This window comes from Lathamus discolor, chromosome 17 (genome assembly GCF_037157495.1).
Source record: "Lathamus discolor isolate bLatDis1 chromosome 17, bLatDis1.hap1, whole genome shotgun sequence".
NCBI lineage: Eukaryota > Metazoa > Chordata > Aves > Psittaciformes > Psittacidae > Lathamus > Lathamus discolor.
The window spans coordinates 3,094,712-3,155,453 of NC_088900.1; the positions used below are offsets into that span (position 1 = coordinate 3,094,712).

Sequence of the window (60,742 nt, forward strand, 5' to 3'; positions counted from 1 at the left end):
CTGCCTGGCCAGGCTTCCCCTGCTGACCTGTTGTGGCTGCATGCAGGCATTTCTCTGCTCTGGTGCTCATCCCTCTAAGATTACACAACCTCTCCTCTCCAGAGAGAAGGTCTTGAGGCTCTCAGCCTGGGTGAAAGCAGCCGGGGTTGTTGGTCTGGCTTTCCCAACCTAGATTGTGTGCTCATGCTGTGGCCAGGATGCTGGGGTTTTGCACAAACGATTTTTCCACTTCTCTGGCTTAAACTGCAGGGGGTTAGTGCAAAGCAGACCTTCCGTTCTCCTTTGCTGACAAGGAGTTGCTGCCAGACTGGAGAAGAAAGGCCTTAGAATGAGATCACAGCACATTGCTCTGCTCTGACAGTGCTGGAAGCTGGGTGGGACTTGAGCGGTGGCTGAGTCTCCCACAGAGGTGGGATTTTAATTGCTCTTCTATCCCTGCCTCTAGAGGTGAACGTGAAGGATTCATGTCCTCAGAGCACCCCGGTTTTTAACTCGTTCTCTAGTGCAGCACAGACTGGTCAGTGGGAGCCCAAACTGGGCAGTGCAGTAGTGAAGATCACTTCATTTCTTGTAGTGACTGTAATGAAAACGCTTCTTCTCTTCCTGTGTCGTGTTGTCAGGCATAAAATGCATTGCAAAGATGATTGAAGGGAGACAGCACCCCTAAATGTTGTGTCTGAACTGAGTAGCATGATCTTGCCGGTTGTTCTACAGTGGCCTGAGAACTAAGTGGGTGGTTGTATTCCAAGGTCAGCACAGAGATACAGAAACCTTTCTTTTTCCTCTTGATGGCTGGAAAAGTTGCGTTGGAAACACAAGGGAGCAAGCATGGGTGATGGTGTTTTAACACTTGTACTGCCAGTCCTTTCAGTTTCCTTGTTAAGAAAGCTGATGTTATGTGATATTCTGGGGGTGCTGTTTTGAGAACTTCTTTATGCCCCAGGGTTCTGTCATGTTGGGTGCTAAATGACCAAATGAAACAGAAAAGCATCCGTCCAAAGACTATCTGTGTGCTTAAAGCAGTCTCTTTTCTGTAGAGATACCTAAAGTCTAAAGGAGGGTTATAAGTGGCCTCTGACAGTTACTTGTAGTCATCACTCAGGTCGCAGGTGCTGAGCGTGAGGATGCTCAGCTAGAGGATGTTTTTCCAAGCATCTCAGAGCAGTGTGAGGGTTTCCAGCTGCTCAGCTCTTGTAAGAATCGGGGTCAAACCTTAATGCTCCTGAAAATGTGGGTTTCCCCCCCAGCACATCCTCAATTCACCTTTGTACACACTGTGATACAGGAGGCAAAACAGCAAAGTTTCTTCATTCTAGTCAGTTCTAGTAGGAGAGGGGTTAAAACATGACCCCTGCCCGTTCAGGGTAACAGCTGGCTGGCCCCCCAGCGTGGATGCAGGAACACATTCTCTGTGTTGTACAAGCACAAGGACATTCTGGCCAGCTGTAACTATTCCCCCGGGGCAGTGCAGCAGGGCCCTGACCACAGCAAACGCTGCTGACCTGGCAGGGAATTAGCCCAGGAGTGCCAGTGTTACCCGGTGCCCCGAGCAGCGCATCCCCTTTGCGTCTATCCCCCAGTCTGAGCAGGCATGCAGCAACAAAGACTAAAGTGGTCCCAGAGCAGCACTGATGTCCTTGGGGGGAGAGATTTGGCAGGAAAGCTGAACGGGTTGCGGGGAGGAAGGCATTGAAATGATTTATTTCCCTGGGAACTGGTTTGCTCCACTCAACATGAAGTCGGGATGCTGGGCTCAGATCTAGACCACACAAGCTTGTCTCTGCTGGATAATGTAGAAGTGGACTAGAAATGGAGGTTGAATTGCTCTCGCACCCCAGATGACTGTCTGGAGGGAAAGGAGGTAAGGAGTTCAATGAGTTCCCTGCTCCCCCTTGCAGGCTGGTCTTTGCTGGAAGTGCCTTTGGTGGGTGCAGGCAGCCTGAGCTGTGCACTGATTCCCTTTCTGCTATAAGGAAAGAGGAGCTGCTTTCTGCTTGCTATGAAGGCCAAGGCTGCGGTTACCTCCAGTGCCGCGGTTGGAGCACGGCTGCAGAACTGGTTGTTCTCCGTAACACCAAGCATTTGTCATCCGAAGCTGCACAATAGCTGTAACTGTACCCGCCACATGAGTGCCGGTCAGGGCCAAGGACTCTCATCGCCCCCATGATGAGCTCATCTGGAGAGTCCCCGCATTGCAAAGGCAATGTTCTGCTGGGGCTTGTTCCCTGCTGGGAAGTTTTGCAGAGACCCAGAATTAAAGGTGTCGTTTGTTGCCTTGGCACTGATTCACCCCGCTCCTGCTGGTGGGGGGGGAAAGGTGCCTTCTGTAAGCAGGAAAAACTCAGTGGCTCTTTCCGTGTGAGAAGCGTGACATGGTTTTGATGTGACAAGCTTTGGCTCTTGCTTCACCTGAGGTTGCATAGGCAGGGCAGGGAGAGCCGGGGAGCTAAGGAAAGCCAAACAAGGCTTTGCGACACAGGGGTGAAGCAGGGCTTCCTTTAGGTGTCATGGAGTGGGACAGAAGGACTTCCATCCTTCCATCCCCTACCGATGAGCGTATCCAGCAGTGCTTTTTGCACGGTTTTTCCTGTGTGCTGGGAATTCAGAAACACTTAAATAATTAAAACCTGTGTCCAAATTCATCGCTGAACAGCATCACTGAATCCAGAAACCCTTTGTATACTCTGGAAGTGGCACTTTGGGGCCTGAACCAACTTGGAACGGAGCTTATCACTGCCTGAACTGTGCCGGGACAAACGAGGGAAGGCTGCAGAGCAATTTTGGGTCTGCTTGCCCTAAGTAATACATGGAGATAATGGCTATTTGATATTTGTTTGACAAAACGAGACTCCTTGGGGGTTTGCCTCCCTTCTTGGTAAAGGACAGAAACCCCCAGCTGTTGTTCGTGGGATGAGACCCGGCAGCGATTTGTCCTTGCCCCAGTGGGATTGCGAAAACCCTTCTTTACAGGCACCGGTTATTTATGCTCCAGGCTTTTGGGTGGGATTGAACCTGGGAGCTACACCCCTGTGCTCGGGTAGCAGAAGTATGAGACCTTTGACTTTGTTCTTTTGGCTGGAGCCTTTCTCTTTGACCCTGACTTCTCGGCTCACCCCAGTGATGCCAAAGACCTGTGATTCTCAGTCTCGTTATTTATCTCTTTATCAGGAGGTGAAGATCTTCCGTGCCTTAATCCTAGGGGAGCTGGAGAGGGGCCAGAGCCAGTTCCAGGCGCTCTGCTTCGTGACACGGCTTCACCGCAACGAGATCATCCCCAGCGAGTCTATGGCAAAGCTGCGGCAGGTAAGAGGCACCCCAGCTCCATATCCCAGTGCAGCCAGGGTTTCTGGATACCCTTCCCAGGCAGCTGCCCGACTGTTTGGCTATTAGACCTACCTTTGACCACTCCTCCTGCTTGAGAGCCTCTGTCTTAAACTAAGTTTGTCAACAGTATTGATTCTGTTCTATTAGTGTCCTAGAAGGAGGCATGATTTAGTTCAGCCTAGTCTGCATCAAAGGATAAGTGCATGAAAATCTCTGCCCCGCACTGCCCAGTGAAGTAAGTGCTGATTCATTAAGAAACAAATCAAAGCAGAGATAAACTATCATAAGTTTCAGCTTCAACAGAAGTTTAAGTGCCTTCCATCCAGATAAGATGCAGGTGCATTTGCGGAGCAGCATCCATTTGCCCATCTTATGTTGGCATGAAATCACAACGTGCTATAAGGAACAATTGTTGCAGCCAAGATTCAAGTTTCCTTATTTTATCCTCTGCAGAAGAATCCCAGGACAGTGCGGCAGGCTGAGGAGGTGCGCGGCCTGGAGCATCTCAGCATGGATGTAGCTGTCAACTTCAGCAAGGGGGCCCAGCTGAGCTCTCACATCCACAACGTCTGTGTGGAAGCCAAAGAAGCGATTTACACCCGAGAAGAAGATGTCAAATTCTGGCTGGAGAAAGGTGAGTTTCCTTCGGTTTCATCGGCTCTCTGCTGGGATCAATCCTGCCAGGTTTCTGGTGATCAGCACAGATCACTTTGGCTTCTTTTTAACTCTCTGACAGTGAATAAGGCATGTCCATCGCTTGCATGTCCCATCGCAGTAGTCGTTTTGTTAGTGTATCTGACTTGTTTTGGTGGTGCTCTCCTAGTGAACCTAATTAGCCAGGTATCTTCAAGGTAACCATTCACCTGGTCCACCACCCTAAAGAAATATGTTCTTAGTGCATCTTGAGTATCTTTTGGCTTTCTTTCCCCAGGGCCCTTTGTTCTCCCATGGTTTCTCTTCAGACTCGTGTCCAAGCAGCCCTTGTATAACCTCATTCTATTCTGCTGTCCTGGAGCTGTGCAGAGGGAGCAGCACTGGCTTTGGTGGCTCCCACCTTTGCCCTTCTGGCAGTGCCCTGAGCAATGTCTCTCTGCTTTCTCCTGCAGGGGTGGATGGCTCCATGTTCGAGGTCCTGCCACAGACATCAGATCTCCCTGACCTGCAGCGCTGCAAGCTGTGCACAGACCGCTGGAAGCCCTGCATTTGCAGCTACACGCTGAGCATCGAGTGGTACCCGTGCATGCTCAAGTACTGCAAGAGTCGTGATGCTGGGGGCAAGGTTTCCTCTTACAAATGTGGCATCCGCAGCTGCCAGAAGGGCTACACCTTTGATTACTATGTGCCACAGAAGCAGCTGTGTCTCTGGGATGAGGAGACTTAGCAGAGCCAGGCCAGATCTTTCCAAGGGGCAGCTCATCTGCCCTCCTTAGCCACCATTTGTGATGCTAAGGGCCTCCTGGAGCTGGCTGCTCCAAAGAAGGAATACAGTTCACAGCGGTGCCTTGTACCAGGAGAGCTCTCTGTGTGTGCCTTTCCTTCTGGCCCTCTGTGAATCCCTCCCCACCTGATGCTGCCTCATAGTGTGACAAGCGGGCTCAGCTCACTGTGGTGATGCTCTCCTGCCAGCTGCTGGGAGATGCAGGTTTCTGGGATGAAGCACTGGGAGGGGTGTGTATTGCCCTGCTCTGGAGTTAGCAGATGTGAAAGGGAGCAGCTCTGATCAGTTATCAGCTTCGAGCATCCTGATGAGTGGTCAGGGCAGGGAGACAAATGGTCTTGATGACCTGGGTTGTCTAACGTCTCCGACACCCAAGAAGCCCCTTCACCATCTCCTGGTGACGCAGCAGCGTTTCCCAGTGGGAAAACAGCTGATCCAAGGGACCGCATACCCTGAACAAGGAAGGTACGAAGCCTACCCAAAGCAAGAGCCTGCCTGTAGCTTTTTCTAGTGCCCGACTGGCTGTTAAATCCTTCCCGTGGCTAGAAGATGTAATGGGGGGGATACATCCCAGCAATGACATTTGGCCCTAAAGGGCTGGTAATTAGGGCTTTAATTAATCCCTTTGTAGACTAGTGAAGGCCCAACTTTTTGTGTTGGTCTTGTGACTCTCCCACTGAGAAGGAAACATCTAGAGACTTGTGGCTACCGTCACAAGGCTGTGGTTGCAAGGGGGGAGGATGATCCCAGGTGGGTTCACGCTGTTGTTTTGAAGAAGGCAGCATTCTAAATCTACGTCCAGTTTCATGTCCTACTCTGCCAGCTATTCACAAGAAGCTCTTAGATAATTGTACTGCTTTGCTGTGCCTTGGTTTCCCTTATGTGTAGAGCAGGGGTGACACTGAAGCTGACCTTGGCCCTGGTATATACCCGGAGGGCATCAGGTGAAAAGCACTGCGGAAGTGCTGCCTGGCTCCTGTGTCCTCTTCCATTCCAGTTAGAACAAGCATGGGGGGGAAGGAGGCTGTTGGGGTCCTTGTGTTCCCCTGTGCCTCCAGGTGAAAAGCCTTCACAATGTGCCTTTTTGCCTAAAACACAGACATTTTTGATGAAAAGATTTGGTCACAATTATTTTTGTATTGATCACTTACGGGGGAGAAGGGAAAGGTATTTTAATATTGCAACATGAAGTAAAATACACTTGAAATGATTTAAAAAAACCACAAATTATTTATCATTTGTAAGGTTAAATAAACTGATTTTTTTTCATAGGATCCCTGTAGTAAAAGTTTCTCTGTGCATTGTAATCTGTGTGGGCTCCAGTTGCTTGGGTTCTTGGTCAAGAGCAGTTCCTTTATGGGTGAGTCTCAAGCCTGCATGTAGGACGTTGAAGACTCGGATTTAGGGGAGCATCCTGCTGTTCAGCGTGACCACAGTGCTTGTCAGTGTGCTCCTGCGTCTCTCCCTCCTGGGGGGTCAGCCCCTCAGAAGGGAGACAGCTTTGACTCACCTCAAGCAACTGATGCAACTTTGAGCCCAAGCTCTGGTGAGTAAAAGACCAGCAGGTCCTGGGGTTACCCAGGCTGGTGCTTGCTCTTCTCTCCAAGTGATGGGGGGCTCGCATGAGGGGTTATGATGCAGAGGTGGCTGGAGGCTTGTCTGGGTCCAGCAGGCTCCATAAAGTGTTCTTTGTCTATTCCTCTGCAGCTATAGCTGAGGGCAGCAGTTCTGGGCCAGCCCTTAGCTCAGTGAAACGTGGAGTGCTGATTCCCCCTAGTGTGGTGAATGCAGAGATGGACAAACCCTGCTGCAATGCCCTTCCCTGCTTGAGCCACCAAGGCAACTGATCCCCTTACTGTGAGGTCTGGGGAAGCTCAAATAGCTTCTTTATCACTTTCATGGCCAGCACTTACAGGGTGTGTTCTCTGCTGCCTCTGTCCTGCTGCAGCGGGACATCAGGGGACTTTGTCCCTGCTTTCTGGAGTTAAATCCAGCTGTGGGGGCGGATGGGCTGCGAGCGGAGTGGGAGAGGATTGCAGGGTGGCTGTGTGCCTTTCCTCTGGGAGCCCTGTGTAACCCATTTCCGCTGTTGCCTCCTATACAGGGCTGCTGGGAGGGGATATGAGCTCCCTCTTGGGAGCATTGGGTCATATCCTGGTGAGCTTTGAATATGCTTATTTTATAGCAGTGAGGCTCTGGGGAGCCTGGTCTGTACAAACATCTCAGCCCTTCCTCAGTTCTTTCAGCAGCACCGAGCTGAAGTATTCCAGCACACCCTGGGAAAGCAGCACGGTGCACAGCAGAACCAGGCCATCACCTCAGCTCTGCGGGGTGATGGAGGAGCCTTTTGCAAGCTGGATCCATATTCAGCAGTGCAGGTTGGAGGGCGTCCTGAGCTTTTTCGTGCAGCAGAATCCAAGTGCTGTGTCGTGGGAGCTCTGGGGGTAGCATTTAAGTGACGGACATGAGCTCCAAGTCACGATGGGCAGTGCGTTCTGTGCTCGAGTCGATGGGCAGCGCTGCCTGGCGATGGGGATCAGCCCTGGGGCTGGCAGCTCGGCGGTGCAGGGTTCCCGTCGGCCACAAGTGGGCGCTGGCGGAGCACGGCGCTGCGCTCCGCGGTGCGCGCTGCCGGCGGAGCCTTAACCCGGGCCAGGGTGGGCAGAGTCGGTTCCGCAGCGCCCGGTGCAGGGGTGCGTGTGGTCCATGCCCCGAGTCACAGCCCTGCAAGGTCTCCCTGTCTCCCCTGCTTTGCTCTAAGAGAACCGCACTGCAGTGCGTGTGCCTTTCCAAAGAGAAATCCCCCTTTTGGTTGCGCTTAAATAACGCCCTAGAAAAGCAGCTACGGCGAGCAGAGACAGGAGATCTTCCTGGCACGGAGAGAAGGCGCAGTTGGCTGGGAGAACTGGTATAAATCCTTGCTGCTAGGGAGAAACAGTGGGGGATTTTGTAACGTCTTTCTGCAGTTCACGCTTCCAGGGCCTGTCCAAAGGCCGTACTCCATAAATCAAGTGCTGTCTGCAGAGCTTATCTTCCTCCGAGAGGGGAATAAACATTGGCAGCAGGAGTGCAGGAACACATACATACGGTGAGGATGAGAGAGGGTAGATGAGTCATTGATGGCCATGGCAGCATAAAAAGAGCAGCGTTATCTGCTGGCATCTAGGAGTGACCATCTCAAGGCAGAGTAGAAGCAAATCTGCCTTTGCTTGGAGAAGGTGATCCTATTTCCAACAGCAGAAATGAGGATGTTGTGATCCGTCCTCTGTTTTTCTCTGGGTAGCAGAGGTGTTTTGAGTAGCTTGATAAGGGCGATGAGTTCTCTCTTGCCTGCATAGCATGTCACTGAAGCTAAGGGTACGCAGGTGAAGGGCTTTGCTCCCGCAGCTTTGGGGTGAAAAGCGATTAAATACTGTTTTTTTTTCCTGCTGTTTCACTGACCATAAGGTACTAGCGAGAAGAAGCAGATCGCATCAGCTATAGGGAGGGGACGGAAGGTTCCGCTTGTACCTGGCTGCGTCCGCGGGGCCAGGAGAGGGCACTGCGGCCCTGGCAGAGCATCCCCACCCGGAGGGTACCCGGACTCCTGTCCGGCTGGAAGTGCCACCGGGCAGCACCAGACATCCTGCGGCTGCGGGACATGCTGCTCCGCTCGGGAGCGAGGGAAAAACACTACGGAGCAGAGAGAAAAGATGGGAGTGAAGTGTAACTCCCCTTCGGTGTACAAAAGGTGCTCTGATGCAAGGGGCAAGGAGAGAGCTCTCGTGGTCGCCAGCCTTTCCAAAGCCTTTCTCTTGTGCCCTGGACGTCCTTCGAGCTGGCTGGAAGCCACCAGCAAACCCGTGGCTGACGCAGTGAAGACACTTGATCACGTCAGTCTTCAAGATGGGGAAAACCCAGACGTGGGGGTCACGCTGAAAACACTAGAAAATAGGCCCAGGAAGGCCCTGAGGATCAGGACCTGAATGGCTGGGGCCCCACCACAGGCTGGGGATTGGTGGCAGGAGTCCAGCCCCTCCAGCAGCTTAAAACAAACCACCCCGTGTCACCTTCGTGCTTCCTGGAGCAGCGCTAAACGCAGCCCTGCGCCCTGTCCTGCAAATGTTAGCCTGACCTGAGAACTTCCCTTCCTCCCTGCTTCCCTTCATCTCCCCTCCGCCTTTTCCTTGTTAGAGCTCTGTTTAACACAGCCACCCTTTCCACATGGCACATTGCCCTCTCCTGAGGATGTCCTCTCTGACCAGGCAAGCCCCATAACTGGGTCAGACTGGGTTGGAGGTGAGGCTGGAGAGCCTGCCCGCCCACCCACCCATCTCTTCGGAGAAACCTGTCTTTCCAGGGAGGGAGAGCAGTATGTGGGAAAGCCGAGAGCCCTGGAACGTGAATTAGCCAGGGAGAGATGAATGTGTGATAGCTTGTACCTGGCAGCTACCAATGGAGCATGTTAACGCTTTCAGCAGCGCTGGAGCTCAGGCGTTTAATGCAGGCATCCTGCTACCCCTGGGAAGACTTGGGGTCATCAAGGTAGTGCACAGCAGGCACGGCGCCTGGGTTAGGCAGGGTGACTGCTGGTCCCCATCGCAGCGCAGGGCATAGGATGTGGGTCTGGCCCCCGGTGGCTTTCTCCAGAAGAAGCCAACATTAGGGGATTTTTCCCCCCTGGCTTCCCTGGAAGTCTGTTAAATACTGCAGCTTAAACAACATGGAGCAGGAGGAGGAGGAAGAGGCTGCTACTCTGCTATTCTAAGGGTACCGACATACCACACAGAGCACAAAGCAGGAAAGCGGAGTCTCCATGTGCTGATCCTAGCCCTGCCATGTGTCTTTAGCCAAGTTAACTGTCTGCTCTTACCTTTCCTCTTAGTGCTGCTTGTTTCGTAGGGCATCGTTCAGGTTCAGCCCAGACCTAGGGGATGCTCACTGTGAGCAGACCCCGGGGTTTATCAGTGGCCACATTCTACTCACTGGAGGGACTGTGCCCATAGCTCAGACACCTTCCCTTGCGGGCGCTGCCCAGCCTGCCCGGATGCCTCTCTCGCCCATGCATTGCAAAGGGCAGAGCCCAAAGCCTATCCACGAGGGCACAACGGGGGCGGTGGCAGCCCCCCGCTCGCAGCCCGGCAGGCAGGTGCTGCGGGCTGTATCTGTGCAGCCGAGGGCGGGCAAAACCACCTTCCTTCCTCCCTCCCTCCTTCCCACCCCACCCCACGCCCTGGTAGCGCTGCAGGGACTCATCTATTCCCGAGTTACTAATATGCAAATGGCAGCTTTTGCATGGGCCAGGCGCCAGGCTGCTGGGTGTCAGGGCACCCGAGGGAGCCGGAGGTGGGGCGAGGCGTGGCGTGGAGCCGCATGCTCACCTGGCCCTGCATGGCAACAGGCAATGGAGCTCTAGGTCCCTTGGGGAGCGGACCCACGCCCGGTTCGAGAGGCAGCGGGTGGCAGAGGAGGGAGGGCAAACTGGCAGCCCCTGGCAACCTGGGGCTGACGGCAGGAGGCTGGGCGCACCGCGGATTTCCCTCCGCCAGCAGGATGGTGAACCTGGAGTCTGTGCACGCAGGTAAAGAGCGCTGGAGGAAGGATCGGGCTTGGAGCTCGCCGTGCAGCTGAGGTCGTGGGCTTGGGCAGGAAATGGGGCTGCTGCGATTCCTCTGACCTTTCCTCCCTTCCTTTCCCTCCTCTTCCCTCCCGCTGGAGTGCCAGGTTAAGTGCCCACGTTCCTACCTGGGGATGGATGCTGCCCTGATCCTATTTAGGGGGCTGCCAAGCCATGCCCACAATGTGGGCGCATCGCTCACGCTGCCAGCCCTAACGTGGGTCAGGGAGCAGAGCGCCGAAGTCTCTCGGGTACCTGGAAAGTGAGCATTTAGTGCCTGACCTGTGGGATAAAGCTGGGAGGAGTGAGAGGGGATGAATTCACAGAGGGATGCGGCGAGGGTGGAAGGGTGTGTGTGTGTGAATGAGAGTGAGATAGGACATGGGTTGGAAGGGGCAAAGTTAATGACAAAGAGGGGAAAGGAGGGGGAAATGAATGAGGAGGGAGCTGTCGGAGACTGGGCTGAGTGAAGAACGGATGAACAGGGATACTCAGGAGGACAGAGACTCCTTCTAGGGGGTCTGATCCAGAGACAGAGCTTAGGTAGCCTCAAATCTCCTGTGAGCAGATCTTCCCTATACAATCAGCTGGGGAACCAGAGCAACCACTGCCAAATCCCTCGGAGATGCGCTGAGCTCTGGCTCACCCCAGCAGAGTGAGCTTGAGTTCTGTCCACAGCTCAGGCCCCTGTGCTTGAGGGGAAGGACTGCATCCCTGGGCTATACCAGGGCTGAGGATGATGCTGGGGCAGAAGCAGAGCAGTGGAAGCAATGAAGGCCAGATACTGACAGCCCCTTCTGCGGCAGGGGCAGGCAGTGGGGTGTTGGGAGCCATGTACCCTGGTACTGACCTATGTCCAGTGCTTTGTGCAGCACAAAACACTGCGTGTTGTGCCCATGTTTGGAGGGGACAGGGGGGATACATCCATCAGACTCATTCCCTTTGCATACCTATTGGCACGCTGCAGTGAAACTCAGGTATTTGGTGGTCCTGCTGTGAAGGGGAGACCCAGGGGTCCACGCTCAATGCTTGCTGCCCCTGAACAGGCTCTGCCTGAAGGTGGGCTCATGGACAGGCCTGCAGGGCAAAGGAGATGCTGCAGAAATGCCATCACTTAACAACGTGTCAGCCTGCAGAGATGGCCAAAGCCTCTGCTCCATGGGTGCACTGCAACCTGCCCCTGGCCCTGGGGTACCAGCAGCCCCTCCGAGGTGATCAGCACCCCACTGTGCAGGCAGGCTCCCTGTGCCAGCCATGGTGAAGGCAGCAGGGGAGCCCCACGGCCGGCTGCGAGCAGAGGCTGCGGGAGGCGTGAGGCTCGTGGTCTTGGCTCGGCGTGTGAGCCCGACTAGTCTGAGCACCTGCGCTGGGTGTGCTTGTGTGTGGTGTCTCTCGGGGACGCATCCCCCGCAGGCTCCTATCCACCCATCTCGGCTTGGCTTGTGGGCGACTCTTTCTTCATGAGAAGATTCCCCAGATCGATACTGTGCCCGCTGTCAAAGCCAGTGGCATCACTCCCAGGGTGGATTTGGGGCAGAGCTGGGTGCGTGCTGATCTTCCATTCTCCCTCATCATCCCACCCTGCTGCCTGCCAGAGGGGCATCCGTTTTAAGCAGTCTTTTTGCATGGAGGGACACCAGGCTGGGCCCACATTCATGTGCCAGACCCCAGCGCTGATGGAGGGGGGGGTGTTTCTTCAGCCTTGTGCAAAGGCAGCTCCCATGTTCAGTCCTGGAGTCCCTGAACAGCAAGACCTTGCAGTGAGCTGCTTGCAGAGGTGCGCTCCGCTTCTTCCCCGCCTGTGAAGACACAACGTGCAAGGTGAAGGTGGGCTGCTTGGGCTTTGCATGCCCTGCTTCCTGCTCAGAAGGTTTCCTCGCAGCAGCACTACCACCACCTCCTCCCCAGCCATTTGGATATTTCACCTCCAGAGGGGCTTGGGCATTTAAAGCACAGCAAATTCAAATCAGCTTCAGGTCTGAAGCCAAGCTGAGCTCCCACCACCACCAGCTTTCGTTTTCCCTTTTAAAGTCACCAGGCTGGTTTACCCTAGTGCCCGTGTCTGAACAACCACTAGGAATAAGGGCTTGGGAAAGCTTTATTTGCTGACACCATTTGTTTCGGCAAAAATAGAGATGCAGATCCATCCCCAGAGAAGTGTCTGCACTGGTCTGGGTGAACAAACCAGACTACCCCTACTCCAGGTATGTTTGCTAGCTGAGGTATAGCAGCGCATTTTTAATATGGCCCAGGCCGCAGTGGCGGCTCCTAATAGGTCTGTGGTTAGGACTTAGGCAGGCCTAAGTTGCTTTATTGTTCCCAGAGATTTTTCTTCTCCTAAGCCTGCTTATTCCCTGCTTATTGCCAGCCTGGCAAAGCTGCGTGGAAGGAGCCTGCATTCAGTTGGGCTCAAAGGCTCACAGCCTGTCTCGTTTTGGGACAGGATGGAGGGGACAGTCAAATCCAGATGTGTCACTCTGCCCTTGTTTATAGTAGAGGACTATGTATGTTGGGTGTATATATGATATATATATATATACTGGGTGTCAATAAATAAGGTGTTGCCCGTATACTGGCTACACTTGGAAAGTGATTCCTCCGTATGCCTGCTTCTTGTTCTTAAGGATCCCTTGGAAGGTGCTTCACTGCTGTCCATAAGCATACAAAAGGTGGCCAGCCCCAAACCACTCAGATCAGGCCCTGATCAAAAGGGTTTTCTTTTGCTTCCTGTTGGTATTTGTCTTCCCCATGGTATTTCAGCTGTAATAACTTGTGTACCTTTATGGTAGGAATCTGTGTGAAAATAAACTTCTTCTGCTCTACGTATGGGAGAATCAGAGCGTATCTTGGTTTGGTTCTTTCTCGCTAAAGCAAGGACTGAACTTCTGCCTGGCTTAAGATTTCTCTTCCTCTATTTTATGAGAATCAGGCTTTCTCTTTTAAGATACTCTTTGGCACCAAGTATAACTTTGCGCTTTGTAGATTGCCTAAGTTAGGGTCCCTTGGCAGTATGACAAGACAAGAAGATGTTTATAGCTGATGATAATTACTCTTCCTGCAGTAGAAATGCTTAGAAGCCCCACTAAATTTTCATGTCTTAATTGCAGAGGGTGTATTTGAAGGGGGGGGATGAGGAGGGAAATCCCACAAGTCGCTTCTCTCTCCTTTTCCACCTTGTTCCTTCATACAGGAAAAGAAGCTTGTGAAGTATGTGAATGTTTCTGCGCTTGGTCCCTGCTATAAGATCTTGTCTTTTCCTTTATTCGTTTGCTGAATAAAAAGCTTCAAACTTCAACCAAAGCAAAACTGTTTCCATTTGGGCCAAAAAGGAGCCATTTGCACACTGGGAAGTTTGGTCAGGGGGAAGGAAAACCTGACCAAACAAAACCAAAAGGCCTGCCTGGTTTAGTGTGAGTAATAGAGAGAAATGGGTATAAAAACCTATAGGATTCTTCCCACCCTTTTGGCTGCTAGGAAGTCATACAAGCGTATATAGGAAAGAGGAAAAGGTTTGCATGATGCCTTTAAGAAGGCTTCCACCTGCCTTTTCTACCCCAGCAAAACCACAGCAAACACTGGTCCCGCTTCCACAGTGTTGTTATTATCCGATGCAAATGGGGTAAGCTCTGTGGCAGGGACTGGCTGCCGGAAGCACATGCAAATCAGTCGGCTCTTCAGAACAAAATGTTATCTTTTTGGGGTTTTATTCCCCAAATAGCCAGGAAAGAGTTAAAATTCCCTTGGGAAGGGTAGAAGAGGTGAGGGGGGTGTCCGTCTGAATTTGAATAGATATTCTTCCTTCTCTCCTTTGACCCTTAAAGAGGGGATGAGCAAGCTAGTGTGAAGTTGACTATTCCCACCTTTTCTTTCAGCTGTCCCCGAAGGAGAAAGTGGCCCCGGGTGTGGTGGCGGCCATCACTTCAAGGGTAAATGACAAATCTATTGGCACTGATAAGGATGGGGGGGAAGTATGCAGGAGCTTGATGGCAAAACACTCTTCTTGCTCCTGGGCTGGGAACAGTGCTTTGGAGCAAGGCAGCTTCTGGGTGCTTTGCGAGGGCTGTGAGCACAGGTATGTGGGAGAAAGCAGGGTAAATATTGTGCAAATAGGGATCAAATGTATTGAGGGAAACAAGCTGAGTTTGCAAAGGAGGAGAGGAGAAGAGAGACTTCACTACCCTCCCTAGAGCATCTTTCTGAGACCGGTCCTCCATGCATGTGCTTCATACAGCACCAAGCACTGGCCCAGCTGAGCCATCTTGAGGGACAAGGAAAAGATGCAGAAGGGAATGCTGAGAGGGATCCGCTGCCTCCACAGGTGTGAGGGCAGCGTTAAACTGGGAGCCACACCAGCTGGCTTGGGAAGTGTATATAAAGCTCAGGGGAGAGGTCTGTGGGGTGAGAGTGTTTCTAGTGTTTAATGGCTTCTCATCCCCTGTTTGGAGGAAGAAGGTGGAAGAAGAAGGAATGTGAGAAGTGAGAGCAGAGCAGCAAATTGGGGAGGGGGAAGAGGGATGCGAAGAGCAACAGGAGGGAAAGTGCATCCTCGGAGCTGATGAATATTCTAGCGACTGTATGTTGAGGAATCAGGAATTTGAAAGTCTGATGGTTTATTATAATTACACATTCATTTGTGCTGTTTAGTGGAAGCCACATGTGCCTGTTGCCTGGGACTGTGACCTGTTATTAAAATCAGTTGTGCCTCCTTTTCCAGAGATCAAGATGAGCGGTGATGCAGCAGATTCCACAGATACTCGGCATGAACCTGACCAGGTGGAGCCAGGTAAGGAGGGTCTGGGATGTGGGGAGCAAGCAAGGAGGGAGGGGAAAGCAAAGAAATGGGGGGCATGGGTGCTGGAAGTTTCTGTCTGTGCTTTGCTTGACTCCTGTTGCTGGTACACTGAGCTCTTCCAACCAGCCTGGGAGTTGATCAAGAATGTGCTCTGGGCTAGGATTGCGTTTGTATCTTGATCAGCATGCAAGAGCCTTCTGTAACTGCACTGAATCAGTTTGTGCCTCTGTAGTGTCCTCTGCGATTTTAGCATGGAAATACGCTCATGTCTTGGCAAAGGAATAATGCTATTGAAATAGTCTTGGTCCACTCTGTTTAGCACAAACAGCTCTTCATTTTACACAGGGTTCATATCAGGAATGCTTCTGTAGACAAAACTCCCTGGGGACTAAGCCTTTTTTAGCCACACGTATGCAGAAAAATGGGAGGGATTTGGGGAATATTCAAATCCAGCCAGGTAGTTCCAGCAAAAATTTATTGCTCTTCACCTTGAAGCATGATTGGGTTTCTCATCTCCATTGCACCCACCCCACGGCTGCTCAGACTCTCACTGCTCCGAGGCTGGAAGCCCCAGTTTTCCTTGCATATGTAAAGCTGAGGAACAGGGTGATCCTTTGAAGATGATAGTGCTGGTGTTAGCACTGATTTCTGCCAGGTTACCAACCACCTTCTGCATTGCCACAAGGTGTGATACGCACCGGGAAAATCAGTTCTGCCTTTTCTGGCATCGCTTCTGACTGCCTCTACCTGTAATCTGCGAAATTACAGGAACATAATTTCACAGAGGCTCATGGTCAGGTCCCTTTTTAGGCAAATAAACATCAATAAGAAGTATTTTTAGCACCCACTCGGTGTAAGAAACTCAGATTGTTAGAAACCTTGTGGTTTATTATAGACTTGGAAATAAACACCTTTAACACCAAAGCTGGTAGAGACAAGGTGGAAGAATCATTGTTCTTTGAGTAATGAAGAGCCCTAAACTTGCGGGGGGGCAGCAGATTAAAACTCTGCAGGGAATGATTTTACTGTTTCTCTTCTGTCATTTTAGATTACTTATAAATAGACCTTGATAAAGGCAGGAACTCCAGGCATGTTTTAATGAGGCTAAAACTGCCCCTTTATTTACACCTTACACTGAGCGCTAGAAACCCTCTGTGCTCTTAGCTATGAAGCTGTTATTTGACATAATCTAAGGTAGAGATGAAACCTGGTTCTATGCACTGCCATGAGCTCGGATTGACTCTGGGCAGGGCAGCTTTTGTCCAGGGCTTTCAATGACCCCAAACAGCCTTTTGAAGGAGGCTGTTTCCGAGCCGCTTAGCAACAAATATGTCCCCAACATCCCAAGCTCTTTAAAGCAAATCCTGAAGTTGGGAAGCACTCTCCCGAAGTCTTTCGCTCGTCTTGGCATGCAGAATGAATGGATAGCAAAGTCAAGATTAGGGAACGCTTTATTGAGAGACGGTGTTTGGGGGTTGGCATCGGCATAAATGCAATGGGAGACTCTGGCTGCTGATGTTGCAGTCAATAGTGTTAAATAGGTGAGAAGCTGGCACCCTGGTTGATTGGATAAACGTGTTTTTCAGCTTAAGCTTCCCAGACAGCCATTAGTGTTAGCTGTAGCACCTCTTTCGAGTGGTAATCGAGAAAAGAAAGCAGAGAAGTGAAGTCAATTTGTTTTAAAATGACAAAAACCTTTGCAGCAGCGTTCGCTCTGCTCCAAGGAGCCTTCAAATCAAGCAGGGAAATCAGAACAAGTCAATCGCCTTCATTTGCACAAGAGCCACACTTCCCTGCGGACTGATGCAAGGGACCTGCTTAAATTACTTTGCGCCAGCCCCAGCGCAGTCCCTGTGAGTGGTTGATCCGCTCGGGATCTCCAGAGATCACCACAAGAGCTTTAGCTATGATGAGAAACTCTACGGACAGTTACGAGCTGCTTGTAGGAGCCTGTAGCGACCAGCACAAGCCCTCCTGTTCCACAACAGCTCGGAGAACGGGATGCCCAGGGCAGGACCACAGGCTCTTGCTGTATAGGTGCTGTAACCTGGCCCATCAGCCCCATTGGGAATCACGACCAGCCAAGCCCACGGAGGGTCGGGCTCGCTGCTTTACCTAAAGCCTCTGAGCATCTTCGTCAGGCTTTGGCTTTTTCTCTCCTCTTCCCGACCAGTCTGTTTATAAACAACAGAGCCCTTTGTACTGCACTTCCCTGGAAGTTTTTATTTGCCCTTATACACGTCGTTAGAGGAATATTTACTGCAACACCTCCTAGTTCAGTGCTTTGTTTACCAGCTTCATGTGGGAAAGTCTCTTTTCCAATGACTCATTAATTGAAGACCCGTTTCCTGATGAACTGGACCAATCCACACAGCTGCCCCGGGACTCTTGTTACCCCCAAAGGAGAGGGCAGTTACCAACCTAACAATAATAGAGCCCGTAAAGAATGGAAATCCTTCGAGGTGCATATTTACAAGGGCCTTTCATCACTAAAAGATGCAGACTGGCTCCAAGAAGAATTAAAAAAGTACTGAAGGGAGCTGGGTGCCAAAATGCTTTTGTAAACCAAGCCCTTGATCTAAACCTGATGCCTGAAGATCTGATGGGAAGTGTCAGGAGTCAAAAGCATAATCTCATCCTTTCATATCTCCGCCAGTTCTAGGCTTGGGGAGGGGGGGGAAAGGGTAATTTGGGGCATTGTTTTACTTTGAAAGTGTTTTAAAATAATAGCGAGGGGTGGGGGGGTGGGTTCTTTTTCGGAGAAAATTGGCAAAATGGTTGATCTTTCGTAGCGGGTTAGGAAAGTTAAGCTTTTTTTCCTTTCCATCCACACCAATTTCACAGAAAAGCCTTCAAAGTTGTTCTATTTCATAAGACGCTCCCCAAACCCCCGTCTTTGCTTGATCTCACCCACCCGTCCGTGTCTACTGGTTATAGTGAAATTTTGCCATTTCGCAGAAAACTGAGTAAAATATATATATATATATATATATATATATATATAAACCTAAGGAATATCACATGCCCTAAACAGTCCTGTAAATCTCAGCTCTTCTTTGGCGCTAACTCAGCCTTTTTTGTCAAGGCACATGTGTGAGAGGAAAAGGGGAATAGGCATGAGCCCCTCCTGCGAGGGATGTAGGTTCAGTTGCCTTCCCCCATGCCCCAGGAGCTGCGTAGGCCAGCCCCGACTGGAGCACTGGGTCATCTCTGCTGCTTGAAGGTCCTTTTCACCCTGTCCTGTGCGATGCCAACACAGTTTAATGCTCGGCTGTGGCTGGGCTCGCAGGCAGTTCCGCTGACTCCATGGGGGGTAATGACAAGCGTGAGTTTAATGCTTGGCTCGAAGCTCTTTTCATCTTTTTAAACTGATGAAAGCCCTGCCAGCAAGTTCTGGGTTGATTTTTTTTATGGGAACTGTGGGGGCTTGGCACTGCAGAGTGTCGCCCCTGGTCTTGCAGCCGAGAGGCAGAGATCTCCCCCTTCTTGTGGTTTATCTAAGCGCTCTCTATCTGATGCAACAAAATGCTGAGGTGGGACTTGCCTCTGTCTGTCTGTTTGTTTGTGTCAGACACTTGTTCCCCGTTTATCTGCTTGATCAAAACAGGTTACACCAAGCAAAGCTACTTCCCTTTGATTTCATCTGTTGAGGCTATGGGGGGGAAGCCAAAAGGGCGATAGGGAAGCTCTTCAAACACAACCATGGGTAACTGAATAGCTGCAGGCGCTCCGAACATCTTCGCTCCCCACCCTGTAACACGGGGAACTGGCCAGCCTGCCAGGAGCCCAGGGCGGGGTGCGATGGGCACCCCAGCACTTGGGGTGTGTATGTGTGGGTGCAATATAGGGCAGCCCCACAGCACTATTTCTGCCTTGAGAGCAGTCGCTATCACTCCTCGGGTTGGTGGTGCTTGGCTGACCCAATGGCTTTGCCCAGCTCCGGGATCTCAAAGAGCAGCAGCCGGGTAGAGGAGTGTGGTTTCCTGGGGAAGGCACATGGAGCCACAAAGATGGGCTCTGGTGGCCATGGTGGCAAGGTTATATAGCCCTCACACCTCTGGTAACCTATCCGAGTGCATTGGGAAGCAATAAAGCAGATGCCTTCTCTCTGACAGTAAGAAAGACCCTTTCCTTTAGATACCAAGAAAATGAAAAGGGTAAGGAGCTATGCATTTGCTCCTGTGGTATTGCAAAGTGTCCTTTTTGGATACTATGCATGTCATTCTTCTCACCCTGCATCCTCAACTTCATCTACCTTGCGCCTATGGAGGGATGTCAGCATCACATACTTTATTCCTCTGCTGCTGCCAGACACCTAAGGTCCCTTGGCAGTGGAGGAGAGAACCCAAGGGCAGCTCTTAAACTGGACACCAGAGCTTCCTTCCAAACAAAACCTCCTCCCAGCGCTCCAGTTTCTTTGTCACTGCTTTGCATTAAATCCATACCAGGGCAGGTGGAAAAGCAGAGACCATGTCTCAGTCTGTCTCTGCCGCTAACTTAGTTAAGTCTATGTCTGTTCCTCAGCTCCAAAGTGAGGGTCCTGATCTCTTCTCCCACCTTTTTGCCTGGGTGTAAGCTCTGTAATGCAGGTGCTGCTCTCCCCAGTGATTGGTGTACAGCTCTGGGCAGAGTGGAGCCCTGTTCAGCACTGGGAAGGCTCTTCATTGCATTCCAGTCGCAGGTGTTGGGGTAGGGTCTCTCTAAACGCAATGGCTCATGCTGGGACAGGGTATGGTGGCTCTGATGTCCGAGTCAACTTCCAGCTCGGACAAAAGGAAACGTGCACAAGCGAGGGATGTCAGACTGAGCAATGCAATGGCTTGGGTGAGATGAGCTGGTGAGTGCTCAGGCTGTGCTGCCTGGTGTGCAGGTCGCAGGCAAGCTTAAGGGCTGCACAGCTTGAGCTTTTCTATTGCCTTTTGTTACCTCTTCATATGGGGCTGGGAGCACATTGCCAGCCTTAAGCCTTTTGAGGAAACTTGGCCTTCCCTGGCCCCACACTGAGCCTAGTCCTTGGCTACGCCTTTGCTCTCCAAGGCGAGCTCTCCCTGGTGAAACTTCCCTCAAAGCCTCCAGGATTTCTCTTGTCTCTTCCCCCTGCAGCCATGCACAGCCCCAGGACAAGCCCCGGATAAATGAAAGCAGCAGCAGTTGGGCTGGAAAACAGCTGGTTGCTATGGCAATTGGGCCTGCTTAGGATTTGCATAAGGCTGATGATTTTCATAGCACAGCCACATTTAAGGCGAGCAGGAGAAATTTCCATATTCCCAGCTCCGAGTCAGTTGGGGCGTGGGGGAGGCCAGGAGGGGGGTATTTGAAATTCAAATGAGGGTGATTAGGGTTTGAGGTTGGGTTATTTTATATTTTATATATTTTATTTTATTTTTTTTTCTTTTTCCCCCTTAAACATCCCATTATGGAAGAGGATAAAAAAGGATGGGGAGGGGAAAGGGGAACAAAAGGCTGGTTTGACTTGAATTAGAGGGGCAAAGGAAGAGCTGGTCTGATCTGCCTCTTGCCTCTGGTCTAAGAGAAGAGACTTGCCCTCTCCCAGCACCTGCAGGTGAAATGTTTTCCGTGGGAACAACTGCTGCCCTGGGGTTTCCTTCTGGAAGCTGCCCCAGTCTCCCACATTGCTGTCCTCCTTTCTCCCCCTGCTCCCCACGAAGGGTGTATTGCACTGGGAGCTGCAATGGGACTAGAAGACGGGATTTCTTCGAGGCACTGCTGACAAAGGAAAGGTGTTTTTATAACCCAGGGGTTTCCACCCGAATGAGACACTTGCCTTCAGTGAAAGCTTCCCCTGGAGTCTGTAGCTGACTGAGTCAGCAAGGATTCACTTTTCTCGCTAACCAGCCTTAACTTTCCCGTGGCGATGCTCTTGATGCCCCGGTTTGGTCTGGTTTTGTCTTTAGAGAAAATGGTTAAGATGAAAGCTGCAGCTCCGTCTGCCTGCCTCAAACTCCCCATCCTGTTCACACTTCCCCCTGCTCCCTTTAAAAAGCACTTCAGGTAAGCCTTGGGAGCAGCATCCCAGCAGGATCCAGGGAACTGACTGGTGTCTGCTCAGCTGCAGTTTCTGCTTCCACTGGATGCAGCTGGAGGGAACTGGGGGCAGCCACTGATATGGAGAGAAGGTGATTAAAGTGAGCTCCTTTCCCTGCTAGTTCTGGAGGGGAAGCTGGTCTGACTGTTGGGAAGAGTAGCGTGAGGGCTATGACTTGGTATTCGCTTGAATCTCCGAAGCGAATTGAAATTCTAAGCGTATTTGATGCTGAATATCTTTTTTTGCTCAATAGAATGCATTCTTCTCAGTGCAGGTGAGCATTTTGCTCCATCTCCAGTGTGTGGGTCAAGTATTCTTTCACAGTGGCAATAATTGTTGCCACTCTTTACCCACTCATGGGTAATCTTTAATCTTACCATGCTGAGGTGAGAGATTTGATTCTTGTCTCAGTTTAACAGCTGAATTTCTCAGCTCCCAGGAAAGGTACATTGAAAGGCACTCTGCATCTGGCCTGCTTTGCCAGTCCCTAATGGCGTTGTGCTTTATCAGCTGGAGTGCTAAAATCTTCAGGATAGGTGAGATTCATCTTAATTTTAGATATTCAATACTTTGAGGCTGAAGTCTGACCTGCTCACCCCGGGCTCCTTGTACAGTCAATGATGAAAAGAGGTATCTGCAGAAGGTGATTCATCTCCCTGCCGTCTATCTCGGGGGCAAGATGAATTGCCCTCTGGAAGCGCCTGCTTCCTCTCCATGGCTGTAAAGGGAGCCTAGAGCAATTGGCTCAGAATTAGACACCCAAAAGTTAGACATCTAAGCCCAGGCAGCTGAATCCCCTGCCTGGTGTCTGCCTGGCACTGTTCCTCCATCGCCGTTCAGCTGTTCCGAATTTCCCTCCCAAATGCACGCGGCAGAAAACTGATTCCCTGTGGGAATTCCCCAGCACCTGTTCAAGATTGAAATCACCTTTTAATTCCCTGTCCCTCTGCGCAGCTGAGATCAAACCGCGTGGTGAATTAAGCGCGGGGTTGGGTGGGAAGGGGTATAAGGTTAGCCTTCTGCTTTCAGCCCCAGTTTTGTCATGGGGTGAAAAGCCACGGGCGGTTGTCACTCCCTATAGGTGACATCTGCATGTTGCTGCATGTGTTTACCTGGCAAAGATGAAGGCACATCGCAATCTTGATTTTACTTGTCTCCCATTCCGGTGCTTTTATCCTCAAGCGCTGGACTGGCTCCGCGGCTTCCAGTGGGAATCGTGTCGGTTCTGATAGAGCGCTTGCCTTTGGTTTTCAGAGCAAGCACCGCATTCCAGGCGGGGGGAATGGCAGCGGGTGGGGGGGAGCTGTCCGGAACTGTTCTGCTGCTCCCATCCCCAGAGAAACCTCCCCAGGCAAACTCGCACCAGATCTGATGCCAGTGCTATGCAAAACAGCTGCCAGGTGAACCAAGGAGAGCAGCAGAGTCCTTGTCTGCCGCGCTGAGCTTATCGCTGCCTTTTTTGCCCCTGTCCAGAGCACATGTAAAGAGGGGAATAAGGCTTGTTTGATGGGGCAGCTCCTGGGAAGCACAGTGCAAGGGGCTCGGAGTGATCCTTCTCCATTTAAATGCCAGGGCTTCCCCTGTTCGATGGAATTTACGGAAGGGAGGACTGCATCTAGCAGATATTTTGGATCCATTGTGCCTGGCTGGTGCAGCAAGAGGCAAGCTGCCGGCTGGTGTGAAGCTCCATTAACATTAGTGGAGTTCTGGCAGTTTACAGCAGCAGAGAATCTGCTGCCACTTACACTTTCCTTTCTTTTTATCTCCTGGAGCTAGAAAAGATTAAATCTTAAGTGCAGATCCTCATTGTTTGAACAGCCTGCTCCTTTAAGGAGAGAAATGACTGCTTCGGTGCGAGTCCTGAGGTGGGTAGAAACTGTGAGAAAAGGAGTCTAAGTTGATAGTATTTGTAAGAAATTTACTGATTTAAGAGAAAGAGCAGAACTGTTATCCCTGTGGTACCCAAACCTTGGCTCGCAGCTGGAATCGCTTCAATTTTGCTCAAACTCCAGCTTTTACTGAAATAGACAAAGACAAGATTTGTTTGCAAATAAATCTGTGCACAAACACTTCTGCTGAACCATCGCGGAGATTTGTGTATCCAGCTGCCATTTACATAACCACTGGGAATAGAAATAACCTCGCCCGGTTTTAAATATCTCACTGTTGGACATCTAAGGCTGCACTAGTTGCCCCTGGGTCCCTTTGGAGTCAATAAAGAGAAATAGTCATCTCCAGAGGGCCATTCATCTCAGCTTAAGATAGGCGTCTAAGATAGGTCAAATGAATGGCCTCTGGAGGTGCCTATTTCTTCTTGCTGTCTACCAAGACAGCCTGGGGCAGTTATCTCAGACTTAAACGCCCAGGCTACGACTGAGTTAATGTCATTCTCCATGCATATTTGCAATATGCTTCACTGTCACAGAATACCTGGCTGAGGTGCTCCCAAACAGCCCTGGTGATCTGTAGTGGGATGTGCAACAGAGCAGAGGGTAGGACTTGCAGGAAGCTGCGTCTGGCCCTGTAGGAAAACAAGGGGAAAAGAAAGGCAGAAGCCTGTCAGCTGCACATGCTGGTGATGGGAGGAAAAAGTAAGAGATGGGAAGGCTGGAAGAGGAGGAAACAACATGCAGGAGAACTTGGGCCTGGTATTAGCAGTGCAGAGCAATGCATCTCTGTTCCAGCTGTGTGTCTCAAGTTCCAAGTTTTTGGGGTGTACGATAGTGACTCGCAGCCATCAGCGCTGGCACCTAGGGATTCACCTCAAGGTCTTCGGATCTTGCCTCATCAATGCGTCGTATTTGAACAGGAGCAAAACTCTTGTATCCGAGAAACCAGAAGATAACCTTTTCCTTCCTGTTCAGTTTTAGCAGCTGGGAACTTTATTTCCTCCTTCTCTTCTTCTTGCCTTTCTTCCCTTTAGCTACAGCCTCTAGATTGCATCAACCCGCCGAGGGTTTCAAAGGTAGAAACGGCAGGCCTTGAAGATCCTCACACGGTCCTGCTCAGGTGTGTGGATACTGATTGCGATCATCTATTAACACTATCAGCATTCCCATCATTATGTGTGCAGTTGTTGGCTCTTGGGGCGTAGAGCTGGAACGCAATGAATGAACGAATTCCCCGGGCAGGAGCAGCTGGAGAGGGGTGGTCAGGGAGCAGATGGTTACAGTGAGAGGCATGGAAGCGCGTGGCAAGTTGGAGGTTGTAGTAGAGTAGGGAATTACATGGAAGAAGATAAAGACCTGAGACTGGGAAGAGAAAAAGCTTTGAGAAGCAGGTCTGGAGGAAGCCAGGAAGTGAGGGCAGGCTCTAGCACAGCAGAAATGCAGACAGGCTGCGGGAGAAGGTGCAGAGCTGGATCTAGGTTGAGTTGCAGATGATGTGAAGATAGAAGAGATTTCAGAGCTGGGGGGCAACAGCTTCTTCTGCCATGAAATAATGCTGTGGTATTGCTTGGAAGAGAAGAGCTACAGCTCAGGCTCACAAGAGCAACAAAGGCAGCTCAGTTTCCACAGTCAACGCTGCTAACACGTTGAAGATTACATCTCCAGAGCTGTTTCTAGATAGCAGAGAACAGGGTGCCATGAAATCTGTATGGTTTGACTCTAAAGCATTTTGCCATCTAATAATTGTACCAAGCATGCTCCCCCTGAGGGTCAAAAAGAACCATGCGGACTTGCCTGGGAATATCGTATATGGTGCAAGCTGGAAAAGTGCGCTAGCATAGGACAGGGGCTTGTTGCATTGAAGAAAGCAAGTCAGTGGGAGCGCTGGATTTGTACTCCTGCCTCTATTAACCACTTTCCAACTTTATGCAAGAGAGAAATGAACTGAAAAACACGATGTGTTGAAGCTTGATCAGATCACAGGGCATGGGCTACGCTTTATGGGGAACGTTATACCCAAAAAGCAGAAAGAAGAGGCCCTGGGGGCTTGTGCCTGTGGGATGTGAGCAATTTCAGGCTGTTTACCACCAGCTCCGTTGGATTAGAAGAGAATGACTTAGGGAATGGATTGCAAAGGGAAGGGGTTTCTTGGGGTTGCCTTTGCAACTAAAGAGGCTTCGTGGAATCCCTTAAAGCATTCATATCTATGGAGCATACAACTTTTCCTCTGTGATATTCTTGATGAATTTGGCAGGTGTGATGGAGGGGGGGGGGGAATGTTTATCATCAAAGGGGAATGAGTGAGGGCCTGTGCGGTACCTTCAGGCTGAAACCTGTCTGATTTTTTCCCCCTGTGCCTGCCAATCTCTCTTGGAATCAAGGAGACGCCTCTTGAGCACAACCCCACGGCACCCTCTGTTCCTTTAGATATCCCGTAATTACTTGGTGCCACATGGGTTCCCAAAGATCCCTGGTTCACAGCCTCGGCCACCTGTTTGTTAGCTTCTCCCACAGCCCGTTCTTCTTTTATGTACAGTGCCATGGTCATGGACTTCCCTGGGTATTTGTCATGTCCTCCAGCTCACCTCGGCTGGAATCTCCCTTGCAGTCAGTGAGCTTTCCCCCACCCTCACCGCGTGGCCAGGTATCTCTGGGGCAGAAGCTCCTCTGTTTAACTTCAGCAAAGGCTGATACCTCCAAACGTTGCAAAAGCTGCCTTTGTATTTCCATTGCTGCCTTCGCATTGCCTCCACCTTCCTCCTCCTCCTCCTCTCCTTGCTCTTACAGCAAACTGCGCTGGGCCAGCCGTGTGTCTTTGGTTATGTGTGTTCTAAGTTGTGGAAAGTTGAAATCGGTGCTGTCATTAATCCTGAGATATTTGTTTGTTTCGTTGTAGGGAATGAACAGAATGGGCTGGACTTTAACAGGCAGGTAAGACGCTCCCTGGGTTACCAGGTATACTCCTGCTTTCTTGCCTTATTGTTTTTTAATTGCTCATCTTGCTGAGTCTCAGGCAGCTACTGCTAAGAGATAAAACTGTTAGGTCAGAAGCTACCATTAAACAGACCACATAAATTCTTCGCAATTCCCCTTGTGGGATGGGATGACAGATTAAACCCCTGGTTTCCAGGCCTTCCTATTTCATAGAAGTTCAGTTAATTATAGAGTTTCTTTAAATCACCTTTTGCTTCAGGCTTTTTCTGGCTTTTGAATTTTTCCCATTGTCATCTAGAAACAAAAGGGACTTCAGTTACACTGGCAAACGTGCAAATCCCACCCCAAAACCCCATGCCTTTCCACTGTTTGTGACACTGGCACTGAAAGCACTGTGGTATGCGAGTCTAAGAGCACAGGGCTGACTCACAGGAGTGTCAGCAAGGACTGAAGAGGAGGTGGTTTGAGGTCTTGGAGTGCACAGGTCAAGACCAGGCCTGCCTACAATGACAGATTCCCCTATGTAAGACAGTGGGGAAGGGGACAGCAGATAAAAGGAAGTGTTTCTTGCAGGGCAAATGAGCCCTAATTGCAAGTAAACATGTCAGGGACCGTTGTCTTTGCTGTGGTTGTTGTTATCCTCCTGTTCCATGCAGCTAAAAGCAACCCCTGTCTCCTTGAATGCAACGGCTTCCTACTCACAGCAGATGGGCAGCTGAAGCTTCTCACTGTGGCTTCTCTGTCCTTCCAGCTTGCCTTGGTGGCTCTGGTCTGACAGATGTCAGCAAGCTGCTGGTTGGTTTGGCTGCTCTGGCTTTGGGTGGGTCGTAACTTCCTATCCAAGGTGTCTTAACACGTTCAGCCATCTTCCAGGTTTTTGGAATACCGAGCTGAAAACAAAAAGTCTTGTGTCTCCAGCTGTGGGGATTGCAGAGCCCAAAGCACAGGCTTTCTGCACGCCAAGAGAAGAATCCAATCCGCTTATAAGTGGCGATAAAAGAAAATTCCCCCGAGATAGAAATAAGCCATGAAAGCAGAAGGTCACTGCATGCTGCAAACTTTTCGTATGGCAGCACCACAGAGATGTTAGAACTGGAAGCTGGGCTGAGGTTAATCAAGGAAACGTTATTGACTGTGGTGAAGCAGTGCTGAGTTACAACCACTGATGATCTGACCCATTATCTTTAAGGTCCTTGTCCTCTGCATGTCACTGAGTGAGCAGATGCTGGTAAAGTCGTGGGTGCAGACAGCTTCACTTCACAGTCAGTAGGGTTTGGGCCAGACTCAGCTTGATAGAAGTGTCCTCCTCCCAAAAAGAGATTGGGGTTTTGTGAGCCTTGGGTAGCATTCACTTCTTCTCCCCTTCCACCACAAGGGTGCTACAAACTCCCTTTCATTTGTGCCTGTTTGTGTCACTGAGCAGCAAGCTTGACTGGGGACCTATTGAGGTTTAAAAAGCAGAAGCCTGTGAGAAAGCTTGTTTTAATGTTGTGTTCTTGTGCTGTTTGGGGTTTTTCTTTAATCTGGACTGATTCCCCACATGAAGCGCTCTTCCAGCAACACCAGGGCTCCGGTTGTAACAGTCCATGTGAGTGGACACAGGCATGAGCAAGCGGCTCTTTGTCTCCCTCTCTTGGCCCTCACAAGGCCATGGGTAGAGTCGAGCCATTACAATTACTACTACTTAAAATGAGCAGGAGCCCAGATGCACATGGGTTTTACACTCACGTTTCAGGTTAACCTCAGCTATTGGTGAATTCATCTTCAATTCACCAAGTAAATTTCAAATGCCGAGAAAGAGGAAGAGGGGAGATATGGAAATCTCCGTGTGTTTTCGTGTGAAATCAGGTGCTGAGCCCTTTGATGAGGGGGTGGAGGTTGGCGGGGCTTTAATTTTGGTTTGGGGGTTGAGGTCGGTTTTGGGTGGCTTTTCTTCTTTTCGTTACCTTGCAATTCAAGTTCTCAAACTGAAGCCGAGGAGTATGGTTTGAAACCCAACTCCAACCTGAACGCAAGAGCTGCAGAGCTCTCTTTGACTTTATTTGGAGTGCTGGGCGCTAATCACTTTGAAGATCATAAATCTCACATCGTTTAAGCCTCTCCCCCAGTCTTTGTAGATGGCCTACATTTCAGGTCTGTTTCCCTCCCATGTTACGCTCCAGGCAGGAAGAGAAGGGTGGAGTGACCTGGTTAGACCCCTTACTTGCCTACCAATTCCCTGCTGTGGCTGCTCTCACCCTGAAAACGGGGAGGAGGGAAACTCTTGTGGAGTTTGAGGTTTTCAGGCAGTTTGTGGGTCAGCCCTGTGCTTTATGAGAAAGCTGCCTTCTGATCCCTCAACCTATTTGGCAAACGTTTCTTCCCCCCCCCCCTTCAAACTCTCCTCCCACCTGGATGCAACAGTAATTTGTATGTGAATGAGAGGGGAAAGGGTGTGTACGAAAAAAGCAGCATCTTCTGCCTTGCCTATCTGGTTTGGCTTTTCATTTAGCGAGTCTAATGCTGTTTGTTTCCTGTTTATATCAAGGGAAATGCAAAGAGATAGTAATAAACTTTCACCTTCAGTGCTGGCAACCTGGAGAGGGCCATCTGCTTCTTGATGGTTTGGGATCGTGTCCAGAGCATGTCAGGAACAGAGCTCGCAGATTTACTCAGAGTCTTGCCATGAAAGGACATTGTGTGGGACCAGGGGAAGGTCGGACTGAAAGTGTTGAAACAAGAACTTTTCCCTGCTCTAATGTGGTGATGCTGCTGCGGTCTTGTTTGGTTTATTTCCCCATCGGTATATGCAGTGTTCAGCCTTCAAGGAAACAGTGCATTGTTTGTTTTTGTAGGCTGCTCTGAAGAGAGCTGTTCTAGAGACCCAGGTAATTCACCTTGTGTCTGCAGTTCATATTGCCTTCCGGAATACGCACACGGAGCTAGGGCTGATGGTTTTGGGAGACGACAGGGCTTGTGTGCACGGTAGCCCAGCACATAGTGCTGTGCATCTGTCTGTGGCTGGAGGAGGAAAATACACAGATGCTGAATCACTGACTTCTTTTCCACGAGGAAGTGATGTATAGGATTGTGTCACCTGTTGGTCCTTGCAGCAACGCAGTCTCCGAGTGCTAGGGAGGGACAAAGGCTCGGATCTCCCCTACTTCCAGTGAAGGGAATGAGAGATGCTCTCCAAGCCCCTTCATGCTCTCAAACACTGCGTTGGAAGAGAGTGCCTGTCTTGAAACCAAGCTGAAAGCTTATGTGTTGCCAGCCCAGGAAAGGTTTAGCAGGATGTGCATGTGCTCTGTATCCAAATATGTCGTGCAATTTCATTCCAGCAACAGGCTGCCCCTTGCAGACAGGCTATCATTTGTTTAATGATAATGACAGGTTTGATATTTGTATCAATGTGAAGGTGATGCTGCCTTGAGAGTCTACCATATTTAAGACAGACAAGCAGGCGTTAATGTGCTTGAGCAGTCCAGGGCTGGGATTAGCACAGCTTGTATCTTCCTGTTGTTTCTCTACCCCTATTAGTTTATTGTCTTCAATTTGCACCAGTCATGGGATTTAAGAAGGATATACATCTCTTTCCCACAGGTTTCCTAGAAGTAGGATCTTAGGATGGATTTACCTGGGAGAAGTGGGTAGCTTGGAGATGTCTTGCTGGGGCAGGAGAGACCTTCAGAACACAAACGGAAGCATCACGAACAAAATAAGAAAACAGGACACGCAATTGAAGTGGCCTCGTGTTTCTTACACGCATCAGCTCAGCACTTAGTTTTGCACGTGGGGTAATAGTGAGCTGGCTCAGGTCTTCACAGCTGATGTCCTGTAGAAACATGATCTGAGGAATCAGAGTGGGCAAACTGCACCGCAGGTGTGAAGTCACTGGTGGCTCTTTTTCAATGCCATTCATAACACCCTGACCTTGTTTGGTACTTTCCACCCACACGTCTGAAGGTTCTCTGCTGATGAATTTAGAATCCTGGTGCCTCTGGAAGGTAGGGAGGTGTTTAACCCTGCCTTACAGATGAAGCAGACGCAGACTGCCTACCTGGCTTTTCCCAAAGATGCTGAGTGCTGTGATTGCTGTTGAAATCAATGGATGCTTTATAGGACAGTTGCCTGTGGACATTAAGGTGTATTGTAACCCAGGGACCTGCTCCCTAGCAGTGCTGGGATATGGACTCTGATTCTCTGATTCATAGTCTTGTGCTCAACCACAGACAAGTTCTTCCTCCCCTCCATCCTTTTGAAGGTGGAAAGAAGGGCCTAACTTGCTAGGTAGTTTGTTATTAATATCTGGGATGCAAAACTCCCTGCAGATTTAATTTCGCTCAATCAGGGCTTCCCTTCCCCCAGGGATCTCTCTCAGTTTTTCATTCCACTTTGTGTTCCCACCTCCCCCTAATCTCATTTGTTCCCTAGATGTCATTTCTGTTCCTGCTTGGCTTTTCCCTGTGGGTAGTTCAGGTTTCAGTCTGCCCTCCAGATTTCCATCCCAGTCCTGTTTTGTCCTCCTCTCAAGGGGAGGTTCACATCCTGCTTCCTTCTCCCCTCTGGGGATCAATTCAGATTTCACTCTCTCTTCTTCTCTGCATTGCCCCGGGGTATCAGCCTAAGCCTTGCATCTGCTTTTCATCTCTTGAGCCTTCATGAACTGGAAATCAGCCCGGCTGTCCCGTGTCTGCCTTGACTGACACTGCAGCTAAGCTGAACACTACCTTGGCCTTTCCCTTTTGAAGTCTCCTTGCTCTGTCCTAGGGACAGACTGATTGCATAAATTTGTATGTGTGTTCTGGTTCTTCATTGAAATGCAGCCCTTTGGGAAAGCATCAGAGAAAGCCCTGGCTTGAGGGATAGTCCTCTGTTTCTATATATGGCACTGTTTTGCTTAGGACAGATATGTAAAAGAACCCCTTCTTCAAGCTAGTTTTGTTCTGGTGCCTTGCAGAGGCCCTCAGATGAGATGGCTGGGAATGAACTCCAAAACAGGCCACTGAGCCTCTGGGGAAGCTTATGAGGGAAAGGGGGATGGAAGTTGCAAGGAGGATTTGGCCTTTTAAAACCTCTTCTCGAGAGGTGGACTGAGACCACTGATTATGTCAGCCAATAACAGTTAACAGCAACCCAGGCTGGCTTCGGACATGTCTGGGTCCGTAAGATCCAGCTGCAGTCAGTTCGTAAACTCCGGCTTTCCTGCTCCAGGCTTAAGAGCAGCCTGTGTTTATAAGGTATTTCCTACACATGTGGCCTTGGTGCACTGGCAATGTATCTTGTGCAGCCGTTTCTACGCTATCTTAGAGACAAGGGAGAGACAGATAGATCTCTTTGTGCAAATTCCCTGCTCCAACAGGGTTTCTATCACCCTTTGGGAGATGTTTTCTAGGCTCACAGGGGACAAGCCCTGTTTTCATGGACCTGTCTAGAGGGACATAACAATTGTGGCCACAATAGAAACTAAGCTCAAGGCACGGTCGTCGCTGTCAAACCACTACTGAGGTTGCCCGGCACCCTCTTAAGCGGTGAGTTGCACGAACTACTGTGCACGGATATGACTCTTGCGCCTGCCGGAGAATGGCTCATCCATAATAAGGAGAGGACTCTGAATTCTTGACGGCCTTTCATCTGGGGAGCTCCAAGAATTCAATCAAAAGCCTGCACCACCCAGCAAGGGAGGGGCCCTGCACCCATTTTGCAGAAGGGCAAGTCATAGCACAAGAAAGTGAAGGTGATGGGGTTTCAAGCAAGGCCTCTAATTTTGGAAGCCTGACATCAGAGTGCACTTTCCCCCTTCCCCGAGGGGCTGATCTGCTAGCGCTCCATGTGAAATCAGTGGGCCGAACTGGGGCAGCTCAGCCCCTTAGGAGTCAGACATTGGGTTTCTCCTAGCAAGAAACCCTCTTGCCTTGCTTCCCAACGCATGGAAGTTGCCCATAGCTAACAAGATGTGCCAGAACTGGCTCTGAGCTCCCTCTTCCCTTCAATATCCAGACTTCATTCCCTCCACCCAAAATGAAAACCTGTGATGCTCCAGCAAAGTTGCTCTTTCTCACTCTCCCTTTCTTTTTTAATTATATTACTTGTGTGTATTTAATGCAATCCCTCTAGCTTCATTTCTTGTGTCCCACTTCCCTGGGGCGCAGCAACTGGTGCCAAAACGACTGGGAACCAATCAGAGAAACCTGCGGAGCTGGGATGGAGCCAGCCCCAGTCACGGGAGCCGTCTGATTCCAAGTTAATTCCTTTCAAACGTGGGATGTGGTGGAAAGAGCCTTGCTAGCGAGGGCTACCTGCTCCATGGCTTGTTAGGTGGACATTGCTCTGCCCTCCTCGTGGATGGCTGAGGTGGGGACATCAGTACTGTACAGCTGGGAGGCAGTGCCAGGTATTTGGATGTTCGGTGACTCGTTGGAAGCCAGAGGGCACAGAGAATCCAGAATAATCACAGTTTCCTCCCTCCAGAGAAGAGATCCATGGAAAGGGGAGATTTTTCACGCAGGAGAATGGTGAAGGGTCTGGTTCTGGCCTCAGAAAAGCCCAATAAGGCAGCTTTGCTGCTGACTTCAACAGGCACGTGATTAGGCTCTGGGGAACCTGTGTGAGCATGCAAGAGGGCATGGGAGAAGCCATGAAGGCTGGTGTGTGTGAAATCGGATTGATAAGGAAAGGGGCAGGGATGCAGCCCAGGGTGGGAGCGAAGAAGATAAGCACAAAGGTGTAGGCAGAGGTGGAGTTCTGGAGAGCTTTGGGAGTTGGGCAAGTGAAATGGAGAGAAATGCAGGGAGCAGCGCTGCAACGCATGAGAAGGTTGGGGCAGAAGGGCAGGACCCCTGTGCTGAGGATGGCTAGGGACGAAGGGGCAGGGAGAGTCCTGGAGTGGAGACATGAGAGAGCTGACAGCCTTAATGGTGGTAAAATCGTTTTCCATGCTTTTGTTTGGAGGTTCTCACCATTCTGACCAAGAAAATGGGATATCCTCCTCCCCTTTTAAAGTACGTCCAGTCTGGCATGTCCACAGGCCTTTGCAGAGAAGGTGCCACATGCCTGAATACAAATAGTAAGAGTGAAGATGCTGCAAGTGGTTGCTTTTCAGTGTTTTTCTATGAGTTCTGTGCTCCCTGGACACAGATCACCTTCCAAAAGCACTGTTAGCTTCCGCCCTCCTGATGCTCCTGCAGAGGCTGCGGTCTCTAACGTGGAGAACAGCCCTTTGTCAGGATGCGCCTACTGAGCAGGCACTGATAGGAGCGTGGCCATTCAGGGCAGGGGCTCTTCCCACCTCTGGTTTTGGTTCTTCCCCTCCTTTGCCTCGCACCTGCTTTTGAAGCCTGTTGTGCTGCATATGGTCATTTTGAGGTTTATGGTCGGCACAGGGGAGTGGGGCAGCTTATTCCTTTTCCCTGTTCCCTGTTTAACTGCAGAAACGCGAAAGGAATGCTGCATCAGAAAGCCTGTGGATGCAGAGCTCGGTGTGGTTCTCTTCATTTTCTTCTGGGAAGCATGCGGCTTGCTTATTGTGAGCTTTGATTTCCCACCCCCACTGTTACTACAGCTAAGGCACAACGATTCACGTCCCGAGCTGAAGCTCAGAGGGTGAAGCGTATCAGATCAGGCCTCAATTAATAAACTCAAAAGCCTCATATAGCTGCGGTGCAGGTGTGTTGAGGTTAGGGATTGCATTTTAATGTTCCAGTGTGCTGCCATTGCTGAGTTTGGGGATATAGTCTGTTAGACATCCAGCATGAGATTAACTCCCCTTTTGTCATGGTGCCTGCTCCTGAATAATCCCCCTCCTTTCCCTGTGAAAGCACATCAAATGTTATAGGGTGAATACATAAGGGTTTGCTGCTTTCTCCCTGCGAGTCTGTTAAGCCTTGCTGTATGTGCAGGATAGTACATGTGGAAATAGTAATTGCAAGCCCATTATTATTATTATTGCTATAATTTATTGTTAGTGTGTTTTTTATTTTATGGTGCCCACGTGTGCGGGTAATTCACGGAGAAGTACACTTACGCCGTTGGAAGGTGGGAAGGCTTAGTTAAGTGCAACAGCCTTGGATGCAGTTTTCATACCTGCTTCTGTCTTAAAGCTTCCTCCCTTGACTTCAGGCTAATCAATTTGGGCAGCTTCAGACAGCTCTGTCGTATTGAATAGTGCTTTAGGAGTGACTGAGCCCTGTGCTCTTTGTTTTCAGTGAGGGACAATTGCTTCAGACCTAAAGTCTGCGTGTACCTGATCCTCTGCTACTTAGTGAAAGAGCCTTAGCACTCTGCAGTAGGGGAGGAGGGATAGATATGAGTAAGTCAACCTCTTAAACAGATGTGAGTTGCTGACTATGAGATAAGCCAGATACGAAGGCAGATAAGTATCTGTTTCAAAGAGGTTACCGTCTAAATAGAAACTACACAACAAATACGATTGTCTTCTATCTCACAATGATGACCACAGTTGCTGCCTGCTATCTGGTGCTGGAGAAGGCTGACATGGCTTTAACGGCCTCACTCTGGCAGGGTATGGAGATCTCTTACCTAGATTTGGGGCAAGCATCCGAAGCTCTGGGTGCTGAATCAGTCAGTGGCTCCCACCTTTGCGAACAGGGTGACGGAGCAGTGCTTACATTACATCAGAAGTGCTCATCAAAAGGAGCTGCATTCAAGCTGCCTGCCTTGGTGTCCAATAGGTGAGGAAGGCCAATTCAGACGACCAGTGAGCAGTGTTTAAACTGGGTTTACAAGAGATGGGCTGCAACCAGCGTCCTGCCCAACCAATGGGATCTGACCATCCGTTCGTTGACTCAAATGTGGGTCAGTCTGTCGGAAGGGTATGGCCTTCCACGTGGTGAAATCAGAGCTGCTAAGGTGAATCTTTGCAACTTCCTCGTGTAAGGCTGGCTTTTTACGGCTTTCAATATGTCTGCAGGATGTTTTCATGAGCCGAGCGCTTGCCAAAAGTTCACAGATCAGTTACAAAACAGATGTACTTCTTTTTTTTTTTTCCTCTCCCCTTCTTCCTACTGGTAAGGAAGAGTTTGTGCAGTAATTGCAGGCAGGTTGGGAGATGTTTTCTTCATAATTCTCCTTCTTATGAAATGTTTATGAAACACCTTCCACAAATCGGTTACGCAAGCAAGCTGAAGAGCTTTGATCACTTTCCATCACCCTCAATATGTTTCTTAGTTTGTTTTGCTTTTTGTTTCTGTGTTTAGGCCAGCGATAGGGAAGAAACAACCCATCCTTGCCCAGGCCCAGCAGATGTGCTAGCCAACTAAGGAAAGGACTCTCTTTCCACACAGTCACCCTTCCTGTGTTTTTCGCTCTGATAGCTTGAGGGCAGCTGACCCTATTTTAAGGCTGCGAAAACATCCCCTTGAGATTTGCAAGCGTGATTCCTTTCCTATCCCAGAGCCCTCGCTAGCTCCGCGTTCCGGTGCCGCCACCTGCCGTTACCTCCTCGGGAGGAGCTCGGAGCTGCTCCCGGCCCTGCCTGGAGACTCCCCTGCAGCCCAAAGGGAAGAAGATGCCTCTAAATGCGCAGCCAGCAGCCCAGGCTCCGCACCTCAGCTCAGCTGTGAGCTGCGAACAGGATGTGTTTGCAGTGCGCTACCTGGTCCCGCTGTTCTCCAAGCTGTTCCTTAGATTGTTTGCCTTAGATTGTGTTATTTCCCCAAATCGAATCCAACGGGAAGAAACTTAGATTTGCTCTCAGTGACTTCTCAGTCCCCATTTATCTGGCCTGACCATCTTGTAAAGCCAAGGTCCTGAAGAGCCACAGTGGGATCCAAATCACTGTTGCTCACTCGCAGCGTTTTAGCAGGGCTCTCATCGCATCCCTACACGAGGTGATTCTGTGATAATTTCCACAGGGTTTGGTTCCTTAAGGAAAACTTTTCTCATGTTTGTAGTAAATGCCCGCAAATCTGAGGCAGATGCACTGGGAAAGGCGAAGGCAACTCCTCTCCTTGCGTTATTAATTGGAAATTTACATTATTTTAAGGGAGTCTCATGATATTGAGTGGCCTCGCCCACAATGTGTGTGGTTTTTTGGGGTTTTGGTTCTTTTAATGTACAGTTGGTTATACTGCCGGTTTAGCCAGGGAAAAAAAACGAAGGTGCGGGATTTGCATAAACCATCCCCAAAGTTTTGGATATACCCTGAACTTTTGCTAATGAGCAATTAGCCAGCTGCAGACCTGTTGGGGAGAGGAAGAGGAGGGAGAGGTAAATTCGAGCCCAAACCCAATGAAAATAGGTGCAGGAGAGAAGGATTTGTCAAGAACACCCAGGTTCCCGCCCACTGCGCAGGAGGGAGCCAGAGAATTCCAGGGACGGGGGAAGGAGCAGTGGGAGATGTTGTTGTTTTTAAATCGGGAACCGGTCCTTTGCCAAACCCACCTCCCGTTCTCATGTTGTGCGATGCTGGGATGCAGCTACACACCCCTTTCACCCTGGAAGCCTTCCAAGTCATTCCGCTTGGCAGCTGTAAAAATTGATTTCAGTTTGGAAATGGCTTGTGCTCCTTCAACACTCCACTCCTATTGGGATCATAACTTAGGCGGGATCAAGTGCCTTGTTCTCTAAGACGCGGATACGTCTTCTTTTTGGGACTGTTCAGGCTCGGATGACTGCGTTGTGTGAGGCAGATACACATGAATTGCAAGGAGGGGTAATTTATTTTTTGCTTTTTGGCTCGGATAACTCCTTTTTAACGCACCCTCAGAAAGGAAAACGTGCGTAAACCCATTTGCCTGCAATGACTGGATGGCTCAGGGGTAACGGTGTATCCTCCTGAGCCTTTCGTCTAACATTTAGCAGCTTTGACACTATCGGCATCGATAGTGATCAAGAAGATCTTTCCATCTGATTTTTTCTTTTCACCAGGCTAAGAGGGATGATCATGCCAACCTGAAAGGTAGGAAAGAACTGGAATTCATAGCATGTATAACTCTTGTTGCAAGGAGCTGGTAGGATTGCAAAACTAGTTTCGGCAGTGTCCAGAGCTATAGTCGTAACGAAGGGAGATGTTGCAAGCCTCTTCCCTTTGCAAAGTGCCTTCCAAAACGCAGAGGGTAATGTTACGTGGCCAGCTCACTGCGCCGCAGCCGTGAGCCTCTTGCGATGGCGTTTTCTCCCTTGCTCCTGTGGTGATCTGTGTGCTCTTTGGCTTGAGTCAAACTGAAACAAAACCCTCCCTCAACCAAAAATACTCGCTTGGGCCATTCTTTTTACAGGCTGAATTTCTTGTCCCCCTCTGCTGGTAGGAGGTTGCATGACCTGAAGCCCACAGCACTGCAAAACCCCGGCAAACGTGACCCTCGTTGCGGGCTCGGGAGTAATTTGATGTGCGATGCTGAGGTTCAGCCATAGTAATCAGAGTGAGCCTACGCTGCTGAGCCCATGGATAGGGTTTTCGAGACTCCTCCTTCCACATGATGTCCTGCTTTTTCCAGTTTGTGGAAACCGAAGCTGTCTCTTGCGCTAGAGATGAGGAATGCGATTCGTGATGTTGTTCCATGCACTGCCATGCTTAGGAATAGATTGAGCCAAAGTCTGGAAATTGTTTGCTTGATCTCTTTTTAAACAAGATGTGTTACGAGAGCTCTACGTGACTTTTCTGTCTCCTGTGCAAGGTATCTGTGCATAGAAACTCCTCATACAGCTTTCAGGAATTAACCTTCTAAAACCACCCCAGTCGTGTTCCCTTCAGCCTTGGTCCTGGCTAAATTCTTCTCTTCAGAATGTGGACTCAGAAGTCCTGATTTTCTCATAGTCCGGAATCTATCCTGAGCATTAAAATGGGTCAAGCTTTGACCACCCGATAAAGGGCTGACATCAGTGAAGTTTTCCAGTTCTTTCTCCACAGCATGTTCTAGCTCAGAAAGTGGCTTTTTCTTTGCCAGATGAGTAGTTTTTGTCACTCTCTGATAGAAGTAAGCACAAATGTTTGGTGCCTGGGGTGCTGCATTTTCACGTCTGGAAGATTACACTGCTTTTTGAGGTCTTTTACTTCATGACCTTTCCTTTCCCATTACCTCGTACCATTCTCTCCTACCTACAGAACAAAATGAGAGGCTATGTATAGACAGCCCCACCATCGAGCTGTGAGTCGTGATCTATAAAGGATAATAGCTTTGTGTCTTCCTTTGTAACTCCACAAAATAACTCGGTGTTCCATCTGAGGAAAGCGCTCACATGCTTTAAACCTCGCTAAGCCACTGGAACTTGATTACTTCTTGAAGTGTTTTAATTCATGCATTCTGATAGAGCGAACTGCAAGCCTTCCCTTGGCTTGGCAGAGCAGGAAAACTATGTCCATGTGATAAACTGGAGAGCAGAAGTAGGGGAACAATCGTGTCCTACTGCTAAGCCAGGGATGGAAGTGGTGAGCCCCTGACCTTTAACTTTTCCCTGAAAGGAGCCCCTTCCCAATCCTTTCCTACCTCTCTTTCCTACCTTCCAGGCACCCCACACCTCCTCCATCCCCTTGTCTCTGCTCCCTAATGCTACAATTCCATTGCTCTTTTCCAGATTAAAACTGAAGACCTCAGTGACTCCTTGCAATCTACAATCCCCCCTAGGTCAGGTCACCTTGTGCAGGGATCATCAATGATGCCCGGAAGCCAAATTGCAGGGGTAAGTAAGTGATTCCGATGCTTTACAGACTCCAGAGTCTGAAATGGCACTTTAAGGTACTTAGTATTTTGACAAGGGGAGGCTTGAGGGTGTGATGGACACTAAACTGGAAAAGAGTCTGTTGGCTAAAGTCAGTTTCCTCCTCAGCCTCTTTCTTTTCCATAGAAGGTTATTCATGGGTTCAAAGGTAGACCGGACACGTACTTGAAAATGATTTCCTTTGAGGGTTTACTAAATAAGTAAACTCAGGAAATCTCTTGAACCAAAAGTAATTGAAGGCTGAGACAACACCAAGGGCAAGTGTTAGATATGCTTGCTTTCTCTTTCATGAACATCTGGTTAAAGCCATTGTTGGAGATAGGATGCTCAGCTAGAGTAACTCTTGATGTGAACCCGTATATCCATCCTTGAGTATATTGCCTCAAGTTGATTTACACCCAGAGAAGAAATTCCTTGAGGGATGTTTTCCTAAGGTAAAAAATAGGAGTTGAGCACTTAACTCTTGTTAAAAGCTAGTGTGAGTGAGATGCCAGAAGGCCACGCAGCTGCTCAGTAATCAGTAGTATCTATCTTCCCTATTCTTTTGCAGGATATTCAGATCCCTTACAAAATCTGGCACTGTTCAGTTTCCCCAAAGCTTCAAAACAGTTCTTGAGAAGCTCAAGGAGCTCTGATTGAGCAATGAGTTCCTTTAAAAACGTACTTCTAAAGAGTTGGTTTTACTGGGGCATCTGCACGCGTGTGTCTGTGTCTATCCCAAGCAAATGCAAACTCTTATCCCCTACTCCCAACAAAGGTTCTGGGGCTGGGACCCCAGTAATGTGCCAGAGAGTTAGCATGCAATCCTAATCTCTCAGTACCTATTGCCTGATCTGCTGGATGCATATCATTTCCTCTAGGCAAAGACCAGGAAACACTTTTAGATCTGGTCACTGTGCTCATTACAGTGTGCTTGCTGTAGGTGCAGGTAATCGGGCTCTGTTGGGCATTGCTCCTTTCCCATGCCAGCACATGGCTGCCTGCGAAACCAGCCTTCCATGGAAAGCAGGCTCTGGGTGAGATGGCACAGTCAGCTGCGCTTCCGTGTGTAATTTTAGGGAGTTCCCTCTCTAAATCATCTGGAAGAAACTGGAATCCCAAAGGTTTCCCTGGGATTTCTGACAACCAGGTTTTGATTGCCAGCACCTCTGTATGCTGTATGAAGAGCAGACAGCTGAGTTTTGTTCTTCCCTTTGTTTTTTCCCCCCATAGGATATGAGCTCTCTCCACACCTTGCAGCAGCTTGTATTGCTTCCTGGTCATATGCAGTCAGTTCCTCAGTTTCTTCTGTCTCAGTCACAGGCCGGGCAACAAGGTAAGAGCAGTAAAAGCTGAAGGGGTGTTGTTATAAGCAGCTACTTATCTAGGGGAAACCTCTCTTCTCTTTGCTGTTGCTTTTAATCTGGTCTGTTACTTTGTCCAAGCATGATGGTGTCTTTACCCTGTACGTTACCAGGTGCCTTTTCCAACGCCTGGGTTGATCCCGTACGTGCGTGGTTGCTGCGGGAAGGGTCCAATTCCAGAGATGCTCCGGGCACCTGCGGCTTGTGTGCGCCAAGAGTGCCACCTTGGGGCCGCTCGTTGCAGACTTGGTAGGGATCTCACCTCTGGAATTCCGGCTGGAAAAGGGCAAGGAGCCTGCTCCGTGGGGAGCAGTTGCAGCCTGCCTGTGCTCCCAGCATCGCTGGGGTAGCACTCTTCATTCCATGCAGAAAACTGATGAGAGGTTGAATTGATCTCAAGTACCTTAGAGAGAGTAAATCCGCGGATGGAACTGAGCTGCTCTGATGAAAGGATGGTGCTGGCACTAGAACAAATAGGTATAATCTAGCCAGGAGAAACCCAGGGATGAGAGCTGAGAGGTTTGGGGTTGCCAGCAATTGTTCCCAAATCTTGCTCCAAGCCATGGAGGAGGACAAGGAGGCAGAACTACTGAAACACAGTGTAATCAGATCCATGCAAGGGATGAAAGCGGTGAGGACTGAACTCACTGCCAGAGGAAGTCTCTGTGTTTCTATTTTTACTGGCAATTTTAATGGCATTTCTGCAACAACGGGGATACAAGCATGCCATTGACAAAGTTTTATGCTGCTTGTGGACAGACAAACATAGGCTTTGATCCATAACCTGACAGACAGATGAAGAGGGACGTGGGTCTTTTGCTCACATTCTTGATTTACTCCAGCACAGAGGTCCCTCCACATGACCCAAAATTCAGATTTAAAACCTTAAAATCTCTGCAGCTTGAATCTACTGATACATAAGCCCTGAAAGAAAATGTTTATTATAGGCAGGTGGGAAACCTATTTGTCTTTGGCAGTATATAAACTCTTTTCTCAGCCAAATGATGCTGAGTGATGTACAAAGAAACTGCTTGATGTATATTTCCCAATAATCTAGTATTTAGTTTGTCTCAATGGAAGGGTCAGGATAATCTTTTGCTTACTGCTTGCTTTTATTCATGTACAATAGGAAACGTTATACTGCAAAACAGGAGTTGTTTCCACTTATAGAGTGAGCTTTTTCTGTTAAGTGACTTCTTTTGGCATCTGTAACCCCTCAGACACATGGACACTTGCTTGGCCATGACCCTTTTTGGTTGCAGACTTGATAAAGACGGGATTTTCTGGCTTTTTGTGCAAGAGGACTTCCATTGGAACAGATGATTGCCAAGTTTTGATGATCCTTTACCACGTGCAATCACAGCCAGTGAGGAGTAAAAGTGAAGGCATAGACTGGTTTTTGTGGGATTAGTTGTTTGCTACAGATACAGTGGAGCATTCTTCATACCAAAGAGATGCACGAAATATTCCTGGAGTTGTCCTTTAGGCCATCATGGAAAACCCTTGATGTTCCTGAGGTCTGACTGATGGGTACATCAGTTCATGGGTTTCATGGCCAAAGGGACCTGGCTGTGGGCTCAACCTCCCCAAAAGGACACACATTTTGGTTTATTTTTTTGTGTTTTCATGCTGGTTTTAAGCCGGATCTGTCCCCAGAGCTGATTCATTATGCTCGGATGTGATTATTGTGCAGCCTTTAAAGCAGCTAATGCTGGTGCACCTAAATAAGGAGGTGAGAGCTCTGCACTGTAAAGATGGAAGCAATCAGCCGGGTAGATGCTGGGAATACTGTCAGCCAAAATATTGCTGCTGAAGTCTTCATCTTAGGAAAACACAGCCTTGGTCCCATCAGCCGTCAAACCGGTGATTCCTGACTCCAGCCCATCATTTTCATTTGAGCTAGAGCTTTGCTTGTGCAAAGGTGTTCAATCATGATTTTAAAGACTCCAAATGACAGAGCATCTGCCATGTCCCTAGGCAAGCCATTCCAGTGATTAATTACCTTCACTGTTCAAAATGTGCACCTCATTACCAGCCTGCATTTGAAATTCAAAGTTGTTCCAGCATTAGAGAAGGCTTATTGAAGCTCCAATCTAAATAAATAAATGGGATCCTGCACATTCAGATCTAAATTAAAAGAAGGAAGTCAGAAAGGGGGGGAGTGATTGATTCGGGAGATATTTTTCCCAGTTCTTTTAGCAGAAGTCCATAAATCTGTATAGCTCCCCTGTGACTGTCAGTTGCAATCAATAGAATATATTGACTGTTTCAAGACAGGTTATAAATCCTCACTGAATTCCATAGGCTTCACTCACAATAGACTTGAAGAATCTGACTGCATTTCTAGGGAACTACGCTGCTTTGGTCACTACTTAATCCTTTAGGGCATTGCTTGTAAGAGATATAGGCTTGTACTAGGCAGTTTGTCAACTAAACAATTATGCAGTCTCCATAAATACCGGGTTTTGTTAGTTTTATAGATTTCCCTTCTTTTTTCCTTTCATCATTTTCTGTCAGCTTATATATTCCAACAGAAATTCAATTTATTTGAAATACAGTAGAGCAGAAAAGAAAGGGTCAGACGGCTTCAAAATGATGCTTCAAAATGAAATGTAGAGTAGAAAGCCAAGTGGGGTAGGTTCGTGAGATTAACTTTTAACAAGATCAGTGCTGAAAGCTGGGGTCAGAAAAGCTTATATTGGAAAGAAGATGCGCTCCTCTAAAAGCTGCAATGATTAAGCACTGGGAGAGATCACTACTAAAGGTGTAGTACCTTCTCTGCTGCTTGGCATCTGAAATCAAAGTTAGGTGTCTATGTAAAATGTCTGTGCCTTAGTTCGGCCTTAGATTAACGAGCTACATGCAGGGATCAATGGATATTTTACCTATATCATTATTGCAATAATCCCTTTCAGGCTAAAAAGCCATGGAAAGGCCCTTTTCTTTCTCATAATCCAACTTGGAGCCATCCACATTTGTAATGGCTGAAATGCTCATATTTGGAACAGGAGGTAACTGACGTTTTCCACTGAGAGCTTCCTGAGGCTTTCTGGTGCCGGGTGATGTTCAGCTGCCTAGATGCTGATGAAGGAGCTGATCTGATCACATATGTCTCTTTTTGTCTCCTCAGCTTTGCAGCCAAACATCCTCTCCTTCCCTCAGCAACAGGGCAGCCTTCTCCTCTCCCAGCCAGGACCCAGCCTGGCATCACAGGTAACTTGCCCCAACAAACAGTCCCACCTTGAGAAGCACCCATCCACAAAAGGTGTTGCTTCATTCAGGGCAAACGTACCTTTCTGTCGTTGTGACTTTGTGCATCTTCATTTTAACAGGCTGTGGGTCGTTCTGGCCTCCCTGGCTCATCGGTTGAACCCCACCTGGATGTACCCCAGCATTTGCAAGTGGCGAAGCACCTAACTCCATCAGGAGCATCTGAGGAGCCCAGTGACTTGGAGGAGCTGGAAAAGTTTGCCAAGACTTTCAAACAAAGGCGAATCAAATTGGGGTTCACGCAGGTGAGCAGCCCCATCAGTGGGAAGAGCGGGGTCACTTGTGATGTGGACTTGTTGGGCTGGGGGAGCTTGTGGCAGAGGTATGCGTGGAGGGAGGGCTGGATTAGGTACGGTATGGCTTCCTTTGGAGAGTCCCCTTCCAAGCACATAACAGGCAAACCCTTCCGGCTACTTCATTACCATGATCTCATTACTGCACCTTCTTCAATATAGAAAGACTCAGGGGTGTAGGGCAGATTCCTATGGGAAAAGAATTCACTTTCTTTGGAAGGCAGGCCTTGGAAATCAGGCAGATTCTATTCTGGAAACAAGCTGAGAGGAGGTCTGGCAGCAGGAAGCTGCGAAGAGGTTTTCTGAGCTCACGTTGTGATTTGGATCTTCCCTGGCAGGGTGATGTTGGACTTGCCATGGGGAAGCTTTATGGCAATGACTTCAGCCAGACCACCATTTCCCGCTTCGAGGCTCTCAACCTGAGCTTTAAGAATATGTGCAAGCTCAAACCGCTGCTCGAGAAGTGGCTGAGTGATGCAGGTAGGTGAATCACATGTAGAAATGCCATCAGCCTGGCCAGGATGAGAGGATCTACCAAGAAACCTCCGATAAAAGCCATGAAAGTCAAAGCTGGAGCTAAGATCTCTCATATCCATAGCTGAGCTGGTAATAGACTACTTTGTGGATCACACAGCAGGTTGCAGAGCTGCCTGGATATCAAACCACATCTGTCCTTTCTCCATGGCAATATGGGATTCACATTGTGACTTGGTGGTTGGGCCAGTCGCTTCCCGCATCACCTCTTGCTCTGTTGCATGGCCTGGGGTGAATCACTGGGCTGGTTTACTCAGTCCCTCCCTATGTAAGCTGTCGGAATAGGGAGGGACTCCTACTAAAGTGCTCAGAGGTCAGCCCTTAGGCAGCAAGTAAAAAAGGAAGGTATCACTGCAAGGGGAATCCCCAGGAGGAGCAGGATTAGGCTGATGTCCTCTGCTGGCTGCAAACCGGGCTAGGAATGGCATTAGCCTAATGTGCTTCACACAGCCATTTGGGAGTTGACCAGTGTATCAAGCCAGGAGGTGTCTCAGCTACATGAGACCTGATCCATGTGGTTTAAGTCAGTATCTTTAACTGTGTGAAATTAAGGCACTGGGAAATGCCTGGTCCCTATCGGAGCAGGCTGGAAATCAAGCTGGAAAAGGAAAAAGAGTGTGTTAAGACTTTAGCATTCCTATTTCTTTCCTGATTTGGACACTATCATTGATGGATTTGGGACTATTAGAGCAATTTTAATCATCATCAGAGGAAGGACACAATGTAGGAACATTTTACTTACTTTAAGAGGTGCTATATTTCACGGAAAGGCTCTAGGAGTGGAAATAACTCATTATCTTCTCGATTATCTCCTTTTTTTCTCCAGAATCTGCTCCTTTAGATTCTTCCATGAGCACTCCCAACTCCTACCCCTCAGTGAATGAGATGTTTGGACGGAAAAGAAAGAAGCGAACCAGCATTGAGACCAACATTCGCTCCACACTGGAGAAAAGATTTCAAGATGTGAGGGGAAAATCTTTCCATGTTTTGTGGGCTCTCTTTGAGTCTGGCATTTGCTAGGTCACAGTAGCACTGAACCCGCAAGAAGACAGATCTTGCTTGTTTGCTTGCTTTGGTAGCAGGTTAGAAGAAAGTGGATAACAGGATAAGTGTCAAAACCAAAGAAATCGGATCCCATTATTTCCTTGATAAATGGAGTATTAAAAGAATTAGTTTCATCCCCACAGCTCCCCATTATCCTTCACTGACCAGTGCCATAACCAAAGCTGATTTCCTGCACCCCTCTCTCTCCGAGTTGTGACCTTGTATCATAGGAACAGTTTGCCCACGTTGTGGCATGGAAAGGATGCCCCGTTAAGCAGGTCTTGTGAGACCACTGAAGTAGCTGCTCCATTAATTGCTGCTGAATCACTTCACAAGTGGAGCCTTTTACTTTTTAAACATCAAGACTGTAAAAGAAAAAATCACTGCAGAGAGCAAACAGAGCCTGAAATCACTAGGATTAAATTGGGCATTGAAAAATGCTCATCAAAACTGGTTTTGACCAGCCCTTGTTTTTTCTTGGTTTCTCCCTCATATCCGACCATATCACAATTCCCTCCTAAGACTGTTAATGAGAACAAAAGACACTCATTGTCACATCTTTATGGGTACCTCTTTTTTTTTAGCTAGTATGAGCCATTCTTTGTAATTGGAGAACTGTCTTGGCATCTCCGTGCTAGGTATTCTTGACCCTCGAGTCTCCAACTCAGATCAAACCCCACAGAGCTAAATGCTATCAAATGCAGCAGACAATAAGTGACTCAGAAGAAAGGATGAATACTATTATTTCCCTTCACAAATGAGAGATGGAGGAAGAAAGAGAATAAAATTGGAACTGTTCAGCCTGGAGGATAGAAGCTGCGCAGAGACCTCATAGCAGCCTTCCAGTGTCTGAAGAGGGCTACAAGGATGCTGGGGAGGGACTCTTCATTTTAGGGACTGTAGTGATAGGACAAGGGGTGATGGGTTCAAACTGAAACAGGGGAAGTTCAGGTTAGATTTAAGGCAGAAATTCTTTCCTGTGAGGGTGGTGAGGCACTGGAATGGGTTGCCCAGGGAGGTTGTGAATGCTCCATCCCTGGCGGTGTTCAAGGCCAGGTTGGATGGAGCCTTGGGTGACACGGTTTAGTGTGAGGTGTCCTTGCCCATAGCAGGGGGGTTGGAACTGGATGATCTTGAGGTCCTTTCCATCCCTAACTATTCTATGAATCGATGAAATGGCTTTCTTGAGATGCTGCAGGTTGGTGTACAAAGAGCACTTGGAGCTTGTGTGTCCTATGCGGTGATAAGACCACCAGCAGCCATAAGCTTCCCCCCAAGCAATGTTTTAGGGTGCTGCTAAGATCAAAGAGAGTGGTGCCTTATGCAATAACAGGTCCAGGCACAGTGACTCACCCCCCACTGCTTCCATGAGACTTGCTGTTGATTCAGAGGCACTTTCTGGTTCACAGGACATAATCTCCCACCCAAATATTTACCCTTTGATTTAGAAGCAAATATTGTCCCCTCCCCAGTTTACAGCCAACCCCACCCCGTTGTCCTCTGCCTTTCCACCCTTCATTGATGCTGTAAATCACAGCTCTTTGGGACTTTCTTTAACCTCTTGCCCTTTCTCAGCAGAACCCCAAGCCCAGTTCAGAGGAGATATCCTTGATAGCAGAGCAGCTCTCCATGGAGAAGGAGGTGGTTCGGGTCTGGTTCTGCAACCGGCGTCAGAAGGAAAAACGGATCAGCTGCCCAATACCATCCCCCATCAAATCACCTATCTACAACTCCAGACTGGTGAGGGGCTTTCGATTGAGGAGTTCTACATTCCAGCTCAAGCAAGGAGGGAAAAGGGAAGGGGGAATGCAGCAGGGTTTGCTGGAAAAGGAAACAGGACATTTCCTTGCACACACAAGTCCCTCAGTTGCTGGCAAGGCCACTTCGCAGTGCAGTGGGTGACTGTATCTCCAGGAACGTGCAGAGGGCAGGTGGGCTAGCCATGGATTGCACATATAATCCACGTCACAGCTTGCATGGAATCTCATGCCCACACAGAGCATTTGCTTTTACTCTATTAGTGAACAATAGAAAGAAAATGCAAGTTTCCTAGGAGGTCAGTTTAATTGTAGGTAATTTATCCGAATAGAGGTGCTATCCCAAAACTTTCAATCCTGGGATTGGTAAAGAAAAGCTTTCCAATGCCAACGGAGGAGGAATCAGCGTTCCATGGAATAACATGCACTCGTTTCAATTCAGTTCTGAAATGTAATGGTAACTTACACATGATCGTTGTTTTATATCTGCGCAGAAATGCAGAATATACTTCAATAGTGCTAACTGCCCTCTCCTGCTGCGCATTCACACTTTGGCAAGTCAGGATGGAGGAGAAAAGGAGAAACTATATAGAGAGATGGTGAAAGGGTATCCTTGTAACTTAATGTCAGTGGCTACTGTGGATAACAAGCTCCTGTTGCATTTCTGCTGCTTAATAGTTGCTTCCACATATAAAAGCAGCAGGAGCCTCCCTAGGGTGTTTAGTGCTGAAGCACAGGTGAGTGGGAGGCAGAATCCATATTTGCAAGCAGTGTTTTATCTTGAAATCTGGGTTTTTGAGTCCTCCATCCGAAGGCAGGAAAACATCACAAGGAGCTTGGTCACTTGTTGCACAACACATTGGGCTCGCAGTCACAGACACAAAACGCTGCTTGCAAGCCATGAATTTCTGAAGCAGTAGCTTTGGTGAATAATTTCCCCGTGAATGCGTTGTACCAAGTATGCCTTTTGCTCATCCGTCATTCCGAGCAACTTGGAGTTCCAAGTATCGCGGTTGAACAACGAATGCCCCAGGCTCGCTTTGATTGCAGGCACCAAATTACTAATTGTCACCTGAGAATTCTCACCCATCCAGAGCTCCTTGAAGGAAAAGGGATTATCTGTGCTCGAGACCAGGGTGAGCTGGGAAGCTTCAACTGGGAACATCCAATGGGAAACACCCAAAGGGCAGCAGCTCCTACCAACTGCGTCCTGTGACTTCCAGAAAGTTTGGGTTGCGTTTGATAATTTCAGTGTTTTCCATAGCTGATCCACGAATTTAGACAGATATAGAGAGTTTCAGGCACAGGTAATACTCATTCTGGTTTCTTTCCATGGCCCTGGATATGGGAATGGTGCTTTCACACTAGTGTGTGAATAGAACTATCTCCGGGAGCTTCGGATGTGGCTAAGAAGTCTACCCGGGAGCCCACACACCTAAAGGGAATGAGAAAGGAGCGGTGCTTTGTGATCTATACCCTCACAATGCCAACTGCTTACTCTTTGCTTCTGTTTCTCTCTAGGTCTCTACCTCAGGGTCCTTGGGGCCCCTCTCCGTCAATCCAGTGCATAACACCATGCCTGGGACTGGTAAGCCTTGAGAAACCTGCCTCACTCACCATTCCTTCCCTCCTTCCTCTGCTCTAGCTCTCTGACTACTTGGTTTCTAGGTCACATTTGCAGGCCACTTAAGACCCTTGGGTTTGGCCAGGGGAAGTACCCCCATATAAGTAGTGTACAAGGGATAAAAAGAGCTGAGTCTGTCTCTTGGCTGGAACAAAGACATGGAAAGTTTCCCAGGCATGATAACATTCCCAGGATAATCCTAGGCAAATTTTATTGGGGTGTTTAGGTTTGGGAGCCAGGCACACCTAGAAGCCAAGCAAGAGGAGTGCTTGGGGGTAGGTTACTGGTTTACAATGTTCAGCAGAACATTGTCAGATCTCCTTTGAGAAGCGTGATTCACACTAATAGAGATCACGTACTACAGAAACAGCAGTACTGGAGCCCACCCTGTTTCTCTGTGGCTGGGGCACAGATTCTGCCTTGCTGCTGCAAGGCAGGCAGTGAATGAGATGAGCAACATGATGGGCATGAGATATGATGGGACCATTTGGGCTTGGGCTGTCCGAGGCAGGAAAAGGAGATCCCGGTTTTATTCTGCTTTCTCTGCCACGCAGTAACATCATCGTGTTCCCCAGGGAACTCCAGCAGGCCCTCGTCCCCTGGCAGTGCACTCCATGCCAGCAGCCCCGGCACAGCCCAGAGCAACTCTAAAGCTGCAATGAACTCTACTGGTTTCAACTCTTCAGGGTAAGGCACTGGAGGGTCACAGCTTGCTCCTTAGCAAAGGGATTGGGGGAGAAGCAAAGGGACCTTAGAGGAGAATATGAATGCCCTTAGAGAGTCCAGCAATGTGGAACTACACGGTGGCATGCTCTTGCATAAAGCTTCACATCTAACCTGAAGCTTCTTGGGATATGGCTATTTTTCAGCTTGAGGACAAACCGTAAATCAAGTTTTTCCTAAACAAACCCCCGTGCTGGTTAAAAAAGGATGGACTGAATGGAAGCACTGTCCTTAAGGACTGTCCTAAACTAGCTGCTTGTGTGGAGGAAGCAGAGCAAAGCTGATTTTGCTGTTTCTGCTTGGATAAGCCCCTGAGCAGCCACTTTCCTCTCCTGCAGTGCCACCCAATAGAATAACTTGGGACTGCTGCAGAATAACTATTCCACAGTGGCAGATGAAATAAGAGCAAAGATTTTCCTCTACCCTGCATTTAGATGCTACAAAAGCTTTAAGCCACACATACAGGCTCAGAGCACTTGTGGTTATTCCACTGAACATGCCTCTGCTACAGTCTGAGCTGCTCAGGCCTCTCTGCACTTGTAGTTCCTGCTACATCACATAAAGAATGCTGTGTTAATAGGAAGGCAGCAGAGAGCAGAGGGCGTTTACCCATAGCTGCTGGGCTTTGAGTCATAGATCATCCTGTGCTGTGAATCAGACCTCCTCTTACGTGGAGGAAGTCCAACAGCCAGGTAATATGTGAAATCCTGGGCACAATTGAAGGTGTTGCTTTGAAAGGCAGGGGTTTTTCTATAGGCTCCCAAAGGATCGTTCACTGGCTGCCAAGTTAAACTGAGGTTACAGAATAATAATGCCTTTTATTTCAAAGGGAAGCTGTTAACAACATAGCGATTGTAGCTCTTATTCCCTATGTTGCAAACAGATCTTGGTACCGATGGAATCAACCTACCTACCTCCACTGAGATGACTCCTCCTCCACCATGTGTAAAAGGAGCTCTGACTTCTAGCTATGGACCAACTTCTCTAGGAACAATGCTTGGGGCAACATCTGGTGTTCCAGTGCCTTCAAAACGCTGCCAAATGAAGGTCTTGTTTAAGGGAGCCCTTAGCAGCAGAACTCTCCAGGGACTCAAACTGCAGCTGACCTTCCCCAAGGATTCTCGACGCCAACAGTGACATTGTAATACTCTTCCAGGCATTCACTCCAAGAATGAGCCCTTGCTTAGCACTATCAGCATGAAACACTGCCCTCTGCTTGCAAATCTCTGCATTCACACTGGATTGCCTGGCAATCTCTGATCTGGAAGGATTTCTATGCCAGGACCCTCTTTTTCCCCTCTCGCTCATTTCAGAGCTTCCCATAAGAAGGGTCTATCATGCTGTTACTATCACGCACACATACCACAAACCCCCCAAACTGAGCCGAGGTTACCCAGTTCATTTCACCAGAGACCTGTGTCTAGCTGTGAGCCTTGGTTTTCAATAGACTTCCAAGGTCAATGGCACTGTGCTTTACCCACTACCAAACTCGCTTCGCTTTGAGCCTTTCTGTTCTCTTTCTAAAGGGGCTTTTTTTCCTCCCCAGTTTTCTTTCTCCTTCTTATTTTTTATTTTTAATTAATATTTTAGAGCCTTCTTATTTTTTTCCTTTAAAAAAAAAAAAATGGTTGTCTTTTGCAAAATCTGTGTCCAGGTCTTGTTATTGCTCACAATTGGCCTCAATGCCCCACTGGAGGATGTCACTGTTTGCACACCTTGGGTTTCTGACTCCATTGCACATAGAAGCAGTTTGTATTGATTTGATAGGACAAGGATTAGCGTTGACCTTCCCTTTTGCTTTCATTCATCCTTTGGGTTCTATCTGATACCAAACAAAACCAACCTGGAGTAGAGGTGTGCCTGCGTCCTGGCCTTTCCTGAACTGGAAGTCATGTAGCCTGCCTGTTCTCTGCAGCACGCTCTTCTGTTCCTGGGGGGACAGGTTGTATTGCTCAGGTGCAAATCTTGAGGTCTGTGTGTGCAAGGGGTTCTTAACTCCATGAGATGCCAAAGTGTAGGGAACTTCACCTTTCACAGTGTATTACCAGGAAAATTGCAGTTACTTTGCAACTGCCCCTTTGAAAAGAGGTGGATGTTTAAAGTAGACTCGAGTACTATCTACCCCTGGTCAAGTTGTCTATGGGTACAAGTAATGAATTCAGTGGAACTAGAGTAAATGAGTACCTGGTATTGTAAATAGATATTTTTGAGGAGCCTTTTTATTTCTGATGACTTTTTTAAGGTAAAATGTGAGCTTTTTAAAAAAAAAAAGTTAATATTATCCTTTTTCATTGCTGGGGGTGGAGGGGGAAATACTGATGTTTCTTATCCGACTCATCATGTTGAATCACTGCTATAGGGAGTCCATGAACCTTAAGAGTTTATCAGCTACCTTCACACAAAGTATTGAGCCCTGTACGCACGTTGATCTAGAACAGCAGTTGTTGCTTTAAGTAAGGTTTCGTTACAGAAGCGGACACTGATAATGGCAACTGGAGAAGATAGGGTAGCATTTTGGGGGGAAATAGAAATGAAAAAAGTCTTTTTTTTTTCTAAATAATTCAATTGGGGGTTATTTTGGGTTTGGTTTTTTCCAAAATGCCCTAACACAAACAAGGGAAAAACTGTATTCCTGCTTCCTGCCTTCCCCACCACCACTCATTCACTCAAACACTTTCAGCGTATCTGTTTTTCAGTGGAAGCATTAAAATTAAAGGAAACTTTTGTTTTGGGGCAACAAAATCTGTTGTGATTTAAACACATGCTAAGGAAAAAAAACACATGCAGATGGGAAGTATTAATCCGACTCTCCTGGTTGCTATGGCCCTTCTTTCTGCCTTCCTCTCCTTGCATGCTGGGAGGGTTGATTCCAAGCCTTGTTCTCCATTGCTTTCCCACTACATATAGAGATGTGTAATGAACTACTGGAACATAATCATTGTGAAGAGAAGCTGGGACAGGTTTGGTATAGCTGCGCGGGTGGAATTTCTTGGCAGAGTTCTTAAGGTTCCTATTACTGCCTCTATCAGGGACTGGAACCAGTTTTTATTCACACACAGGATCTTTGCTACTGGATAGAGAACTGAGGTTGCTACCGCACTTGAGTATTTTCCCTGATCAATTTCATATGAGCCTATGCATTGAACTGTCCTGGAGGCTGGTGGGGTATGGCCTGTACTCATGTGCAGGTAGAGGGGGTGGAATGGGAATTCTGCCTCTGGATGGCACAAAACCCACAGTGGATTAAGGTGAGCCAATACACATTGGCGACTCAATCATGCCTTCACTTGCTAAACCTGGCCAGAGACCACTGCTATGGGCCCTTGGGGAAGAGATGCTGTGAGTCCTACAGGAGAGGTAGAGGGGAGAGCTGGCAAATTCATAACCCCTGCTTCAAAGAGCTGCCTTTACTCTCAGGCCTTTCATTGAACCACCTCTCTTGAGCTCCTACGAGGGCTGACCAACACCGTGAGAGGAGGATGAAGGATGAAACAAATGATGTCTTTTCACACCAGGTTGAGAAGTGATTTGCGTGTGACTGCTCATCGTGCTGCAACACTATGAATAAAGTCAGTAGGACTTGGATTTTGACCAAACAACAGCCCTGGCCAGGGATGAAAAAGAGGGGTGGCTGGTGCTCTGTAGGTCTATAAAGACCCCCTAAGAAGCTTCCAGCTTTTCAAGCAATGATTTTACAATCCTTGTTCAAAGCCAGTACCATATGAAAAAGACACAAAGCGATCTTGCTCCAGCCTCTTCCTCCTAAAATAGAGATCTTCTTCAAATTACTACTGTACATAATGGACACAAGTACATCACAGCATGGCACACTGCTAAGACAGTTACACTTCCTTTCCCTCTTCTTTCTCCCCTTTTTCTTCTCTTTTCCTTTAAAGATTAGCAGACAGGAAGAACAGATTTAAACCCCCAATTTGTACCTTTGCACCACCCTGTATTGTTTTACTTCCTGCATGATCCTGGGCAAATTACTTAATCCCCATTAGATGATGGTGTTGATAATCTGTCCTTCCTCCCAGTGCTAAACAGCATAGTTGAGGGATGATGAACATTACAGCTGATTATGCTGCCAGCCACAATAGAATACCCTTACTACGCTGATCCTTAGTAAAGCTCTAGTTGCCAGCTCATTTCTCTTGTGAAAAATCACAAGTTATTCCATAGATTATAAGCAGTAGTTGAAAAGCTCAAAGTGACCATCCTTCTAGCCTCATAGCCCTAGCATTCTTGCGTTAATCCTATACCTGAAAGCCAAGCTGTAACTCGGCTACTGGTTTCACGTTCAGCTGACAGCCTACTTCAGCTCTTGGGTTTGGAGCCTCTTTGTCAAAAGAGACCAGAAATAAAGTTGTGAAAGGCAGCTAACTCTTTACGATTATAGTTGCTGTATATGTATACACTCTTATCGCATAGAGAAGATGCATCAAGATCATCTGGCTCTTACCAGACAAGGACTAATCAATGTAATCTTCAGAAATCCCTCTAAGTAATTGGCTTCCCCCAAAGCAGCATTTCATACATTTGGGGATATTATTTCTGAGAGCAAGCGTATTAAATGCTGAATAACGGTATCTGCACGTTAGTACCGCAGCTGAGCTCAAAGCCAAGCTGTGCCAGGTGTTGTGCAAACACGTCGTGAGAGTCCATCTCCACTCTAAAGTTTATAAACACACTAATGAGGCGCTCAGATTGATTGATAACCTGGGCCTGAATAGGAAAACAAACGATAGCAGCTTGTTTGTTTGACAAAAAGCTATAGGTGGAAGGGGTACCCCTGGCTTCTAGGAACACTTCCAGGAGCATCTAAGGGAATAAAAACACACAGAGCAGGAAATTCCAGCTTTCCAAGACCAAGAGTCACCCTCCACAGCCATAGAGAAACAATGCTGGGAACAATTGCTCACAGCAGATGTGCCTCATAGTGGTTATAAGAACTCACATCGTCTGCTGGCCAACCTGACCTGCTCCCAAAGCAGCCGTTGTGCCTGAACAGCCTCCATGCTCTCTGCCCCTGCTCTTCTCTTGAGGAGAAGAAGAGCTCCTCCATCATTAGGACTCAAGCATCAGCGACATGAACCCCAGGAGCACGTGAGGAGAGAGCTGTCAGCTGAGTCCCTTGTCTAAAAGACATCTCTGTGGGTCCCATCTCAATTGCTTGTGAGTATACGGGGTGTGACCCCATTTATCTTTCATCTTTATCTGTGGTCTGGTCATTCACAAGCTCGCTGGAGAAATGAGCCAGATCCCACTCAGCTCCAAAACCAAATCAAGGACATGGTGTGCCTTTGGAAGATACAGGCTGGCTGTAGGTGGGTCTCTCTCTAGTTCCTGCTCTCCTCAGCCTATAAAAGGGATAAATACTCCTGGCTTTCCTCCCTGTTGACAGATGCTGGAGCGCATATAGGAGATGAACTCCTATTAATGACTCACATCGAGGGTGGCTTTTCTGCTGTAGCAACTCCAGGGACCTAAGCGCGTATGCAGATGAGGTAGGAGGTGGGATACCCGATACATCCATGATGCTCGGTAGCGCCCAAGTTCAAGCAAGACTGGGAAGGGCTGGAAAATTAACAATTTTGCTGTTGTATTTAATGTATTTTATTGTCCTTTCCTCTTTCTTTCCTCCTCTGTCTTCCATCTGCGAGGCAAGTGAGTGCAAGCTGGGAGAACAGGGCTCTGTTTCTCGCCCTTCCCAGTTTTTTCTGTGGCCTGAAGGGAGACTTTGAGCATTTCTAAGTGTCTAAGTGATCCCATCCAGTGCTCTCATTATTGCTGATGCTCACAGCCTTGGGATTTACAATCCTGGTAGAATTAGCATAGAATTTAACACTCCAGTACAATGCCTTCAGTAGCTAAGCTTAAATTCAGGCTCACTGTTACAGCCGCAGGGACCTATTGCCTGAGGTGCAGTGGGGTCCCTGCCTGCACAGCCCATGGACTTGCTTCAGAGTGGGGCTGAAATGCTGGCAAAGAAGAGAAAAATCAGGAAGTTTTAGCTCAAATATAAGCTATAATTTACAATCCAACTAGAAGCATTTGTATAATGCAGAGAACCATCCTATGGAGTGCAGCACGCACAGACCACCCTAAAGTGACCATAGCTGAGGCCTCTCATGCTCTGAGTTATTGGTTTCACTCCCAGCATTAGGAGCTCTTCAGCTGCAGAGAAGGCTTGAGCTGTTTCGGACACACAAACTGAATGAACAGAAGTTATGGTACCAAACCCGACCTTGCTGCAAGGCTTTAGAGGCAGCACAGCCCTTCCCTGGTTACTCAGTCCTGCCCCTGCCTGTCCCTGCTGCTCAGCCCCAGCTCAGCTCCACACTCACTCATCCTGTTCTGCGTGTTCTGTGTCACATCTCCCTGTGCGTCCCACACCACTCCCCAGCTCCGGACCTGAGCAGTCTCAAACTGACCAGCTCCTGCCTCAATCTCCCCTCCTCACAGTCAGCACAGGATAACGCAAAGGTGGCCACCGCATTCCCACCTTCCTTGTTCCAAATCGGTGCAAATTTGGGGACTGAAGGGTTCTTTTTAAACCACCAAAAGACAAATGCACACATCTCCCTCCCGTGCTTGATTCAGCGTTATTGTCCATTTCATCAGGGAGAAGGACATTCACCCAAATTAAAGCCTGGGGACTCTTCGGGACGCTCGCAACTGGGCGGGCTGAGGCTGGGTGGAGATACCAGCCCTGCTGACCCGCTCAGGACGCGTCTTGACTTCTCCTCCTTGACTTCTCCTCCTTAACTTCTCCTCCCCCGCTTCCCCCTTCCCTGCCCCGGGGCACGCAGCTCTGCCGCTCGGACCCTTTCTGCCTCCCGGCGCAGGTAAGCGGGGCAGAGCGAACGGCGATGGGGAGCGGAGAGCAGGGCGGGGAGAGGCAGGTAAAAGCCTCCCGGTGCACGCTGGTACCGCCTCCTGCTCGGGCAGCGCTGGAGCCCGGGGCACGCAGAGCCGGAGCGGGGCAGCGGTAACCCGGGGTGAGGAGCGAGCGCTGCCCCGGGGCGTGCGGGGAAAGGGCGTCCGGATGCCCCCAGGGCGAGCGGCGCTTTGGGTCGGGGGTGCTCCGGTCTTGGTGCGCCCCGTTAGAGGCTTGGTAATGAGCGGTGGGGGGGGGCTTGCAGGGGAATGGTGTTAGAGAGCATCATGCTCATGGGAAGGGTTTTGGTGGGGTTGTTTGGTTTTGGTTTAGTTTTCCACCGCTGCGGTTTCCACGAATGGGGAGAGGATACAGATGGTCACCCCTTGCTGAGAGAGCTGCAGTGCTCATGGTGTCCTCGCTCTGCGTTCAGCAGGATGGTTTCCATCGCTCTCGAGGTGACCTGCAGCTTTGTTGCCTGGCTGTTTCTGTACGCCTGCTGCTGCTACTGGAACAGGGGCCGTTCCTACGAGTGGAGCTGTCGCTTGGTCACCCTGCTGCATGGGGTGATCGTCACCTGCCTCTCTGGTTATGCTGTGCTCTTGGATGGCCCCTGGCCTCTGACCCATGCAGGTATGTTTGGAGTCTTACCCTGACACATGTCGTTGTCATGCAGTGGGGACACCTCTGGTTCTGTTACAGGCGGAATGGGGAGCAGATTGCTTTTGGTGCCTCTTCTCTTATGCGTATGCTTTTGGAGTGTGTTTGGCACAGGATTTTGTTTAACTCCCCCTGCTTCTTCCCCTCCCACTTCTTACTGTTAACCTTTTCCTTGTTTTATCCATGTACATATTGAGAGCTTTCAGACTGGCAGCTTGAGTTTATCGCAGCATTAGGCTTAACAGTGTGTTGAGAATAGACCAAGAGCTGTTCACATCTTTAAGGGTATAATAGCTAGCATTTGGCTGTGGGGTTTTGTTTGCTGTATCCTGTAATTAACAGTCAAACGGTTCTGCTGATGGCGGTCAGGCTTTCCAACCCCCCTTTCTAAGAGAGAAAAAGCAAACCAGAAGTGTGGAGGGATTCCTGTGTCTGCTGGGCAGGCTGAAGTGTGGAGGGAGAGCAGAACCAGACTTCCAAGCTTCCAGCCTGGCCACTGACCCATAGGAAAGGCTGGAAACTAAGGAGGAAAGAGGCATGTTCACAATCTGTATTGCTCCATATCGTAGAAGAATGTCTTAAATCAGACCCCAGGCTTATGCACATGTTTCATTTCAGGTTCACCGAACACAGCTCTTCAGATCCATGTGCTGTCCCTGACCTTGGGTTACTTCATCTTTGACCTGGGCTGGTGCCTGTATTTCCAGACAGAGGGGGACCTCATGCTGCTCCACCACACGCTGAGCATCTGCGGCATGATCATGGTGCTGGGGCTCGGCAAGTCTGCTACGGAAGTCAATGCTGTTGTGTTTGTGAGCGAGATCACCAACCCTCTGCTCCAGACCCGCTGGTTCCTGAGGGAAATGGGCTGGTACCACACTCTCCTGGGAGACATCGTGGATTTCCTCTTCGTTTCCCTCTTCCTGGTGCTTCGAATTGGGGGAGGAGCTGTGATCATGTATGCCATGGTGACGTCCCCTGATCCCGGCTGGCTCCTCAAGGCCGGAGGCTTGGCCATGTACGTTGTATCTTTGGGCTTCATGGTTGAAATCTGCCGCTTTGTCAGGAGGAAAATGATGAAGAAGAATATTTCCTGGACAAGGCGGAGGAGTGGGAACGCACCTGTGAAAACTAACGGGCACTCGACAGCTCATTAATGGGTTGTGGATAATCCCCTGGGATAGGGTTCTGGCTACCAAAGCTTATTCCTATGAAAAGAACTCCTAAAAGCGACGTGGAATTGGCTTTCTGGCACTGGCTATGCCTGGAGGAGATGAACCGGTGCTAGGAACATGGGGAAGCTGACAGAAGCGGGGTTTGAGTGCACATCTACTGAATTCTGATCCCCTGACTTCTCCAGTAATGGTGCAGCCTCAAGGAGAGAGGCAATACCTGACCTATTCGTTCTGCCACCGACAGTCGCACAGTCTGTATGTGCTGTGATCATTTTGGAGATAGAATTGGTTTACAGGGTACAGCCAGAAAACCCCATCTCCCTGCCACTGGGACCAGGTAGGGGTGTGACTTAGGAAGGATTTATTGAGCCTCATTCTCCTTGGAGCTTGACATCACGCTTGACTAAGTACTTGGATGCAAGCCTCTGAACAAGATTCAAGTGCTTGCAGGGTACTGTAGAGTTGTCCTTTGCCTGTGTGGAGTGATGGTACTTGAGGTGAGGTAATGTTTTACCTCATTGCTTTTCATGGTACATTTCTTCCTGGTTTAATACTTGTGTTCAAGCAGATAGTGATCTTAGAGCGCTGTGACTTCACTGGGATTGACTCAAGCTCTTGCAAACGAGTCAAGAATTAGGCTAGTGCCAATAAATTCCATAAGCAGGTATTCACCTAGTCCTGGATTGCTTCAAAGAAACCAAACAGGCATTTTGTGGGTGAGAGACAGAGAAGAGCCCTCTCTGGATGCTCCTTCTGTTCTGGGTTGGCTCAGCTACAAGCCACGTAAGCTGAATGCATGGCTAACAAGTGCGATAAGGGACTGTATTTTCAGGGCTGACAGTAATGTTTAGGCAGATGTCAATGCAACATCTGTTCCATACCAGCAGGTCTTGGAGTATGGACCAGTTCTCTTGTTTTACCTCTCAGAATGGTGTTCTGACATTTCCCCTGGGGTTTTAATGTGAATTTCCCTCTGTTTAAGGCTGCAGTTCAGATTGACTCTCCCATAAAAGCCTCACTTACAGCTGAGAAACAAATGGCTTCGTGTTGCCCTCAGGCTTAGGAAGGCTGGTTGCCTTTCCTTCCTCATTTCAAAGACCTTGTTTAGAGGAGCCCCTGAAACAGCCTGTGTGGCTCTTGCTCAAGCTAGTTGTCACCCCTGCTGCAGAGGGGAAGGAAGGGAGCAATGGGAATACAGCTGCTATAGGGACACAGCCTTACTAGCTCCCCCATGCCTCTTATCTCACTGACTTTGGCACTGTTCGGGGCAGATATCTGCCTTGGCTGGGGGTTAGAAGAAGGTGTGTGGAGAGATTAAGAAATGACATGAAATAACCTTTGCCATGCCCTCTGAATGCACTGCAGCTGTGAAGGCATGGAATTGAGCAGGCTACTGCCTTTAGAACAACAGAGCCTTGCTCTGGGGGCCTGCGTTTGTGAGGTGTGAACTCTTGCCAGAGTCACTGTGCTCTTCCAAAACTCCTATTGAGTGACGAGACTTCTAATAAAGTTGTGCTCTTTTGTTCAAAAGACATGATTGCTGTAATGTTCTTTTGTTCTGGGTCTGAAAGTTAATGAAGCCTGAGGAAGAGAGGCTTGAGGGGAGCCTAAGCATGCTAAGGCTAGTAGTCACTGACCAAGCTCTGGCTCATGCCCTTGATGCAGTTCAGGAAGGAGTGAGCTGGTAGGGAGACAAGCACAGGACTAAGCCATGTGCTGTAGAGCTCAGGTTTAAGGTGTGAAGAATAGATGAAGGTCAGCTGAAGCTTAAATTTGTGACTAATGCACCCATAGCCTGCCTCGGCAATGAGTTATATCACAGGGAACTTGAGAGTAAGCCATAAAACGGAGGTGTTTGCTCTAGATGGATGCAGGGTCACAGGGTAACTTCAATTCTGACCACGTCCTTCATGCCAGGTTGCCCTTTGTTAGCACCAAAGCCTCTCTGTTGCTGTGCTTCATCATAGGAATGGCCAGTTCACTGGGAGTGCAGGTGGTTTGTCTATGCTGTATTTGGAGAATATAGAGTTATGAGATGTCCTAAATCACTGCTGAGTGGCTGTCTGGGGTGGAAGTGGGCCTGGGCTTGGCTTCCAACAAGGAACCTCTTTTCCTTCACCTGTGGAGACAGTAAATCAGCGCACACAGTTTGCATGCAAACCCGAACTGATGGAAGCTACCCTGTGAGATGTGAAGACAAGTGCCCTCAGGTGGTCATGCACCATGTCTCACCTAAGCTTAGTTACAGTCTTAAATCCTCTAATGTGATACTAGAAAAGCATCTGGGTTCCACCCTTGCTATCCCATCGGATTTCTTATTTGCTAATATGTCAGAGAAACGTGATTTTTAATACAGGCGCCTTGTTTTACCTGTCAAATATCCTTAAGGGCTTTTACAGTCACAAAAAGCTGTTGGGCTCTTGTGTATTTCTTGTGGGACAAGAAGTTACCCACCGCTGGCAAGCCAATAGGTTCAATGTTATAAGCTCTCCTTAGAATAAGAACAGAAAGTAGAAGGCAGGTACTGCTGAAGGAGGGTGCAGCTGTACTACACCACGTAGCAGCGTGCAAATAACTGTTAGCAGAGGTTCCTGGCCGGAGCTGTTTTGCTGAATGCTGTTCATCTACAGGCGAAACGAGCCAGTGCAACCCAGCCTGCCTATTTAAATGGCTGACACTGCACAAAGCAAACATGGAAATGAGTGTGCAAGCTGCTCCTAACTTCTGGTACAATCCACTTGCTACCTCGCATCTCACTAGATG

The 60,742-nt window shown here is 48.9% G+C and overlaps 3 protein-coding genes across 7 annotated transcripts in view; all 3 read left to right on the plus strand.

The window, feature by feature from the left end:
- OAF (out at first homolog) overlaps positions 1–6,036 on the plus strand; it is an 8,249-nt gene extending 2,213 nt beyond the window's left edge. The window contains exons 2-4 of the mRNA XM_065697021.1: positions 3,169–3,303; positions 3,778–3,958; positions 4,431–6,036. Of these exons, the coding sequence (XP_065553093.1) occupies positions 3,169–3,303; positions 3,778–3,958; positions 4,431–4,705 (591 nt within the window). The 3' untranslated portion in view covers positions 4,706–6,036. The remainder of the gene's footprint in view (positions 1–3,168; positions 3,304–3,777; positions 3,959–4,430) is intronic.
- A 3,933-nt stretch (positions 6,037–9,969) lies between these two features.
- Positions 9,970–51,303, plus strand: POU2F3 (POU class 2 homeobox 3). 3 transcript variants are annotated; one of them, XM_065697235.1, is made up of 14 exons: positions 9,970–10,322; positions 14,231–14,284; positions 15,073–15,141; positions 25,982–26,016; positions 38,533–38,637; positions 39,889–39,991; positions 43,150–43,232; positions 43,352–43,534; positions 43,921–44,062; positions 44,943–45,079; positions 46,739–46,900; positions 48,439–48,505; positions 49,096–49,228; positions 50,148–51,303. In XM_065697235.1, exons 1-14 carry the CDS (start codon positions 10,037–10,039, stop codon positions 50,185–50,187), a joined length of 1,599 nt encoding a protein of 532 aa, XP_065553307.1. In that variant the 5' UTR covers positions 9,970–10,036; the 3' UTR covers positions 50,188–51,303. The 3 variants fall into 3 exon arrangements, with proteins under 3 accessions (XP_065553307.1, XP_065553308.1, XP_065553309.1); XM_065697236.1 differs by having other exon boundaries at positions 49,117–49,228; XM_065697237.1 differs by lacking the exon at positions 14,231–14,284 and having other exon boundaries at positions 9,974–10,322.
- A 3,440-nt stretch (positions 51,304–54,743) lies between these two features.
- On the plus strand, positions 54,744–59,511 carry LOC136023023 (TLC domain-containing protein 5-like). Of its 3 annotated transcripts, none has more exons than XM_065697053.1 (3): positions 54,744–54,771; positions 56,578–56,777; positions 57,423–59,511. In XM_065697053.1, the coding sequence occupies exons 1-3, from the start codon at positions 54,761–54,763 to the stop codon at positions 57,959–57,961; spliced, it is 750 nt and encodes a 249-aa protein (XP_065553125.1). In that variant the 5' UTR covers positions 54,744–54,760; the 3' UTR covers positions 57,962–59,511. The 3 variants fall into 3 exon arrangements, with proteins under 3 accessions (XP_065553125.1, XP_065553127.1, XP_065553126.1); XM_065697055.1 differs by lacking the exon at positions 54,744–54,771 and adding an exon at positions 56,178–56,265; XM_065697054.1 differs by lacking the exon at positions 54,744–54,771 and adding an exon at positions 56,178–56,265 and having other exon boundaries at positions 56,581–56,777.
- The last annotated feature ends 1,231 nt before the right edge of the window (positions 59,512–60,742 follow it).

Bases quoted from the DNA above. Each gene is read 5' to 3' on its own strand.
- POU2F3 (XM_065697235.1), top strand. From the start codon at position 10,037: ATGGGCCAGGCGCCAGGCTGCTGGGTGTCAGGGCACCCGAGGGAGCCG. The intron at 10,323-14,230 runs GTAAAGAGCGCT...CTTTTCTTTCAG, and splicing joins CCTGGAGTCTGTGCACGCAG to CTGTCCCCGAAGGAGAAAGT. The intron at 48,506-49,095 runs GTAAGCCTTGAG...TCTGCCACGCAG, and splicing joins TAACACCATGCCTGGGACTG to TAACATCATCGTGTTCCCCA.
- LOC136023023 (XM_065697053.1), top strand. The intron at 56,778-57,422 runs GTATGTTTGGAG...GTTTCATTTCAG, and splicing joins CTGGCCTCTGACCCATGCAG to GTTCACCGAACACAGCTCTT.